The 72,089-nt window shown below is 35.3% G+C and overlaps 1 protein-coding gene across 1 annotated transcript; it reads left to right on the plus strand.

Annotated features, from left to right (window-relative positions):
* The first annotated feature begins 6,127 nt into the window (after positions 1-6,127).
* LOC137388863 (endoplasmic reticulum junction formation protein lunapark-B-like) lies at positions 6,128-55,539 on the plus strand. Its single transcript, XM_068075333.1, has 12 exons — positions 6,128-6,168; positions 16,315-16,382; positions 16,682-16,723; positions 18,036-18,226; positions 24,876-24,934; positions 25,063-25,103; positions 29,418-29,507; positions 30,157-30,229; positions 35,886-36,035; positions 42,759-42,932; positions 46,121-46,258; positions 54,938-55,539. Exons 2-12 carry the CDS (start codon positions 16,353-16,355, stop codon positions 55,060-55,062), a joined length of 1,113 nt encoding a protein of 370 aa, XP_067931434.1. The 5' UTR covers positions 6,128-6,168; positions 16,315-16,352; the 3' UTR covers positions 55,063-55,539.
* The last annotated feature ends 16,550 nt before the right edge of the window (positions 55,540-72,089 follow it).

Genomic DNA, 72,089 nt, shown 5'->3' on the forward strand with positions numbered 1-72,089 from the left:
TATGTAAATTTCGATGCTTACAATTGATTGAATTTATGCATACTTTGAGGGTTGTTTATGCCTAAAAGGTTCGGGGCTACGGGGCGCTGCCCCGTATCTGGCTGTAGAGGTGGGCTAACACCGCCCCTAAACCCTAAGTGTTCATAATTAGTCGCGTAACATTTGAAGCCCCAACTTGCAACTCGGGAATACAGTCCTGGCAAGAAGTGTTTTACATTTATTGCAGCCGCGGATGCAATTTTCTTTTACGAATTCGTTTTTTGAGACAAACATCTTTCTATTTGCTGATTAGTTCTCAAAGAGAAGATCTGACAGTGCTCTAAAACATATAAGACAAATATGTTATACTTTTATTTGTACCACGCTGTTTTATTTTAATTAGGTCTTAGTTAAAATCTATATTAAACTAAATGTACCACATCTAATATAATTATTGCTGTTAGACTGAATCGTCTGAGGTGTTTAAAAATGTTGTTTGAGTTCAATAAAGTTGGTATATACCGGTTGTACTTCCTATTTACTTAACAAGTCTAATGGTACAGAAGACAACCATTAACGAATATAGCCCAAAAGCTAAGTTTAGACTTTTATGTCTTCATTAAACAAAAAATCCCATCACAAAATTTCGATTTAATAAAATATAACAGGAAATTTATAACTCGCATACGTTGAGAGAAAAGAGGAATGGGTTAAGTCCTTTATTAACAGCAGACAAAATCATGAATAAATGCATGAATGTGATGCAAAGAAGTTAATGCAAAATCAATGAGTTCTGATTCTATATTCATATAGATATTTGTACATAAATATAAAGATAAGTATAGACATATAGATTTTCATAGATATATACAAATCTATTTGTGAACATATACACATACATATATACATGTATATGCCTATAGGTATTATACATATATGCATATATATATTTATATATATTATTTTTATATATGTTATTTATTTGTATTATTTAATATCTTAAATGCATTCATTATATATATAAATTGCATAATTTGAATTATGCGTTAATTTACCAAATTCTTTTGCCAATTAAGAGCATTCATGATAGAATTAGTGCATTAACGTTTATCAAAAACTGCATTACTCACTAAATTATCAAATAAGCATTTGATTAAACTTCATTAATATTTGATTAAAAAAGTTATTTGTAGGAAAACCCGCATTAATCATTAAGTTTAAAATTAACCTACTTAATGATGTGGACTGGTACAAACAATAAAATATACAAATCCTCAAGTATTCATTTTTCTGCGCATGATCATTATATAATAGAATATTATATATTTATAATATAATAATAGAATATAATAGAATATTCTATAATAGAATAATAGAATATTATATATCATTGATATCATTGTATAATAGGATTAGCCATTATATCATCATATGCCGAGGTTGAGGCCTGTTTGCTGCCAACTACACATCATTGCAACTTTTTATATAACTAGCCATCCTCATTACTCTCTTGAACTTGCTAAGGCCCGCCCTCTAGGATATACCGTAATTGCATCTGTATGTGTAGATATATTTGTTCTTGCATACAATACAAGACATAGTACAACCTTCTCTGTTTTTTTTAAAACAATCAACTAGCTTGAAATCAACTGCATTGCACCAGCATTCACAGCGCACCAGCAGGACAGTTGTATCTCCATGGCCATATCCACTTATCAGGACCAAGAGGAAGTAAGAATCAACTTTAAAAGCAGCTGCAAGGTTGGAGTTGCAATCCCTGTAAACAGAGGATCAGGGATCGGACAACCCCCCTTAGCCTGCTAACCAAAAGCTACTTCGCTAAGAGTTTTGCATTAAATTAAGCTGCTAATAAATAAACAAATCAGTAATTTAATGCAATTATTAATTGACGACAACCTTGCTTGATATGTTTGTTGACTGATTGGCAGCAGCACCTACGTCTAGTCACCTACATACATCAAAACATAATTTTTTGAGAAACGCAAAGCAGAAACTGCTAGCAGATCAAAAATCTATCAGAATTTGAACTATATGCAAAGTTAGGTAAGACTTGTGGTTTTATTTAAACTCTAAAAGGATTATATCGTCTTAATTAATAAACCAATCATCCTCACCAAAAGAGTAGGCAGTTTTGTCCTGTTTCAAGTGGGTATAATATAGCTGTCAAATATACACTTTTAGAGCTGCCGCAAATGCAAGTTATTGTTGTATGTAAATGTTGCAGTCACTCTATTAGAGATTTCATGAATTGGTCTGTTCTTTGAAAACTATCACACCTATTTCCGGCTTTGATTAAGGACCTCTCTCATACATGGTACTGGGTAGATAAAGAAACGACCATTTTTATCCTCAGTCGAGCGAGTCTTTATTATTTTTATTGAATGTGACAAAAATTGGAAACATAACTCCAAAACTATGAGTGTGCAATTCTCAAATGAATTAACAAATACACCACCCATTGAACTTAAAACCCCTGGAATGGCAATCACGTGACTTTTACGTTGATAATAATACGTAACGTGTGCGCCATATTGGAGAGCTAATCGAATGCTAGTTCCGTTTGTAAACAAACGGTGAAAAATGACAGAAATGTACATGTTGAATAGTTATTTTCCAGCTGGGTGTTAATGAAAGCTACTCCTGCACAACGTTTAGAGTGCTCTGATAGAGGAAAACCTATTTATAACATATGGAGTGGGATATATCAAATGATAAGTAGATGTATAATAGATTTTCGTGGACCATGTTACTCATACAAACTGTTGTATTACAAATGCATAAACTCAGCAAATGATATATTCAGGCAAATAACAACTGTTCCATTATATTAAAATTTATATTACATATGCATAAATGCATATGGAAAAACTTAGCACATGAAGTATTTCGATAAAAACAACACATAGGTATGCTGCCAAAACAGAAATTGTTTTCAAGATTTAAGTGATAATAGCTTATGAATGTATGATATGTATAATACAGTATCTGTAAAAGATGGAATGAACTGCTGCAACAACTAAACGGAAATTAAAAACCGTTGTAATAGAGAATAATCAAAATAATGCAAACAAGGAAATGCAGGAATTAGCGTAATCAGATGATCAAACTTATACATACACATTACAGAAACTGTGTAAAAGGAGATTTGTATAGAAGTGGATATTGAGCCAAGGTGCATCAGTTTCTTAGAACTAAATTAGATTAGGAATAACAGCACAACAACAGCTGCAGATGAATATTACAGTGATTATATTGTTACTGGCCTTTAAAAAGTACTACTTTAGTATTGTATGCCACAAAGATGCACCTTGCAGTTTGAGTGTAGGATTTTAGCATAATGATGCTGTCGGAGATCATAAAACGACTGAATAAGATTTTTCATCAATGACGCAGTGGTTGGATATGCCATCTGCCATATCCGTAAGGTGTTTCCCAAAGCATAACACATCACTAGATCTTACACTACTGATAAAATACACCACACAATGGAGTGGATCTGGCTTTGTATGAATACGAAAGTATTGATCTGCAACTAGCAGGATCCTGATGACATCGTCTGATGGACGCACCAATCCTCCATTGTTTTGTAGCTTGAGTAGAGTATAGAGATGTCGGTAATGGATACTTGACTTAGTGGTAACCAGCAACTGACGGCCAATGTCACGACAGCACTTTAGTTAGCTTTTGCACAATGTAGCCAGCTATATAGACTATACTGTTACCTATAACATAAATTTGACATCTGAAATCACAGTTCCACAAACTGATCAACTTCTGGAGTAGCCTGTATGATGAGAATCTCGTTTTGAGCAGTAACATTACCTGTCTTACTGGCATCTGATTCTGCACCACATTTGCTGATAAGTTTGCGAAGGTAGCCTTAAACTGAGTAACAGTAGGATTATTATTCCAACCCCCTAAACAAAAGCATCAATTATAACAATTACATAAAATCAACAAAAATGAATGTCTTATTCACATAAACATAGTACCCTTAATAAACAACAATACAACTAATAAAATAAACGAAAATAAAACAGCTCAGAATGCTACCATATCGCTATGTAAAATGAAAATGTGGCAATTTTCACTGGAAGTCATTCACACCCATCTTAGGCATAAAGCTTAATGGTTGACTTGCAACAAAATTCACATTACCGTTATTTGATATGAAAAGATTCACCATGTCTTACCCTGTTGTGTTGTAGGCAGGGTTGTTAAAAATTGATGATTTTTTTAAAATAAAAAAAATCGATTTCTATTGTTTTATTTGATTTTTTTTATTTAAATCGATTTTTTTGATTTTTTTTGTTCCAAAAAGATGTTTTGTGTTCTAAATTGCAAGTTATTGCTATCAATTTGAAATTTATGATTTGCAGGAGTATTATGTAGTTTTATTACTACAACTAGGAAATGAAAAAAACATTTACACAGTTAACACACGATAAAAAGGACAGCATAATTTATGCGTTAGACATTAAATCCCAGAAACGAAGATGAAGAATCACAGAGAACAGATCACACAACTGCTAAGCTGCAGACATATTCATAGGCACTTGCTGTGGCAGCTGTCACTGTTTTGGGTGCTGTTTGAGGTTTCTAAATTTTTTTTAGATATAGCTACTTTAAGTTGAGCAACCTTGCAGCACTGTGCTTGACAATTTGGTTTTAAATTCAATCATTGAAAAGTATCATTCAACATAGAAAAATATTACCTTTAAATGACTTCAGTCGAACGTTTTAACCTGCTGTCAAAACATGGATCATTGAAATGTTCGTTGCAGATAAGTGCTCAAGGATCTAGCTTATTCTCTCTTCTGCGGTTGCGACACCATTGTAAATAACGAGAGTTCTCAGTTGCTTTGTTTGGAAATCTAAAAATTAAAATAAAACTGTAGTAGTTAGTTAGCAACAGTATTAATAACAATAGTATTATTACTCTTATCTCCTTACTGCTAGCTAGATCCAGGTACAACAATAAATAATATTATAAGCACGACAAACACTTCCTTCAAATATAAATATTTAGAAATAACCTAATGGGTTGTAGTTCCAAAATATTAATATAAAAAAATTCAAAATTTAAACAATAAAAAACCTTCGTTCTGAAGGAAGAACATTTCACTCACTAGCTTATAAATTTATCTAATCACCGACAAAATACAGTCAAACTCGTACACTCAGTAGTGACACTGATCGGCTCTCACTCACCAGTGACTAGTGTAGTAGAACTAACTAGTGGCAGTACTAACTAGTAGCAGCATAACTATTAGTAGTCGTAGACTTGAGCAATAGTAATAGAACTAGTAGTAGAAGTGACTCACTTGTGAAATGCCATGCCTTTTCCTTTAAAAGTCCATTCTTGCGGTTTTTGCAGTTCATGGAATAGCAATAGCACTCATACCTGCCAACTCTCACGCATTGGGCGTGAGACTCACGCAATCACCCGAAAGAAAAAATGAAAATGCGTGAGATTTTTGCCCCAATTTCCACAATTTTATATAATTATATTATCATTGATGCATCAATTGCCCCAAAACCAAATCTCACGCATTGTCTCACTCTTGGGTTGGCAGGTCTGATAGCACTGTGCACCTACACCCTTATTTCTCGTACATAAATTATTAGTAGCAATCTCAGTAGTCTGTTCCTTTGATTGAGCGGTGTATTCGTGACCTTCCATAGCTGTTAAATCTGAAATTAGATTTCTTTCTCACATTGAACACAATGAAATTAACTGATAATGGCGTAGGCCGAATTTTCGTACTCGCAAATGACCTTTGCCCTTCCAGGGGTTTTTAGTTCAATGACACCAGCCATACTAATTGCGATTGATTATACCGGAAACGATTTTGGCTTAAAATATTAGTTGCTGCATTGTCGTATCTTTTATTGACAAAAATCTGTATAGACTGTGATCCTCAGTGTATTTATTTTTAGTAAATCATCTCCGATTCGCTACTGTGCCAATATCCGACCTATAGTCGCTTATGTTAGAATATGCACGCTGTTTTACGTTGAAACGATATATTGCCCACATCTGTCAAAATCTTTTGCTAACCATTCATATGATTTCGTTATCGCTCGGATAATAATTGTATTTTTTATAACGTAGGAAGCAATAACGCCAGAAAGAGATTTTTAAAATGTAGCATTTATTCTGTTAGCGTACGTGATTTTATGTTGCTGAATTTAACCAAAATCAAGTAAACACAATAATATCAACTGTCCATACATTTTAGGCTTCTGGTTAATACGTATAAGCAGCCAATAACTGGCGGTTAATAGCAATAATTAATAATAGCAAATTATAGAAAAGACAGTTGTGAAAGTAATAATAGAAATCGAAATTTTATTAGTGTTCAAATTGAGCTTCAGTAAGTTATACCACGGAATAAAATATCAAATTCAATGTAATAAAAGTTAACTGTAAAAGTGTGGTTGATTTGGCATGAAAAAATATTCGTTGTTAAGAAGTACTCACGGCAGAGTCGAAACGGTTAGGCCTTATTGAATGTATTTAATAAGTTTGGAACGTTTTTAGATGCTTGATCCAATATCTGATTGTCCAAATATCATTATCTCTACTTACAATAGTTTAGTTTGCGTTTATATTATTGAATGATGTTTAGCTTACACTCAGAGCTGTTTTCGTTTTAAACAATGTTTATGAACAACTGAAATATTAGTAACTGGTAAAGCACCTATACGTCAAGGAGATTCCAAGTTGCATTGTTATTTAATATCCTACCTTGTTTTAACAGCTCATCATTTAGGCTACATACAACTATTATCAGTCTTTTGGTCAGATGAACATGGTATAAGGAATTTACCAGCTGTAAATGCTAGCAAACTGGTCAGATATTGAGAAAAAAGCTAGTGGTTATATGTACAGCTACTAAGTAGATGTGATAATGTCAGTTTTTACAGATTAGTAAGTTTTGCTTTTTTGTCCGCAATATTGCAAAGGTATGGTAGTATATGCTTAACATTAAGCTATACCCTAAATAGCTGAAGTATTGTATCAGCATCCTAAGCACGTCCAGCAAGTTCACTGTCCTAGACAAGAAGGCCTTTCCGATATCTCCGTCAGTTGTCGACTAGCTTCGCCAGTACTTCGTGGCCTTCCGTTAGGGTCAATGCCATTCTCACGATACCCTACACCTCCCCTTTAAGCCTCCTTCCGGGGTGCCCTCACACCCTCTCTACAACATAAATACCAACAACCAGCAGTAACTTTGTTTTGATCTTTTATTTTATATATACATATGTACACCTATTTAGATGAACCTCCTCCTTAATCTTTCCATAGTAATTATGTTCACCCTCCTTATTTCTCTGGCCCAATCTCTAGTTATATCTCTCGTTGGGTGAACACCATCCCTCAACAGTTGTGGTCTGAATCTATATGTGTGGTTCCTTCTAGTGAAAATCCTCCTATGCATATAGGGGGTTGCCATATTTCTAGCCATATTAAAATCAATGATCAGTCTGTTCTCGACGACAACCATCCCTCTCGCCATCCTAGTATACCGTTCATTGTCATTTCTTACACTCCTCTTTCTACTCCTATCCCTTATAGCTAGCTGATTGTTATAAATGACAAAGTCCATGGGATAGATTGTACAAATAACTATAGTGATGTCATTTCTGAACATCCTTATCCTATAAGGTTCATATATCTCATGCAAACTACAATTATTTGGTCTATCTAAACTACACTGTCTTAAACTACCCAAATAATTAATCCTACTAAACCTTACAGGCCCTACATGAACATAGATAATAGAACCGTGAAACCTTCCAAAGTCTGATGTTATATATTGCAACTCCTCGCTCCACGTCAGACCAGGTATTGATATAGTCTCAAACGAGGAGTCCTCCAACTCCCTCACAATAGAGTTTCCCAGAATAAAAATTTTCATGACTGCAACAAATTATAATAGTTATATAACAATGCATTTACAATAACAAGGAAATCAGATAATTATAAATCAAACTTCTTTGAAGGTTTCGATTGCCTTCCTGGTTTTGTGACATATACTGGTTTGGGGTCACTCTGCGGTTTACTAGATGTTCTTCCTCGAGGCGATGACTGTGTCTGTTCTTGTGGTTCCTCCCTTTCTTGTGGAGCTTGATGTCTCAGATGAATTGGACTTTGATGTCTTGATGTGCATCTATTTACCGGACTGTTTTCTGCCGGTAACTCCCTTTCCAGCCTGTTCTCACTAGTATGTGTCTCCTGAGTAATTTCTCTATCATCCCCTTGTCCCCTTTTTGTATGGCCTTCTTGTGATGTCCTTGACTCTTCGGAAAATCCTGATGCTGTTTGCCCCCTTTTTCTGAGCAGTTCTGGAGAAGCCTGCACTTCTTCCAACTCTGTATTTGCTTCACCTCCTTCTACTACATGAGCCTGATTCCTCCTAAAAAGGTGTATCACTAGAACTTCTAGCTACTACTTCCCTATCTCTAGTAGCAACTACTCGAGCTGGAACACTCTGACCTCCTGGATTATTTACAACCACTGGCTGATTTATAGTAAAATCCGATCTTGATTTTGTCACGTGTCGTTTTTTATACCACAAGGTTTTTTTAGCTCGAATTTGTGTCTCTTTATCCTTCAGCTTTTTTAAGTCAATTCTGCCCTCGGGCATAATGCCCATCGAATTCATTGATCTGTTGAACAATAATTGGGTTGGTGAATAGCCATTTGACAGTGGTGCGTCTCTATACATACACAATGCTGCTTGCAAGTTGGTATTCTTGTTCATCAGGCCTTTTACTGTTCTTACTGCCCTTTTGGCTTCCCCATTGCTTCGGGAATATTTTGGCGCACTCGTAATGTGTTCAATGTCCCATTATCCGAAAAAATTTTTCATCTCTTCCGAAACAAACTGTGGGCTAGTGTCACTGACCATAGTGTTCGGAATTCCTATGGTACAAAATAATTCTTCCAGAATCCTTATGATTACAAATGAGCTGGACGAGTCCTTCAACTCGTGCACCGTAATAAATCTGCTAAAGTAATCTATCACCAACAGATATTCTTTTTCATTTTTTTCAAATATATCTATTGCCAATCTCCACCAGGGTCTCTCTGGTATCGGAATAGTTAGCAATGGTTCCCTTGGTTTCAACCGAAACTGTTCGCATTTGTCCCAGTTTTTGACCATTGTTCTAATTTCTGCTGTCATACTCGGCCACCAGACTATCTCCGTTGCTCTTCGGATGCTTTTAGTTTCTCCTTGATGTCCCTTATGTATGTCTTCTAACTCTCTCTGGCTTTCCAGCAATGGAATAAATAGACGATTGTTGTATAGAATGATACCATCAACGTATGTCAGAAAATCTCTAAAGGTAAAACACTGTTTAGCTTCCTCCGGTAATCTCTTCAAGTCTGGCCATCCATCTGTAATGTATTTACATAACAACACCCCAAAGTCATCTTCTAGTAGTGTTGTTTTGATTCTGTTTAATCTGTTCGTGGCAATTGGGATAGCTGCTATTATTTCTAATACCATCTTCGAGTCCTTCAACTCGTCTACGTCATTTCCTATCTCTTCCACTGGGGCCCTTGACAACGCAGCAGCCAGCACCAACTTTTTACCGGGTGTATAAATGATCGAGTACCTATATGCCATCATTCGTAGTCGGAAACGTTGTACTCTAACTGGTAGCTTGGCGAGTTCTTTGTTACCTAGTACAGCTAGCAGTGGCTTGTGATCAGTTTCTATTGTAAAATCTCTTTCCGCCACATAGTAGTTAAACTTGTCGCATGTCCAGGTGATAGCCAGGGTTTCCTTTTCTATCTGTGCATAGTGTTTTTCTGCTGAAGTGAGGGCCCTTGAAGCATAAGCTACAGGTCTCCACTCTTCATTGACCTTTTGTAGTATAGCTACGCCTAATCCATAGGACGACGAGTCCGCACTGATCATCGTGTCGGCGGACAGAGCGTATGGAACCAATACTGGTGTATTTGTTAAAATTTCTTTGACATTTTAGAATTGTTCATCTTGTAGTTCTCCCCATGCCCAATCACAGTCTGCCTAATAGCTGGCGTAAATGATGAGTCCTATCAGCTAATAGCGGAGTAAATTTACCCAAGTAATTGACCATTCCAAAAAACCGTTTCAACTCGGTTCTGTTGGATGGCTTCGGAAAGTTTGTTATTGCTTTGGTTTTCTTCGGATCAGCTCTGATTCCCTTTTCGTCAATTATGTGGCCTATAAATTTAGTTTTGTTCACTTCAAACTCGCATTTATCTGAATTAAGAGTAATACCTGCTTTTTCCAACCTATCGAGAACTTTCTTCAGTCTCGTATCATGTTCTTCTTTAGAGGTGCCGCGAACCAAGATGTCATCCATTTGACAAATAACCCCTTCAAGACCCATTAACACTTTCTGCATTTCTCTTTGTAATATTTCTGGGGCAGAACATAATCCAAATGGCAGTCTTTTACAAAAAATCTGCCAAACGGTGTAATGAATGTTGTCATCTTCTGTGATTCGGGGTGTAATTCTAACTGCCAATAATCACAATCGGCATCTAATTTACTGAACACTGGAGTTTCCTAACTCTGCCAGTGTCTCTTCTGAAGTCGGAAGTGGGTGGTATTCTCTTTTTACTGCTCTGTTCAGGTTAGTGAAATCTATACAGACACGAAGCTTTCCATTTTTCTTGGGTACTGCGATGCAAGAGGCACACCATTCTGTCGGCTCTTCAATTTTCTCAATCACTTTAAGTCATTCCATCCTTTGCAGCTTTTCTTCCAGTGGTTTTCTTCACGCTGCTGCAACCCTTCGGGGGACACTCTGGACGAACGGATCAATCTTTTCATTTATTGATATTTTCACTTTGGTGTCTAATGATCCTAACCCTACAAACATTTTAGAATACTTCTTTTTCCAATCACTTCCTTTCACTTCTACAGTTCCTACAAACTGTATCAACCCTAACTTTGCTATTGCTGGCTTTCCCAACAACGGTGAAACTAGATTGTATACGAAGTACACAGTTTCCTCAACTTGTCTACCTCCTTTAGACAACTTTACAACTGCCTGACCAGTCACTACCAATTCGTGGTTTCCTGCTCCTCTCAATTTTTTATTCGAGCATTTTGTATTTCTCACATTTTCTGAGTTTCGATGGAATGGCTGTTACTGCTGCTCCAGTATCTATTTTGAATTTAATTGTTCGGGTATTTACCTTAATATCTACTAACCAAGCTTTTGAAGTTTCGGTGAGTGATTCAGACACTCCATTTAGTCATTCGGAGTTGCCCAAAAATAGACCTTCTAGTTCATCACACTCAACTTCCTCAGCTCTATTTCTGTAGCCTACTTTACAGACCTTAGCCCTTGCCCAATGTCCACGACCTTTGCACATGTGACAAATAGAGTTTCGGGCCGAACATCTATCTTTTGGATTGGCTGGTTTATTGCAAAAGTCACACTTAGGTCTTTCTTTGCCATTATTTTGTCCTTGTCTTCTCTGACTACTAAATCTATCCTGGCGATAATCATCACCTGACCTCGCTTGATATCCTGTCCTATATTGTCCAACTATATCCAAGCTTTGAGACTGCTTGACTGTATCTAAATTTTCCGTACCCATCTCCTGACTTGTCATCTTTGATACCTGAGCATGGTGACTTACATACTGTTTCACTTTGGTTATGCATTTATTCAGGTCTAGGTCCTCTACGTCTATTAAATATTCCCTAAGTTTATCGTCAGCAACTCCTACAACTATCCTATCCCTCACCATCTCATCACGACTTGTTCCATAGTCACAGTTGTCTGCTTGTGATTGTATTTGTGTAATAAATTGATGGATAGACTGAGTTCCTTGCTTGATACTGTTAAACCGGACTCATTCAAAAATAACATTTTTTACCGGTTCAAAATATCGATCAAACATGGCTATTACGTTGTCTAATATCTTGGTTCTTCCTTCTTCCGTGGCATGAAATGTGAATTGGTTATATATCGGCACACTATCAGATCCCATCAAAAGTAGCAAATTGGCAATCTGTTGATCAGCGTCCATATCTGAATACTTCTTAGCAATTTTCAATATCTCAGATTGAGCTTTAAAGACTTTCCAATTGAGTGCTAAATTTTCTCCCTTAAAATTTAATCTTTGCGCAAAACGATCTTCTCTACTTTCAGACATTTCAATTTCTTGTACAACTCCAATTGATATGTTTTATAATTTCCAGAGTTCCTACAAAGTCTCTCTAATCGAATTCCTACAAATTCGCTATTAAGACCTCAACGGAAACAATGGCAACTCAATACAATGTACTAATGTTAACAACAGAAGTTCCTACAAACTTTCTGATTATGACTTGAATCTTAAATATAGCACGAATTCCTACAAACTCGCTAACTAGGCTTCTAGTAGTTAACTTCTGACACCATGTAGTATATGTGACCCAGGCAGTCAGAATGTACAATCGTGCTAAACCACATTTTTGAGTTATTTAAAGATTTAAAATCAGCAAATTCTGAGGATTTTAATGCATTTTAAATTTTTTAAATTGGGTTATTCATGCCCAGGTTATGCAAGATTTAGTAGAGAAGGTCTTGTGATGAACTAAAACTGTTGTTTTGAGTTTAAGCAGGATAAAGTTGGCGATTCATGAACTGTAAATCATGGTATTTGTTTACGAATCAAAATGCCATAGCAACCAACCACTTAATCTCAACCTATATTGATGAAACCTGGCATTCTCCACAATAAAACCCTGAAAAAGATGATCGTTGCATTTTTATTCCAATTCGATTGACGGTTGACCTCCCAAAGGTCATGGTAAGGTTAACAATATATGTGGCTAAACGCTCAGCGTCCTGGAGATATTCATTAAAAGGGTATGCTTCAAACTGGGCACTTCTCATCAAGCTATATTGCTATGACTGCATATAATGACAGTCCAACAACTTAACAAAGAGTTGGAAGTGTATTCAGAATTGTCCACCTATACAGAAGGTCGTGGTAAGGTCAACGAAAAGTGACAACAGAGGGCATCAGGATGCGGAAATATCAACCCAACTCATCAAGTCACCATTCAATCTAGTGCTCTTTTAATGTAGTTTAACACTCACACAGTGTAGCACGAGTACGCTGCAGAGATTTATTGTAGCGCATTGGAGGGGTTTGTTTGTTATGCTGGTGGCAATTTGTCCCAACACAACCATATCCAATGTTTCCTTCGATAATCCTTGATACACAGTTCTAATGAGGCTTAATTGTTCAGATGACATAAAACTATGACACAATTCCCTACATTTGCACCCACTTATTAGTTTGATGTCAACAGCTAGAATGGGAATGTTATCAGCAGTGATAGGCTGATCGTTATTCTCTGTAATTTGATTTAATTCATTCGCATTATCGTTAGCAGCCACATATTGCGTAAGCAGCTGTATTTCTAAGGTTGCCCTATTATTACAATCCTCATCATCGCTTTCACTATGATTTGAAGCAGCTGATTCAGATTCTAAGTAGAAATACTCATCTAGCATCAACTAGCCATAATTTTTGTGATGGTTTTATTTTGTTCTAGCCTGAAGTATTAAAACAGGAAATAGCCACATACAGCAGTTAGAGCCTATATTTATTATCTTGGGTTATGAAAAATTCCATAGCAACCATCGATAGAGGTATAGTTAATTGGCAATTCTGGCTTTATGATTGGTCAGACACAATAATAAACAAGACCATGTGAAAGAGCAGGGTTGAATGCACTATAAACCACTGTTTACTAAAATAGTGACGGTGAGTCATGTAATAGCGTAAAGCACGCTTAGCGCGCTATCGTGAACAATGCAATTACCGCACGATTATACATTCTGACGGCCGGGGTCACATATGCATAACATTAAGCTATACCTTAAATAGTTGAAGTATTGTATCAGCTTCCCAAGCACATCCAGCCAGTTTACCGCCCTTGCTGAGTGTCTAGTTTTATTTATATTAAAGGTTTACTTGCAACAAAGTTCATACTACAGTTATTTGGTACCAAAAGGTTCACCATGTCTTACTCTTCTTTGTTGTAGGTGCAAAATATGTGGAAATGTGATAACAAGCTCTTAAAAGCTAAAAAACGAACAGTTAATCGCAGCCATCACGAAAATGACGTAATGTGGAATCTCTTTATTTTGATGACGCTCTCAAACATTTTGGTTATCGTTCTGACACGTGATGTTATCATGTGAATTGAAAGGCCAATAAAAGGTTCAATATGAAACGTCTCGTAGCACTAGGTTATGACAAACACTTCTGGTTTTACCGAAAAGCCGGTATCAAATATAGACGCTCACTACTTTACATTTTCGTTTCGGCCTGATCTAATCATCTAGTCGTAATCTGATCATGTGTCCCATACTTCCTGCCAAATGGCGGGAACAATTTCTGCAACATTATTCGAAAATCATGGGTGACCGACAGGCTTGTCATGTTTATCAGAGGATGATATGCAATCCTTCAAGCTAAGGTTAAAAACTTGAACGAGTTTTAAGGCTAGGTTTTGAGGTATCAGTGCTCAAAGTGACAGCATTACAATGATGATGAAACAGATTCGTAAAGACAGTAGACATGGTTTTATTGAATGTGTGAAGTATATTCGTGAAAATATTTCGACGAATGAGGTTGCATGAAAGTGTAAACAGAAGCCGTCGTGTTCAATTAAGTCCCATTTAAGCTGTTTTGGAAAGGGATTCCGATCTACGGTGTTTTTGTGATGGCTGCGATTAACTGTTTTTTTTTTAGCTTTTAAGAGCTTGTAATCACATTTCCACACATTTTGCACCTACAACACAGTAGAGTTAGATGTGGTGAGTCTGTTGGTACCAAATAACTGTAATGTGAATTTTGTTGCAAATCAACATTTAGGATTAAACAAATCCTTCATATCTGTCTTTGGCTTTTGACTACTTTTTACTTAGCATTTATCTCAAGCTAACATAGAAATATTTTCTTTGCATGAAATTAGAACAGGACAAGGCTGTATCAGGACATTTTGGAACAAAGTATTAGGTAAAGTAGGATCACAAAATGTTTATGAATAACCATTCTGATGTATGCATGTACAATCATAAAATAGTTTTAACACAAACGGCCTTACCATTTGTTAGGCCATGACAAATGTTAATGCATGAACATTTTTGATGGTTTTATAATGGAGCTTTTTGTAAGATCGGTTAAACATGGAGTGCTAGGATGAACCATGTTCAGTTGTTTTAAATCACATGCTTTTATCGAATATCGCCAATTCTATTTAAAGTTTGTCTCATATTTTTTGTTAGGGCTATATGTAGGTAAGAAAGTAAATTCTACAAGGCAGGGGTTGCCTTTCTGACCACCTAGAACGCAGGTTATTTCGACCGCCTAGAATGCAGCAAAATGAAGCCATTGTAATTATGAAAGTTAGGAGAAATTATCAGTTTTTCTTTTATTATGCTAATACTAAAATAGCTACCTGAGCTATATTTAACAGTTATGGGAGATTCCATTCTAGGCTTGATGTTTTGTGACATGGACTCCGATTCCCAGTATGATGGACCTTGTCTTAGTCGTTACAATGCCATCTATGTTTTGCACATTGTTTACTTTAATTATTATGTATAATTATGACTAAAGGAGTGCTCCCAACAAGTTGTTCGCATTAGTACATCGATGCTGTCTGTATTCTGCTTTAGAGTTTACTATTTTGTAAAATATATTTCACACACAATATTTTCAGATTTCCTTTAGCCTGCATATGATAAGCTACAGGCGAGATCCTTTTCTCCATTACAGATATTCACACTCAACTTTTTTATCTAATCATTATAATCTAAAGGCAAAATCAGTTTTTGGTAGTCAATCTAACCTGCCCTTGGCTGTTGTTTCGTTTTTCATTTAAATTCATGAGGATAAAGTATTTGCACCCTAAAGACTGTCACAAAGCACTCAAAAATAGTACAAATACAAACATGAACTTCATTTTTCTCTGTAGCTGAGTCTAATTCATGAACTGGTTTACAAATTGTGAAGCTTTGTTATTTCAGATCATATCATGATTTAGCTGGTACTCTGTGGTATGCAATATGTTATGAAATGAAGATTTATGCCTCAGTTTTGAAATGGAATGTGCAAAGTTATATCATTCTCTTTCAACATAAAGCAAATGACCCTGTGCATGCCATTATCTTATCTGCAATATGACGTGGTTGTTGTTGTATTTATCAAGGACTATGAGCAAGAATGATGACTAACACTTGATTGTTTGATTCTAGAGAAGCTCTTCTGTATAGTTGCATCTTTTTCAGGTTGCCCACCATTGAAGCCGTCAATATATGGCCACAACATGGGTGGGCTATTCTCTAGATTCAGAAAGGTAACATATATATAAATATCATACTTGGTGAGCCAGTTCATTTCATTCCCTAATAAGATGAGTATGCTTGCCTAAAATTGGTATTGAGTTGTTACTCTCTTAGTTCACATATGGAAAGTGCAACAATTTGCCTTGATGTTGCTGGTTTGGTAATTGTTCCTTGGTTTTAATTCCTCTAATTGCTTCAATGACGCAGTCAAAGTCTTAAAACTTGTTTGTTTACTGTTGTACTGTGCCCGATTTTCAACAGCCAAATGGGCCAGTCATTTTGGTGCAGTAATTTGACTACTGTTTTTCAGGTAGAGAACTCACCCGGTACAAAGCTTGAAAATATTAATAAGGTGAGTAGCTGGTGTGGTGTTAGTTGTATTTTAGCAAACTCCCTGTTTTCTTTTATTTGAATTTGCTCAGATCATAATTTTTGCAACAAAATTCTAATTTTAAAATGGTAGAAAATTTTGTTAACCATGAAGCAGTTTTTATGACATTTTAAAATTCTGAAGGTAAATACCCTGAAGCTAAATACAGTCGTACCTCGACATTCGAGTGCAATTTTGTGCAACCTTCTGCCTTGAGATACGAGAAACCTTTTGAGATACAAGCTGGTTCTCGATGGCCAAGCGTGCCAGAGGCCGTTTTTGTGAACAGAATTACTCCGTCGTTTTCGTCGAACCAGTTGGAAAAACATTTTCTAAAGTTGGCTACAAGTTGTAGTAAAAGTGACTTAAAAAGCGCCAAGCTGAAAGCAAATAATGAAAAATTAAGACAAAGACAAAATTCAATTTATGTTTTATTGAAATGTTAAAACTTAGCTTTTAAGTGTGTATGTTTAGTAAGTTAAATTCATTTAAGTTAAATTCCAAGTTCATATTATGTTACGTAGCATCACAAGTCTATTGTGCCGAGCGTGTTGCTGTCAAGTCTATCTCACACTGCCATTAGCCGCTATGTCTGTCTCCGAGATAAGAACTTACAGCGCAGTACACAGTAGTGCCACCTTTCACTGCATATCATAATCACTAAATATGTATTTGTTACTTTGTTAACGTAGGTACTGAATTACAACAATTGCAGCACTTTTTTATTGTAACATACTGTTCAAATTTAACTTTCAAAGGCATTTTCAGTAAATTTTAATTGTTATTTAAAATTAGTTATCAAGGTTAACTCAGGTTCTTCATATTGTTATCTCTGTGGTATTTTTAAATAGGAGGATGTATAATTTAAAAAGGCGCATATCTTTAATAGACATATTCAGCTTTATCTAGAGATGGTTTGTCCTTCAAATTTTCCCTCCGATAGGTTAGTAATTAGATTTATCACCAAGCTTACGGACCATGACTATTAACTAATAATTTAATAATTGGCTTATTTGATCTGATCAGAGTCTCTTATCAGGCCTGTTTAGTTTGGAGCAACTCTAAAATTGCTATTGTGCCGGATGTAGTATCATTCACATGTAATAAACAACTTGACATTTGACAATCAGAGCCCAGTGCTTACAGTTGTCAGCCTGAGCCTCAAAAATGATTTGAAGATGCGCGTAGGCTTGTTTTGGACTTAATCTATTTGCGAATCTTTAGGCATGCGCTTCCTTAAACATTTGAATGCTTGTATGTGTTGTAATCTTTAACAAATTCTGTTATCTTATAGGAAATAGCTGAAATTGAGGCATACAGACGCCAGAATCTAGCACTGCAGAAGAAGGCTGTAGCATCGCTGGTTATCTATTCCATACTGATATATCTAGTCTGTTCTATACTCTACTTCGTCTACTATTTCCCTGTGCTCAGTACGCTCAACAAGTTTATCCACTCTCTGCCTCTCCTCATCTTCCCTATACTGTAAGTTAAATTAGTAAACAGAAAGTGTCATCTTGCACACTGCATGCCTATGCCACTATCTGGCGGCTGATGCAGGTGTTTTTGTATGTTTTGTATATCATCTGTTGAGGTAGATATTATGGTGTTTTCATACATGGAGTTTTAGGATGCTAATGTTGTTGGTTGACCTTTCGAAATCCATGGATCCGCTATCAATTTATGGTATAACAAGCAAATATTTGACTCATGTATCTAATTCCTACAGATCAATTCACATGAAAGTATTTTAAGTTTTAAAAGTGGAATTTTGTCAGGGATTTATTAATGTATAAAATTCTTAATATGCTATAATTCTTTCAGTTGATGAATCATATATCTTTATATTTTCATAAAATCATCTTTGATCCGCGATACGGAATAATATCATTTCAGAAATATTAAACAATTTATACTGTTGATGTCGGTTTAAACAACGCTTAATATGCTGTCTACACTGTATCTTTTGCGCCAACTAAAATCGTTCAACATTACATACATTCGCCACAATTTTTGTGTTTTATTACGTTATATTGGCAGCCCAAACAACATTTGACCGTAACATCACGACATGGAAGCCTAGCGAGTGTAAGCAGTTGTGAGGACTCAGCTCTCTAAGTATAGTTGGCTGCGCTTGTGATCCCTGATGACTGATATATGACAATTACATTGTACTTCTGCTTGTATGGGTACTATTCGTATATTCACATTACTTTCATGCATTTCCACACTCTGGAGAACTATACTACATACATCTATTAAACTACATACATACATGCACAGGAATGTTTACATCTATGGAAATCTAAAAATATTATAAAAACAAAAACCAGGAATCATTCGGTGAATTGAACGAAAGGGCTTTAAAAGATGGTTATCTGATATTATTGCGGGGAGGTCTCCTAGGGGTTTCACTCTCTTTTATTCTTCCCCAAGGGCTAATCTGAGATGTTATAAAATGCACCCTTTCCACTGACTTACACATTAATAAAAAATACCCCTCATCACTTCATTACCACAGACTAATTGCTCCCTTTTTTGGCTCAATCACTGAGCCTACTTACAGCAGGGATTTTACCCCCTAACACTATTTAGATGCCATTTTACCACTGCCTGCAGTGGATAGCAATATACATGTCAAAGTGTTTGCCCCTATCTACTGCACCAAGCTAAAAAACATACCCTTTTTTATGAAAACACTCTAGAGTGCCTGGCCACCAAAAAACACCCTTAAAATGTGTTTTTTTTTCGTCGAACCCTCGGAGATGAAAGTTGAGAGTGAAACCCCATGGAGAGGTATGTCGCTGGCTTAGTTCTCAAACCAGTCATGTGGGACACAAAGCTAAATTCACAAAATGGATTACAAGTTTTGGTCTTCTGTAATTCCATTTTAATATTAGTTAGAATTTTTAAAATTCAGTTAACAATATCCTAACAACGATGACAATGAATAAATAAAATATTTTTATCCTATTAGTATTCATTGTGGCTAAAACCTTTTACCTAAAGCCTTCATTTTCATAATTCCAGTTGACTGGTTTGTTCACAAACTAGTTTAGAAGTTAGAGCACAAAGCAGCCAACTGGTATATCATTGAAGCATAACAATCTGTCTGAGGATGCACAAGTGCATAAAATTACATTGGTTTATAGTCTACAAATGTGGTATTTGCTTTCTCTAGATGAACAACCAGATAGTTTTACGACATTAAAGTATATAAGCACAAGTTTATGATAGTAAACTGAGTCATTTTAAGGGTGATTCCATGTATGATTTGTCCGTTTCTGCCATAAAAGAAAGCATTGACTCGAGATCTTTCACTTTTGCTTCAGCTAACGTTATCACCCTTTTGTTTTCTGGAGCATTGGCTAATCTGATCTCAGATGAGGGTCCTGTTGACAGGGTTCTACTTATAACAAAACTCAATTTTAGAGTAGGCTTATTCCAGTTCTTACGATGAGAAACATTTTGAGGTTTAGCTGCACGGTAAACAAGCTTATTCACCTTTGTGTAGCGTACCAGATTGTAATGCCCTGTTTTTATCATTTCACTATTCTTTTTGATGTGCTTTTCTTCCAAAGATGGCCTTTCATAGTTTTTTATTGTTTGGTTTTACGTTGAGTAGGTGGCAAATGAGGGAAAGCGGACTGTGTATATCATGTGGTAGTAAAGCTCTTTCGAACACACTCTGACCGAAATCGATTTTCTGTATTGAGCTGTGTCCAGACTCGCAATATTTCTGCATTATCTACACAAGTGTGTCATGATTTTGCACAAACTGTTGCAAAGCATACATGACACTGTTTCTGTTCTGTGGGATGCAGCTATCAGACCATAAGATGATATTTTGAGTGCTGGGATGGTCAGACATTGCTTTCTCTAAAATAACAATCAGCGCATTTGCTATATCATTCCCACTTTGACCTGACAGACTCTCATTCAAAATGCTACAGTATGTTTTCTTAATACTCTGAATAATCACTATAAAATTATATGTTATGAGCTTTCTCTTGTAAAAACAAAAAGAAACCTGGCATTTTGGCAATGTAAATTTGTTCTCTAAGTCAAAGGATATCACCAATGTGTTTGTCTCAGCTAGTTTTCGATCTTTTCCTTTCTTCTCGCTGGTTGCTATAACCAACTTCCTGTGAGATTGTCACTTTTTTTCCTCTTCTTTGTTTACAGAGCCCTGGGCTCTCTTTTGCTCATATACATGTAGTTCGCCCCTGTCGCGTTGATCCTTCTCGAGTTTATGAAAGTCTATATTTAACCTCTTATTAAAAACTTTTCTATTTTTTCACTCCAGACCCGGATCTTTTCGACTGTCTATTTGCTTTTTATAATACAACTTGTACATTTCAGCTATTGATAGATCTGGGTCCAAATAATCTTTCTTGGAATCTGCTCGACAGTAATCCGGTTCTACCTTTGGAAAACTTTTGATGTGATTTTCTATGTCTTAAAGAGTATTTACAGAATCTTTCGTACCATAAAATGGACGTTTGTATTCACTAGCATCAGGTAAATTTGTGACTGGATCTCTTTTTCCGCCATGAAAGCCAAATCCTTTTGATTTATCAATATGTAATGTTTTTACATAAAAGTTTTTGCAGACCTGAATGTCATGTCCATGAACAGGCAAGTAATATTTGATGAAGCATGTTTGGGTACTTTTGTAGTCTTTTCGCTTTCTAGAGTTCGTTTGTTCTATTTATAGTGGTGGTTGGAAAAAAAGTTCTGTAAGCCATTCTATTCTTGTTTCCAAAATGAATCATAAATTTTGTCTCAATCTTGTTGAGTTCATTTTTGTTTGCACTTGAACTTGCGTCTGAAACGATCTACTGCTTTCACTGTTTGCCTAAGAATAGCTTTACCCCTTTTCCGCCTAAGAATAGCATTTGTCTGAAACCAAGACTACAAGGGAAAAAGGAATTTTCTCGACAAAAAAACTTTACTAATAACTGATAAAAATAAAACAAATCATCTTAACCGGTATGGTAATGAATTTTTTAAGTTATGTCAGGATTTTACGGACACCCTGTATATAGTCTGCATTGAACAAACCAGTTGAGGGGTTTGAGCTCTAGCAATATTGTGGATTAAAACCACTTAGCTGATTTGTATGACTGATATCTAAGAGAAAAAACAAAAACTTGGCAAAGAAAATTTGCCCATATGTTTGTAACCCAGTAAACACCCAAAAAATTTAATTATCTCAATTTTTTTCGTTTTCGCAGTTAGCTGGTTTGAGAACTGAGACAATGATGTAACAAATAATTCCACCTGAGATGTTTGCCGGTATACTAAGTCAGGCTGTATTGCTTTGCTCCGAGTTGTGAAGGCTCTTACAAGGCTGTCTAGTATTAGCTCGGGCCCATTTGCATAGGAGAACTCCATTCTAATTAATTAGTACATTTATTCAATTTGCAAAGCAGTGGTAGCGAAATGAAGTGCTTTGTTGTTGCTATGAATTCAATTGGTTTTTTTGGGCCGAATAATTAAAAACAGATCAAACACATCTTCAAGATCACATTGCGTAGAACAACAGATTGGGAGATGCTGCTATAGAATGAATTTAAGTGAAATGAAGCGGTCTTTTGTTTCAACACACACTCTATATTAAAAAGCCCACTTTGCATGCTGTCAATTCGTTTGCATAAACACTGCATTTCATGACAGGTTTCATACTAACTTCACACACATACGATCCATGCTTTCCACCAGTTCGCGGAAATATTTTGTTTCAAAAGTCCGTCTAGTTGATGATTAACCTCTCAAATACCCACCCACATGTTATCCAATTAAAATTGAAAGAAGTTCTGGGCACCCCTGATCTTACTGCTGATTGTTATGAAATACACATAAAATTATGGAAAGTCATTGGCTGTCATCACTAAAGTGAGAAAGGTGAATGTTTTTATTTTAGATTTGACCGGGTCATGGCTCATTTCAAAATGAAACTTTTTCGTTGCTTTTGTTACGAATATAATAGTAACAGTTTAGTATATGGGCATGTTCATAAATAATAATTTGACATTTAGAGTTATTTGATGTCAACTACACATACACATTTGCTCCCATTATAAAATTCTTTAAATTGATTGATGCAGTACATTCTTGGCTTTCAGATAATATGAAATAAAATTTATTGCTTTCAAAATAGTAGTTCCGGAGCTATGAAGTGCAACACACGTAAATTATGGTACATTTTGTGATGTCCCATCATTCACGCATGTTGCACTTCATAGCAACCGACCTTTTTTTTAAACTACTATTTCAAGTGTTGTCTTCTTTGACTGATGTCTAGTTAATGTATTGACTGCACAGGCTGAGTAGGTGTACCTGTGCTTTTTTGTGGTGTTTAATAGTTTGCGTAACATTGTAATTTTATACAGTCAAGGCTATGGGCTATTATTATTGCAGAAAGATTGGTAGCTATGGCAAGCTTATCGATTCTCTTAATCTTTCCAAATGCGAAAAGTGTGCTCGTTATTAATGTAGTTAACCAATAAAAAGCGGCTCATGCAGCTGTCTTAAAATAGAGGCACATATTTAAGAAATTATTTCAACTGCATTAATTGAGGAGTAGTCAATGTCTCTGGGTAATCTGGTAAAAGGTATTATGTGGAAACATTAGTGACAACATAGGATCGGGGAAAATACCAATGTTTTCACTATTCTTTTGTATGCGCTATCACACTGTATTGCTAATTTAATGCGAAGCAAATTTTCGAGCTTTCAGAAATAGCTTTAACAATGGCTGGCTAAGAATTTTTGTTAAAAAATCTAAGTACGAACTGTGCCTCATCGCTAACAAAGCTGTCCAATGAAATGTGAGTGTTGCAAAAGCCCTCTGAAAAATTGGAAGCCAATGCTGGGGGACAGGCTATCTGTGTGCAACAAAATAGATATCTATAAAAAAGCTGTATATATACGTGTATACATCCCGGAAAACCTGTACATTTGAATGCCATCTCTAATAGAATGCCACTATAGGAGGAAGGTTAAAAATACTAAATATTTGAGGGCCACTCTGACATTCTTTGATCTTTACGAGCCCATAATAGAAAGTGATCATTAAAAAAGTGTGCCCAAAATGGTACTAATAATGACTCGGTTACATAAATAGCAAGTGATTCTTGGGTTGTTGCTGTAGTAGTAGCCATGGTTTTAGTGACGGTTTACCTGAGAAGATTGATCGTAGCAATCATCAGAAATACACTCTGATCGTAACAATCATCAGAACTACACTCATATCATAACAATCGTCACAACTACTCTCTGATCCGAAATAACTAGGAGCTAAAACCGAACATTGTCTTCAGATTCATCCATAATCTGGTTTACAATCTGACCTGGATACTTACTGTAAAGCGTTTTGATGAATGAGGAGACAACTCTTCAGGAGCACCGTACGAAGCAGTAGCAGCCTTTGTTATGGCGCATGGAAGTTTGTTTTTTAGCTCTAAAGCTTTACGGTTTTTTCTTTAAAACTGACAGAGGCACTATCAAAATAATTAATACCTGTATCCGTCTAATATGCTTTACTCAGTTGTTCCTTGTATAACTCGGTCTGATACATCAACGCGTATGAAAATTTTGTTAGCCAAAATGGTGATACTAACGGCATTAATGTCACTCCACCTGAAGGGTCTAGAAAAGTATAGGGGTCATTAGCATCGCTTCACCCGTAAAAGGGTTCAATTTATCTTCCCAAAATTTGGAGGAGCTAGGTGGAAAATACAGCGCCTCCCTTTATTAGAACGATTGAATAATACAGCGCCATGGTGTTCAAACAACGGTTTTACGATTTTTTAATTAAAATTTTGAAATTGATATGCATTTCTAATTTCAATGTGCATTTTGACATTTCTGCCTCAGTGAGACATTTGATCAAATATAATAAAAGTAATTGAGTTGTGCTTATCATATCATCTGTTCCACCTCTGTGTAGGCTTGAGGGACTCTCTTTAGCATGTGATAAACTTCAACAGCTTTTGATCTCTACTACAGCAGACAGCATCATACTTTTTTAATGAAAGCTCTCTCATACTTGATTTGCCGCATTCATATTGTTCTGCCTTGTATTTTCTTGTGTAAGAGGCCCGATTTCCATTTATAATTTTTATTACAGAGTATATCTGATTAAGAAATTCTTGCACTGGTATTTTGTAAAGAGGATTACTGAGAATGGTGAGTTGTCTTCTCGCTATAATACTGTATTTGATATTTGTTTTGCAGCACTACCTATTTACATTTCTACTTTTACTGATAAGCACTATGTTGCAGTGTTACATAGTGTAATTGTTTATTTTTTCTAGATTTAAAGGTTGCAGATCTCAAAGAAAAGAAAAATAAAATTGTGAGTTATTATTTTTCATTTATTTTGTATCCTCAGATTGATGATTTTTTGTATGAACTGCTAGAAGCACAATGTAGCCATGCTAATTTTTCATTGCTAGCTAATGCTCCTTGGATTTAATAAGTATGATTTTGGAGTTGTCTACTTTTACGGTGTGAGAATCGATACTATCTTTCTACTGCAAGTACCGTATATTGGCATTCGATGAACAGAAAATTTGTTTAACTTGGCAATGATAAGCAGCTGGCTAGTATTACTAGAATTATAAGCTAATTCTTTTTGTCTTCAGATGGATTATGAAATAGAAGTAAGACACTTTTTCTCAGCCCATGCCAAGATTGACAGCTTTCGTTTGAGTAGCATCATGATATCGTCTGGAGTAGCCAGGTTTTACAAAACCTAATGGATTGTTTTATCTCAAAGTAGAGAATACTTCTTGACATAGTAAATTCGTTTTTTCAGTCTATTGTATTAGTGACCCGTTAATGCTCACTTCAGATTCACCTTGGAACACCGATATGTTTACCTTTAACTATACATATGTTTTCCTTTAACTATCTATAGGTCTACCTTTAGCTATTTATAGGTTTACATTTAACTATCTATAGGTTTATCTTTAACTATCTATAGGTTTACCTTTAACTATCTATAGGTTTACCTTTAACTATCTATAGGTTTACATTTAACTATCTATAGGTTTACCTTTAACTATCTATAGGTTTACCTTTAACTATCTATAGGTTTACCTTTAACTATCTATGGGTTTATCTTTAACTATCTATAGGTTTACCTTTAACTATCTATAGGTTTACATTTAACTATCTATAGGTTTACCTTTAACTATCTATAGGTTTACCTTTAACTATCTATAGGTTTACCTTTAACTATCTATAGGTTTACCTTTAACTATTTATAGGTTTACCTTTAACTATTTATAGGTTTACCTTTAACTATTTATAGGTTTACCTTTAACTATTTATAGGTTTACCTTTAACTATCTATAGGTTTATCTTTAACTATCTATAGGTTTACCTTTAACTATCTATAGGTTTATCTTTAACTAACTATAGGTTTATCTTTAACTATCTATAGGTTTACCTTTAACTATTTATAGGTTTACCTTTAACTATTTATAGGTTTACCTTTAACTATCTATAGGTTTATCTTTAACTATCTATAGGTTTATCTTTAACTATCTATAGGTTTACCTTTAACTATCTATAGGTTTACCTTTAACTATCTATAGGTTTACCTTTAACTATTTATAGGTTTATCTTTAACTATCTATAGGTTTATCTTTAACTATCTATAGGTTTTCCTTTAACTATTTATAGGTTTACCTTTAACTATCTATAGGTTTATCTTTAACTATCTATAGGTTTACCTTTAACTATCTATAGGTTTATCTTTAACTATCTATAGGTTTATCTTTAACTATCTATAGGTTTACCTTTAACTATTTATAGGTTTACCTTTAACTATTTATAGGTTTACCTTTAACTATCTATAGGTTTATCTTTAACTATCTATAGGTTTATCTTTAACTATCTATAGGTTTACCTTTAACTATCTATAGGTTTACCTTTAACTATCTATAGGTTTACCTTTAACTATTTATAGGTTTATCTTTAACTATCTATAGGTTTATCTTTAACTATCTATAGGTTTACCTTTAACTATTTATAGGTTTACCTTTAACTATTTATAGGTTTACCTTTAACTATCTATAGGTTTATCTTTAACTATCTATAGGTTTACCTTTAACTATCTATAGGTTTATCTTTAACTATCTATAGGTTTACCTTTAACTATTTATAGGTTTACCTTTAACTATTTATAGGTTTACCTTTAACTATTTATAGGTTTACCTTTAACTATCTATAGGTTTAACTCTAACTACCTATAGGTTTACCTTTAACTATTTCTAGGTTTACCTTTAACTATGTATAGGTTCACCTTTAACTATCTATAGGTTTACCTTTAACTAATTGTAGGTTTGCCTTTAACTATTTATAGGTTTACCTTTAACTATCTATAGGTTTACCTTTAACTATTTATAGGTTTACCTTTAACTATATATAGGTTTACCTTTAACTATCTATAGGTTTACCTGGTCTGAACAAATAGATTTATCTTTGTAGGAATATGTACAAGATTACTTTCGTCTGATTAAATGTGTGCTTGCAAAAGTCTGAATAAGTACCCGTATACCTTTCTCTGAACAGCCACTTGCTATTAATTGGTGTTTTGAATGATCAAAATTTGCCATTGAAAGATGAACTTTCGCCAAATTTTAATTGATTTTATCAGAAAGTATCAGTGTGTTTTCATTATTTGCGATTGTTTTTTTATGTTTGAGGTGATCTGACTGCCGGGATGTTTCAAGATTAAATTTGATAAAACTTAATCACGGTTAAAATGCTATAGTTGCAAAGAGACTGACAGAATATAGATGTGTGACGCTGCAACTTGAATGCACTAGCCATTATTAACTATCATAACAATAACAGTAGAGTAGTTGATAGAATCAATAGAGTAGTCGATAGAATCAATAGAGTAGTCGATAGAATCAATAGAGTAGTTGATAGAATCAATAGAGTAGTCAATAGAATCGATAGAGTAGTCGATAGAATCAATAGAGTAGTTGATAGAATCAATAGAGTAGTTGATAGAATCAATAAAGTAGTCGATAGAATCAATAGAGTAGTTGATAGAATCGATAGAGTAGTCGATAGAATCGATAGAGTAGTCGATAGAATCGATAGAGTAGTCGATAGAATCGATAGAGTATTCGATAGAATTGATAGAGTAGTTGATAGAATCAATAAAGTAGTCGATAGAATCAATAGAGTAGTTGATAGAATCGATAGAGTAGTCGATAAAATCGATAGAGTAGTTGATAGAATCGATAGAGTAGTTGATAGAATCAATAAAGTAGTCGATAGAATCAATAGAGTAGTTGATAGAATCAATAGAGCAGTCGATAGAATCGATAGAGTAGTCGATAGAATCAATAGACTACTTGATAGAATCAATAGAGTAGTTGATAGAATCAATAGAGTAGTCGATAGAATCAATAGAGTAGTTGATAGAATCGACAGAGTAGTCGATAGAATCAATAGAGTAGTCGATAGAATCGATAGAGTAGTTGATAGAATCAATAGAGCAGTTGATAGAATCAATAGAGTCTTGCAAAATTTCAAATAGAGATAATCTTACTAGTTAAAATTCATACTAATAAGCCGACTTGGTAATTGATATTATAAAGCATCCTGTTGAAACCATTTTGATGTATGATGTGGCAGAGCAGACGCGGCTCGTGACAGTGAATCAAGTTTCTTAGGTTTATTCTACTCCAATATGCAGTAGCTGTGGCTCCTGGCACATATACTGCTTTCATCGTAGCCTGACAAACTCAAACCGTAGATAACTTATATTTTTGGACAAAACTGGCTAGTCAAGTCAGGTTGTCTGGGGTTGTATTTAGTGCTGCCCCTGCTGAATGTGGTTAATGCTGTAATAATATGCACCTCTGAGACTCCCTGATTCATTGAGTTACTCTCTCAATTCACTGAGACGTAAGTTAGCATCAATAAAATAATGCTCTTAGCTGCTGACAGCTACTAGTTATTGGCAGTCAGTCAAAATTTATACATTTCCTTCTCGCAATAGTGTAAGTCGCTATCAAAGGCTAACCGACAACACACATTTTTATTGCAGTAGCAACTAAAATCACATATTTGGTTTTCAATAATATTTTTATTTATTTTGACCAAATACTAGGTTTTTCAACTTTTTCATATTGTAAACTTGGAAAGAGAGATTCGCATCTTTGCAAATATTGACCGGAAGCAGCCCTGTTGCAATGTATTTATATTAAAACTTCTCGTTATTTAAACTGGATGATCTAAAAATTATCTGTTCAAACTTCATATTCATAAGAGTAGAACTTCTGTTTATAGGTTTTTTACAGATGGCTTCTAAGAGTAGCTAACTTTTACCCGTAATGTTAAAAATTGTTTGTTTCACGTTTATGCATTAAAGCGTGATCATAGGCATTGACATCGTGTATTGTATGTCAATTTTATAATGTTTATAATTGTCATTGTATATCAAGAGCCACAGCTTAGAGCATCAAGAGTGTTTTTGACTCCAAAGCTGATTGTTTTGTTTATTTAACATCAAAATCATTGCTGAAAAATGAAATATGGATATATTAGTGCTTAGATTTTGACAAGCTGTCAGTTAACTTTGAAGTCGCTTCAGTTATTTTTTAGCAGCCCTTGGTATCAGTACTGAGATGGCCTTTTTCAGATTGAGGATGTCATGGAGAATGAAACCTACAAGAAGGCAACAGAAATATTGGAGAAATATGCACCAAATCGGCTGCACAAGCTGACAGAGGTTGGCAGCGTTACTTGTTTATGTACGACCCGATATGCTAACATTGCACAAAACTATGCCCGCTATAGTCTATTGCTTTATGCTTTATAGGCTCTGCTGCTGTATCAGAGTGTCGTGAGTTATTTACTTTGCCAAAGATGTCTTCTGTATAGAAGTAAATCGAAGAATTTAGCAACACTTTTGACATTTTAATGCAGGCTGCATGCTTATACACTGCTTCAAATGTAGCCTCTCCAAGTCTACATGTAGCTTAGAGGCTGCTAAATGTTGGTAAAACTGCGTGTCTGAGCTCATCAGCATTATTTAACCATCCACTTATGTATTCTTGAAAAAAAAACACCAAGTTTGGCTAAAGTTTAAATTAGAAGTGATGATGTAGCATCGCGCTTACTTAGCTTACACCTATTCAGAGGAATTGTTACTGCCATGACATATTCTTTGTATTCTCTGCATAATTAGCCAGAGCTTTGCTATCAAATTTGCTCAGCGCTGCTTTGCTTTTCTCATCAAGTAATACTTATTCAGCCATTTCTTTCAGTTGCTAGTTATCAGGAAGAAAACCTAAGAATTTGCTTCAATGGATTCATGTTCTCTTTTCAAATTGGGTCTTGCTGTAGTGTCATCTCTCATCCCATTATACATGTTGCAGAGCAGAGACAATTCCGTAGTATCATCACCCAATGCTAACTCATCGAGGGTACAGCCATCATCCCCCGGCACAGGTACGAACTCTAGTTCTGCTTTTCTTTATGATGCACCAAACCTTCACTCAACACTCATAGAAGCTAGATGAATATAGAATTCCATAGAGTTTGAACAAGTTAGCTTGAGATGTAACATATGACGATAATCTCGGACTAATGGGTGTTCCATTTGCTTTGCATTTCACGTTCATCTGACTTGTAAGGCTTTTTGTTGTGGCCATTCGGAGAATGAAGTGCAAAGACTAGACACTTCTTATCTCTAACTAGTATACTGACAGTCTAATGTACGGTGACCATCAAGCGTTTCAATAGAGCAGAGAGAATAAGTATGTTCACGACTATTAGCAACTAGTATGCTTGCCAGTTCCCTGCGCTGTGAGAGATCGTCATGAGTAATCGGTATCTTCTTGATTATCCCATGAAGTGGTACCGTACTAGCTACTGAATCTGATGCCCTGGGTTTGACTCTCATGCGAGGCAATCTGTTTTTTAACACTTTTGGCATTTGAATTTGGACAGACTGATGGACAGACACAACTTTATTATAGTAAAGACTAAATGAACCCCCCCTGGGTAATAAAAGAGTCTTGAAAATTTTGTTTGTCTGAAATAATGGCTACAAGTTTTAAGATAGCATGTGTACGTCTGCGACGATTGGGTATACTTGGTGAACTCATCAACACTTTTATTGATGAGAAAACCAGGGTTTTTCAAAGGGCATTTGCAAGTGATCTTGTATTGAGTGTTACCACAATTTGGAAAGTCACCAACATTTAAGTACAGTTAAAGTCTTTAAATACAGTTCATGCTATACCCCCTCCGTCACTAAGGTGTTATGACTGTACATTTAATTACTCTCTTGAGTAATTGCCTCACATGTTGGTTTTACCAGCACTTTGGCTGTACTGAGTCAGTACAGCCAAAGTGCTACTGACTAGACTGCAACAGAGTCAGTACTACTGACTCTGTTGTTGTTCCATCCTGTTATTTAGTGACACTTGCCACAATGCTAGCAATATTACTGCTCTTTGTTGTGTGCCACAGTTAATAGTAATGATGTTTTCTGTACCAGACTGTATCTACCTACTGCTGTTTAATAGTACATGCACCGAATGCACATTAGTTAATAGCAAGTCATGTGTTAACCATTTAGGTGCCATGTTCACATTTCTGCACAAACACTTACTTGACCCAAGTGTCAGTTTAACATTTCTGCGAATCAGAATCCGATGTGTTTTCGAGTCCATGAAACCCAACGACTGGTGAATGAGCATTATATTTACAAACTTGATATATTCACAGTAGATATATTTAGATTGTTTATGAAGCAGTTTTAAATTGGGGTTTGGGATCCAAAAATTTATTTGGACACCAGTTATTATGAGTATTCAATTAATATTGGTAAAATAAATGGATAACAGCAAAATAATATGCATTTCATTACGATGTTTTAAACGGTTTCTAAATATTTATTAGGCCATTTGAAACTTTGTAATAACTCCCTTAACCCAAGTTCCATTACACTGAACCTCTATCTATATGTATATTTCTCAAACTATGTCGTCCATGTGTCGTATGTCTGTCTGCATTCCGGCATTAGCTATTATTAGAGTAACTGCAGCTGGACAACAATGCTGACGCAATGTCATGGAGTACCGTCATTAGAAGCCTAGCAGCTTACTGCAATTTTCCATTGACAATGTGCCAGGCTAATAGCTTGAAGTTACAGTTGTTTGACAAAGTTATAAAACCTTCACAGTTGTTTTCATTTTTCTCTTAATTTATTTCAACTACACAAAACTCTTCTCTCATGATATCTAGTTTGAAAGTTAGAATGGTAAATGTTGTTTTAAAATTTATGTTGAAAACAAGTCAATTTTTGGTCCAGACTTTTTTATTACCCGGCAACGCCGGGTGGTACAGCTAGTACATCTATAAAATATTAAAAGGAATTCTCGTAATTGCTGATCTAACCTACAGAAAAAAACGATTATTTGCGAAGATCAAAAAACAGTAGCCTATCGTTTTTATAAGCAAGACTTACATTTGTGTATGGTGTTTTCTTTCCAATGTTGTTATAATATCCATTAGTTTAAATTTAAAGCCTTTGTTGGAGCATTCATTGTCATTCATTTTGAAGGTTCCTACTATCGATAATTATGCTATATAATTATTTTTTGGATGATGCAAATTTATTTATTTATTCAGTTTTACGTGTTTCAAGTCTCCACTTCCAGTTTCTTGCAAATTCATATTGCGTTATGTAATTTATTCTAACTTTTCTAAATTGCTTTCAAGTTATCTTTATGCTTCCAGCAGCAAAATAAAATAGGTAGTATTTATGAAATGTGAACTAGAGCCCAGATAGTTGCATTCGGCATCATCTGGTTTGCTTCAAGGCCGCCCAAGTCAGTCACATTTGGTCATATTTGTTGTTGAAAGGATTCTAATAAAATATTGTTATTTTGGGCTAGCTAGAACAAGGAATAACAGAGCAAGAGCCAAAACAAAGTACTGGATTTTTAGTGAAAAATATATGTCGCTGAGGCACTCGGCTCAACGAGTATTGTGGCAGTCAAAGGGTTAAAGGGAGCTCTAAACAAAACCTTTCTGTTTGCGATATACTCTAATCGGATTGTACAAACAATGTTGAAAAGTTATTTTGCTGCGGTAAATAGGCCTACTACTGGAAACAATATGGTTTTCACTGTCCGCCCTAAATACCCCAAAATAAATGGGACTTGATATAAAAAATTTAAATACAGCAATAAATTCATATTCTTATGTTTCTTGTTGTCTCTCTCTGGTCTAATTAAACTTTTCCAGTCAAGCTAAGAGCACTGAAAGCATTTTAGCAAGTTATTGGATGGTCTTCCACAGTTCCACTAGTCAAAAAATGTTCAAGTCGAGTTAAGCTTTAATATATGACACCAGAGCAAGAGTGAGGCAAGATGCAATTATTAGTAAATATTGACACGGACTTCGTCCTATTCCCAAAACTTTTATAGCCAAGTTGTATATGTTCGCAGGTAAATGATGGAATAATCAATTACGGGCATTACACGTTGAAGTTGTTTTCTTTTGAAAGCAATGAGTGCTATTAAAGGTTGACTTGCAACAAAATTCACATTGCAGTTATTTGGTATCAAACGATTCACCATGTCTTACTCTGCTGTGTTGTAGGTGCAAAATATGTGGAAATATGATTACAAGCTCTTAAAAGCTCAAAAATGAACAGTTAATCGCCGCCATCACGAAATTGCCGTAGATTAGAATATCTTTCCAAAACGGCTCAAATGGGACGTAGCTGAACAAGATGGCTTCTTTTTACACTTTCATGCAACTTCATTCGTCGAAATATTTTCACAAATATACTTCACGCATTCAATAAAGCCATGTCTATTGTTCTTACACGTCTATTTCATCATCATTGTAATGCTATCATTTTGAGCACGGATATCTCAAAACCTACCGTAAAAGTTTGTTTAATTTTTTAACCTTAGCTCGAAGAAGTGCATATCATCATCTGATGAACATGACGAGCCTGTTGGTCACCTGTGATAGTGGAAAATGCTGCAGAAATTATTCGCATTGTTTGGCAGGAAGTATGGGTCACATAATCAGATTATGACTAGATGATTAGACCAAGCCGAAACAAAACTGTAAACTAGCTAGCATCTATATTTGGTAAGGGCTCGTCAGTAAAACCCGAAGTGTTTGTCATAAACTAGTGCTATGAGACGTTTTATCTTGTTTTTTATTGGCCTTTCAATCATATGAAAACATCACTTGTCAAAACAATAACCAAATAGATTTTCTACGTCATAGAAATAAACTGATTCCGATCTACGGCGGTTTCGTGATGGCAGCGATTAACTGTTCGTTTTTGACCTTTTAAGAGCTTTTAATCACATTTTCACATATTTTGCACCTACAACACAACAGAGTAAGACATGGTGAATCTTTTGATACCAAATAACTGTAATAAGAATTTTGTTGCAAGTCATCTTTTAAGGGATTATCCCTTTATTACAGATCATGGCTAGACATCATGTGAGCATTAAATTGTAGAAGCTTTTATTCGAGTGAAACTCTTTTCGATCAATATTTGACTTCAGTGAAATACTGTAGCAAAATACAGGTTAATTGGGACAATAAATCCAATCCTTTTTATCTGGGTTGATAGGAAGAGCTAAACTTCTAATTGCAGAATGAGTGTACAGGTATTTTGGTTGTTGTAAGTTGTGAAACATGTATTACTTGGAGGGAGACAATGCGGTTTATTGATTACAGTTTACTTTTATGAAAGGTTGATAAACAACCCAAGCCCATATTGTTCCTGTAAAACTTAAGTTTGTCACGATTTTCGCATAAAAATACAATTTACCACTTTTTCCTATGTTTCCCTTGGTATGTACCGGTAAATACCAATTTTTCCCAACTGTCCGAAATAAATTCAATAATTCTTGGGAAAAACTCAACCCTGTGTACAAATGGCAAGCCTGTTGGTTTTTGATAACTTTAAAAAAGTAAGCAGTAGTATTGTTGCTACCAGCCTTAGCCAGTAAGATGTGAGCAGTAGTATTGTTGCTACCAGCCTTAGCCAGTAAGATGTGAGCAGTAGCATTGTTGCTACCAGCTTTAGCCAGTAAAATGTGAGCAGTAGTATAGTTGCTACCAGCCTTAGCCAGTAAGATGCGAGCAGTAGCATTGTTGCTACCAGCCTTAGCCAGTAAGATGGGAGCAGTAGCATTGTTGCTACCAGCCTTAGCCAGTAAGATGGGAGCCGTAGTATTGTTGCTATTAGCTTTAGCCAGTAAGATGTGAGCAGTAGTATTGTTGCCACCAGCCTTAGCCAGTAAGATGTGAGCAGTAGCATTGTTGCTACCAGCTTTAGCCAGTAAAATGTGAGCAGTAGTATAGTTGCTACCAGCCTTAGCCAGTAAGATGCGAGCAGTAGCATTGTTGCTACCAGCCTTAGCCAGTAAGATGGGAGCAGTAGCATTGTTGCTACCAGCCTTAGCCAGTAAGATGGGAGCAGTAGTATTGTTGCTATTAGCTTTAGCCAGTAAGATGTGAGCAGTAGTATTGTTGCTACCAGCCTTAGCCAGTAAAATGTGAGCAGTAGTATTGTTGCTACCAGCCTTAGCCAGTAAGATGTGAGCAGTAGCATTGTTGCTACCAGCTTTAGCCAGTAAGATGTGAGCAGTAGCATTGTTGCTACGAGCTTTAGCCAGTAAGATGGGAGTAGTAGTATTGTTGCTACTAGCTTTAGCCAGTAAGATGTGAGCAGTAGTATTGTTGCTACTAGCTTTAGCCAGTAAGATGTGATATAATAAAACCTTCAAACAGACACTGACATGTTGGATGTAGTGCTCAGCCCATCAGAAGCACATGTTTGAGTTGGTGCAAAGGAAACGGATGTCTAGTGCCCTTTTCATTTACTTCTGGCCTCCTTGGTTGTATGTTTTACTGAACTTTCAGGGCTTTCTTTTAAAGGTTTTCTGGTTGCATATGACTTGTCAGGTTTTTGCTACTACTTCTAGCATGTGCAAAGGTACCAACTACTTTATATAGAATTTAGGGTTCTGAAATAGTATTTTGGTATGTACAGGTTTCCATACTCTCCTTCTTCATTTGGCTTGTTATTGCTAGAGTTGTTTGTTATTTTTAGAGTTACGACTGAGGGGCAATGCTGCTAATGTTTCCACAATAGGATCAGGTGCTGCAACTCCACTTGGACAGCTGAACAGAACATTGCCTGGCCAAACTCCTGTGGCTACACCAGGATTCAAACCAACCATGCAGCAAAGATCTTTTTATGGTATGTAGAGCTGTTGCGATTTAGTATCTAAGTAAATCATGGGACATTAATGGCAGCTGCAATAGGGATGCTACCAGTAGGTGCTATGGGGATGCTAGTAGCAAATGTTATAGGGACACAAGCAGGCACCGAAGATCCACTAGTAGGCACCATGGGTCCACCAGCAGGCACCATAGATCCACTAGCAGGCACCATGAGTCCACTAGCAGGCACCATGGGTTCACTAGCAGGTACCATAGGTCTACTATCAGGCACCATATGTTCACTAGCAGGTACCATAGGTCTACTAGCAGGCACCATGACTCCACTAGCAGACACCATGGGTTCGATAGCAGACACCATAGGTTCACTAGCAGGCACCATAGGTTCACTAGCAGGCACCACAGGCCCACTAGCAGGTACCACAGGTCCACTAGCAGGCACGAAGAAGACATAATAGCCAACAGAATCAAGAGGCACATTAAAAACAGGTACTGAGAGGACACTATTAGCAGATGCTGTAGGAACAGCACTAGCAAAAGCTTAATTGCGAAAGGCTTAGGTATTATAGGAGCACGCCGTATTAGCGGGTGCTATAGGGGCGCAGGTAGGCTACTATAGAAAACAGTAGGAGCAATAAAAACAATAAAATCTGAAACTCTTACTGTTATTAACAAGTTTTTTTACGTGACTTGTCGGTTGGATCGTGTCATGACTGAATGTCACCTGATATGAGAAAAAAGAGCATCTTCTACTTTGTAATTTGTGAGGCATCTTTTGCTATGAAATATCTGATCAATATCTCCCTTTATTCATCTACAGATCCAACATTTCTCTGGTATAATTTTGTCATTAAGCTACTCATTTAATTTATTATGGTGCACCCCTTGGTTACGATGTCCCTGTTTTTGTCCCTGTCCCTTGCAATGTGGAACACGATGTTTTTATATCTCCTCATTAGGACATTTTTTCGCCATACGATATCAGCAAAAGCGTCTCTCAAGATTTAAATTTGGCGATCGGCGTGCTGAATACGTTGGAATAACAAAGATGTTGATATTTTATTCGCTGAAACCCGTCCCACAGCACCTAAAAGAGATACGATGCTCACTCTCTCTTAATTCAGCATTCTTCCTCGTGTTTCGTAAATGCTTGATATTACCTGAGTGAAATGAAAATTAGTGAATAGTAAGCCAAAGGGAAAATGTAATGAGCATTTTACTTGTTTTATATAATATTCACGATAAACTTTAATTTATTATACAAATATAACTTTATAACTACATATATAACTTTATAATTACATGTATAACTTTATAACTACATATATAACTTTATAACTACATATATAACTTTATAACTACATATATAACTTTATAACTACATATATAACTTTATAACTACATATATAACTTTATAACTACATATATAACTTTATAACTACATATATAATTTTATAACTACATATATAACTTTATAACTACATATATAACTTTATAACTACATGTATAACTGTAAATCGCTAGATATCGGTCCTAAAATTAATAGCGACGTTAAAGGAAGAAGTAGGAATCATAATCATAGGCAGATCATAATCACTAAATAGACTGAATACACTAAAGTTTCTGTAGGGAACTACAGTGTATAGTTAATAAGGTCAATATATTATTTTGTTACTAATTTTTAATATTTACAGCATTTAGATACAATTTGGAAGTTTTCCACTAGGCGGTGTTTGCATTAGATAATTACCATGTGTTTCTATATTCCTCTATACAACATCTTCGCCTTAGGATGCCAACACCGGAATGAATTAATGTCGTAGGGCAGTGTCCGCTGTAGATGTGTTCCTTTTTTGGATACCAATGAGGTACTCAGGATAAATATTACTATTAGACTGTCATAAAAAGGTTAAGCATTTTAATCAGTTGAAAGGCTGAGCAATACGGAGCGATACTTAAAGGTTGACTTGCAACAAAATTCACATTACAGTTATTTCATATCATAAGATTCACCATGTCTTACTCTGTTGTGTTGTAGGTGCCAAATATATGGGAATGCGATTACAAGCTCTTAAAATTTCAAAAACGAACAGTTAATCGCAGCCACACGAGACCGCCGTAGTTTGGATTCTCTTTCCAAAAAGGCTCAAATGTGACGTAGTTGTAGGAGATGGCTTCTGTTCACAGTTTCAAGCAACCTCATTCGTTGAAATATTTTTACAAATATATTTCACGCATTCAATAAAACCATGTCTATTGTTCTTACGCGTCTATTTTATCGTCATTGCAATGCTGTCACTTTTAACACTGATATCTCATAACTTACTGTAAAAATTCATTTATTTTTTTAACTTTAGCTCGAAGGAGTACATATCATTGTCTAATAACCATGACGAGCCTGTTGGTTTCCTGTGATAATCGAAAAGCGCTGCAAAAATTATTTGCGAAGTATTAGGTCACGTGATCAAATTACGACTTGACGATTGAATAATGCCGAAACAAAACTGTAAAGTAGCGATCATCTATATTTAATACGGGGACTTCGGTAAAACTCGAAGTGTTTGTCATAAACTAGTGCTACGATATGTTTTATAGTGAGCTTTTTATTGGCCTTTCAATACACGTGAGAGCATCACGTGACAGGACGATAATCAAACTGTAATGAATACGCCAGATAAATAAATAGATTCCAATCTACGGCGGCTTTTCGTTTTTTACCTTTTAAGAGCTTGCAATCACATTTCCACGTATTTGGCACCTATAACACAACAGAGTACGACATGGTGAAGCTTTTGATACCAAATAACTGTTATGTGAATTTTGTTGCAAGTCACCTTTAAATGCATGCTGATCCACAAGACTCGACATTTATGCAAGTTATACTATTAATTGTATGTACAACTCTTGTCAATTATGTTGGTTGTCCCCGTGCAATATTATCCTAGCTTTGTTGGTCGGAAAAGCTCCTGATTTTCAGGGGCAGCCGGGCTTTCATGTACTAACGATATATGTATCCTTATATACTATTGTTAATTTAATAATTATTTTTATTTCATTTTATAATATCTTATTATTAGTTATATGTTATAATATGTAGCTATAATTATATTCATGTATAATTATATATATATATAATAAGAATTATATACATATAATATGTTGTATATAATTTGTATATGTTTATATACTTGTATAATGATAATATACAGTATGCGCTCCAACAACGTAAATATTCCTTTCCAGGAATGTTTACATTATAGGGATTTTACGTTATACAAACAGTAAAATACATGTAAATTGCCTAATACATTCCAAGATCTTTCCAACTCACCTTTTCAGGCATACAAAAAGGAAAAACTTCACTTGAATATTTGTATTTTTTCAACTTTTCTCTTTTACGATCAATCTCACTGGTTTTTATAGACCGTTATTGTGGTAATTTGACAGTAAGTCGATTGGGAGCGCACATCTTTGATGTTCATTTACAATGATTTTCTTATTTATCTAAACAGCAATGTGTACTCTTCAAAGTAAAACTATTAAAAATATGTTATAAGTCTACAAGAAAACAAAACAACAAACTAGTTTACAAAAAAGCGGTACTATTTGTCCGTTGTTTATCTATATCCGGGGATCAAGGTTAGGATAAAAGAGAACTTCCGACGATAATCCAACTCATGACATTCAGATTGGTGGACCAACTCTGTAACACCTGCACCAATCGATCGCCTTTGTATTTATGAACAATGCGCAGCTACCCTATTCTATGTTTTGTCGACACATATGACGATCTATCACGACCAACTAGATTGTTGCGAAAGTTGTATACGAATATAATATGAATGGTATAACGCTATATGCAAGTCGTTTTTTACTTTCACAGGTGGGGCCAGATAGATTAACCTTCAAATCAAATTTGAGAACTCGCCCGACTTGGCACTTTATGTTATATGGAATTTTACGTAGTAGGAAGCAAAAACTTCACATAAATTTTTTACCTTTTCTGGAATTTACATTATAGAAGGTATACGTTATAGGAACATCTACTGTATATAATAATGTATATATAATTTTATCATTATATATATTATATATATATTATTATTTATATTTTAATATATGTATATACAGTATATATTGTAAGCAGGTGCGATGGTAATCCGATAGAAGCTACATGTTGACAAGAGAATGAGATGTTTTAGAGCAACTGCGGGAACCGGCATTGTAGCTAGGTTTCCATATTATCACGCTAGATATTAAGCTGTGTTTCAGCAAATCATCAGGAACCCTCTCACTCTACTATAGTCACTACTCTCAATAAACTCACCATTTGTTACTCTACATAAAAATAAAAACCGAGAATCACTAGCATCTTTAGAATTGATGCTGATGTTCTTGATCATGTCATGCTTTTGGTAGTCAGGAATTATTTTTAATACTTCATGTAAGTGATCTGTTTTGTAATACTTGGTAAATAAAAAAATTCTCTTTGTTGTTGATCAATAGAAAAAGCACTAAGTTTTACATCGAAAAACTCACAATATTATCACATTTACTTCTAAGATTAGGATGGGTAAACTAGAAGGGTTGAATAGTAAAAAGATTATTTGAATGGGTAATCAAAATAGTGATGGTCATCTAAATTGATAGTCAAATCAGATTATTTGCCAAAGGCTGGTTCACACTATATCGCCAAATGTCGTTGTTACCCTGTCGGCATTCATTGTTGACTGCGCGCCGGTAACTGATAGCATCGCGGATGTCAGAAAAGTTTGCAGCTGTCAAATTTTACCGACAACAGCCTGCTCAATGTGAACCATTTCGGTGATAGTAATTCGTGGTTGGAGATAGCGTGATTGATTTATTTCTGTTTATGATAGTTGCTGCCGGTCTAGCATGTAATTCAAGCACATGGAAACAGAGATTTTTTGTGAAAGATCAAAAAGAAATATGAGCATCAAAATATTTGCTGATGCATATTCGGATGGGTTTGTGGTAGTGTGAACAATGTTATCGTTCACGATCACTGAAGTATTTTGGGATCAATGCCAAGATATGCTGATGTAGTAGTGTGAACCAGTCTTAAAGGTTGACTTGCAACAAATTTCACATTACAGCTATTTGGTACCAAAAGATTCACCATGTCTTACTCTGCTGTGTAGTAGGCACAAAATATGTGCAAATGTGATTGCAAGCTTTTAAAAGCTCAAAATCGAACAGTTAATCACAGCCATCACGAAAACGCCATAGGATGGAATCCCTCTCAAAATGGCTCAAATGTGACGTAGTTGAACACGATGTGCTTCTGTTTAAAATTTCATGCAACCTCATTCGGCGAAATAGTTTCACGAATAAACTTCATGCATTCAATAAAACCATGTCTATTGTCATTATGCGTCTATTTCATCGTTGTAACGCTATCACTTTGAGCACTGATATCTCAAAAGCTAGCCTAAAAACTAGCTTAATTGTTTAACCTTTGCTCAATTGGGTGCATATCATCCTCTGATAAACATGGAGAGGCTGTTGGTCACCTGTAATAGTCAAAAAATGCTGCAGAAGTTGTTTGCACCATTTGGCGAAAAATATGGGTCGCATGATCCATGTATGATTAAACAACTAGATGATTAAACCAGGCTGAAACGAAACTGTAATGTAGCGAGCATCTATGTTTGATACGCGCTTTTTGGTAGAACCCAAAGTGTTTGTCATGAACTAATGCTACGAGAAGTGTTATATTGAGCCTTTTATTGACCTTTCATTTCACGTGATAACATCACATGTCGAAATAATATCCAATAGAGTTGAGTACGACATCAAAATAAAAGGATTCCAACCTACGGCCATTTTTTACTGATCGTTTTTGAGCTTTTAAGAGCTTGTAATCACATCTTCACATATTTTGCACCTAAAACACAGCAGTAGTAAAACATAGTCAGCCTTTTGATACCAAATAACTGTAATGTGAATTTTGTTGCAAGTCAACCTTTAATGAAACTGTTTCATGAAGTGCTAATCAAGTGGGTCATATTATGCTCAGGCTTTGTGTCAAAAGTTCAGTCCTGTTTTAAACTTACAGTTAAGCCTCTACTTGTGATGACCTTGCAGAATTTCCAACATCCAGTGCACATGAGCAAACATTTTCCACAATATAACTTCTTTTCTGAAAACAATGGTAGGAAAATGAACAGGCTTGTGAAACTTTAAATACAAAAGACAAAAAATCATAAAAAGTGCGCAATTATTGTTTCTTTCAACATCACCTATTCTAAGTTGATGTAAATAATGCCGTGTATCTTTGTCACAGACTCTACTTCCTAACCTGCAAATTACTGAGCCTACCTTTCTGTTTGCATGTCTCTAAGGTAAAGTAACAATATCATTTTCTTCTATCGCTTCTTAAATTTAGTTTATGACACATAATTTTTTTTACTTGGGTTTATAATGCATTTGTTTAACACGAAGTGAAATCACCAGGTGTATTTAACAATAAGTAGTCGCATCTTTTTTTGCACTGGCATGCATTAAACGAATAATAGGACTAAAATGAATCTAGAAATTTAGATATTGATTAACTCTATATGTAGAGGTTTGTCTGTATTCCTTCTTTATGATGGCAATTCTTCACTCACCATCATTGATTTGAGCTATTGCCATGCTCTAAACTGAAAGGTGACTTTTCTTTTCCAGGTTGTCTTATTCAGAAGTTGTTTGTTTTCTTTACATTTAGAGGTCGTTGCAGGTGCAGCTCCAGGTCCCCCGTTGCCAAGGCAAGTACTGCCGCGTGATAGGACATATATGGACAAAATTTTTGAGTCCCTCGTAGGCGATGGACCCCAGAATAGATTTGCTCTCATCTGCAGACATTGCAAGTCCCATAATGGGATGGCCTTGCCTGAGGAGTTTGAATTTTTGAGTGAGTTTGTACTGCTAACATACAAATGCTGTCTGTAATGTTAAGTACTGTAAAATATCTTTGGTATTACTCTACCTGTATAGTCATACTTCAACTTACGAGCTTAATGCGTTCCGAGAATGAGCTCGTATGTCAATTTACTCGCATGTTGGTGCAATTTATTTATATATAGAACAATTAAATATATATTTATTGGTTTCCAAACTCTGAAAAATGCAAATAAAACACTCAAAACAAGATATTGTAACAGAAAGAACATGTTGGTTATTGTCCTAACTTACCACTTGCTTTCAAAAAGCAGCAAATAAAAAGAATGCAAGGAAATGTGTTAAATTAAAATGTAAAATTAAATACATACAATAGCAGCTAACGCTAGCATTTGCCAGAGAGAGATATATAAGTTATCCTTCATTACAACAGTTGACTTTGATAAATTTGGATTATATCAAAGTCTTAAAGGACAAACTTGGAAGCAAATCTAAAATCAAACTTTCATTTTTAACTTGACGTACTTAAAATTTCTTCGGCGTTCATAGTTGAAGTTTCTCGCTAGTTAGCTAATTTTTTCTTTGTTTCGCTTTCACGACTAGCCGGCCGTTTTAAGATGAACTTATCTAAGGACGTTTGCCTTTGTCGCCCTTTCCACATGTTGTGATTCGGGCGAACCTTTGTGTCGTCACAAAGGTTTAATGCACGACCACTAGCCAACTTGTCCGAATATTTTTATAGTTTTGATAGATAGCAACGGCCAATTGTTTATCTTTTATCCAATGCCTGAGCGGTCTCTCCATCAGCGGTGGTGAAGATCGCTGCGCCGTTTAGAATCTACGGTTAGTCCTTTTGCGAGCTAAATGACCTGAATATAATCCTTCTGTTTGATAATTGTGGATGTATTTCTGTCATATTGCTGAGCTAGCTCAATCATGCATACACATTTCGCATATTTCTCAATAGTTTTCCGTTTAATATCAATTGTTATAATTTGCTTTTTTTGCATTATTTTTCATTTTACTGGCAAACTTTCGGTCTACGCACAGTACTTTTAATTCACATAATTCTGCACTAAAAAGCGCGCACAAAAACACGGTACAAAAGTATAACCTGTGCAGTTGAAAAATACAGATTGATGCTGTTGTCATAAAACACCTCCGGCATACTTGGCAACTGACTCACGTGCTCGTATCTCAAACATGGCTCGTATGTTAGTGCTAAAACTTGCTCAAAAGCTGGCTCGTATCTCAAGTTTCTCGTACGTTGGAACACTCGTAAGTTGAAGTATTACTGTAGTTTCTTAGTTACACTGTGTTCTTTTTTATTGCTGTGATATTGCTCCGTTGGTCTGTCACCCTAGTATCGCTCTCTCATTCTGATATGACTCTCTTGCTCTGATATTGCTCTGTCGCTCTGATATCTCTATTTCTCGCTCTTATATCACTCTTTCTCACTCCTATATCACTCTTTCTCACTCTTATATCTCTATTTTTCACTCCTATATCACTCTCTCGCTCTGATATCTCTCTTTCTCACTCCTATATCACTCTGGCACTCTGATATCACTCTTTCTCACTCCTATATCACTCTGTCACTCTGATATATCTCTTTCTCACTCCTATATCACTCTCTCGCTCTGATATCTCTCTTTCTCACTCCTATATCACTCTTTCTCACTCCTATATTACTCTTTCTCACTTTTATATCAATCTTTGTCACTCCTATGTCACTCTTTCTCACTCCTATATCACTCTTTCTCACTCCTATATCTTTCTTTCTCACTCCTATATCTCTCTTTCTCACTACTATATCACTCTTTCTCACTCCTATATCACTCTGTCGCTCTAATATCACTCTTTGTCACTCTTATATCACTTTTTCTCGCTCCTGTATCACTCTCTCACTCCTATATCTCTATTTTTCACTCCTATATCACTCTGATATCTCTTTTTCTCACTCCTATATTACTCTCTCACTCTTATATCACTCTTTCTCACTCCTATATCACTCTGTCACTCTGATATCTCTCTTTCTCACTCCTATATCACCCTTTCTCGCTCCTATATCACGCTTCCTCACTCCTATATCACCCTTTCTCACTCGTATATCTTTCTTTCTCACTCATATATCTCTCTCTCTCACTCCTACATCTTTTTTTTCTTGCTCCAATATCTCTCTTCCTCGCTCCTATATCACTCTCTCACTCCTATATCACTCTCTCACTCCTATATCTCTTTTTCTTGCTCCAATATCTCTCTTTCTCACTCCTATATCACTCTCTCACTCTGTTATCACTCTTCCTCACTCCTTTATCACTCTCTCACTCTGATATCTCTCTTCTTCACTCCTATATCTCTCTTTCTCGCTCCTATATCTCTCTTTCTCACTCCTATATCACTCTGTCGATCTGATATCACTCTTTCTCACTCCTATATCAATCACTCTGTCGCTCTGTTATCACTCTTTTGCTCCAATATCACTCTGTCGTTCTGATATCAGTCGCTCTTCCTCTTCTTTTCTCGCTCTCCCCTACCTCCCACTCTCGCACTGATACCGTTTTTTTCGTTCTATGCTCTCGTTCTGATATCATTCCTCCGCCATTATATTGGTTTTTATTTTGATGTTTCTTGCTCTCTTTTTCTATATCTTCCTCGCTCTCTTCACTTTCTCTTACTCTCACCCCTTTTCCTGCTCCTTCTTTTGTTGTTCTATGGCCATCATTAATGTATGATCATTGTTGGTATATGACAATTGTTATTGTATGACTACTGTTGATGGATGACCATTGTTGGTATATTACCACTGTTTGTATATATGACCTTTTTATTACATGAACATCATGGCATATAATTTTGTGCATAATCTTATTATGCTTATATAGCATGTCGTTGTGTCTGACCAAAATTGCTACCTAAATAAAACAGTAGCAGTCAACCTTGCGAATCACTCTGACCCATCAATTACTTATTGCCATAAGTGATGCTCAATATTCCCAGGAAGTTAACAGTTGACTCATTCATTGCATAATGTTACTGTAATATCTGTTTGTTTAGATGTTTCGGTTACCTTGGGCAGTGAAACCTAGTAACCTCAATAAGTTGTTCAGTTTGCATCACCGATTCATGGGTTAGCTTATGCATGCCATTTTTATGTAATATTGTCAGTGCTTGAATTATTGTTTGAACGCTTATTCTCAGGTTTCCGATGCTGTTATTGCTTCAATATAAACGAGGCTCGCAAACAGCGACCAAACGCTCCTCGACTCAACCTAGACACAACTGTCGGCTCGAGTACTGATGAGGAAGGTAGTGAACTGGAGTCTGATGAAGAGACGGGTATGTCAGCTTTTGGATGTTTTATACATTAATTGTTCTCATTAGCTTCATGAGTCAGCTTTTTATCATTTTTTAGTCATTCTTATGTGACAAGTTATAGTAGGTTCACTAGTATCTGCGATATGGAATGGTTTAAAATACAGGTTATCGTACACGCCCAATTCCTTTATCTTCGCTGCTTGCAGTGCGTAATACCGCACTTGAAATCTGTGTGAAGACACTTTGCATGGATCAATGTTTGCTCGTCAATGCCTTCGTTAGCTTTTCCGGTATTTTAGGGTTTTTGTTTTAACAATTAAAACCAAGCTTACTATATAGCAAGAACACTGTGTTTCATAATACTTTTTGAAAACTAGTCTTTCAACCAAGCTTGTATATTCATTATTTAAAGGCTGCCAAAGAACATTCAACTACCAAAAAACCTATCAACATTTTTTGCTTAAAAATTTTCTAGATACATGCACAAAGTTTTCAAAACATGTTGTTTAAAAGTCAATTTCAATGAGCACATTTAATTCCTTTAACTTGGTATGTCAGAGACCTGCTTGGAGTAACGTATCATCAATGTAACTCCATGCATGAAACAACCAATTCCTAGCTTCTCTGAGTATTTATTATTCATCCAGAGCCACAAATTGGTGATGAAACTTGCCTTAGTTTCATCAAGTTATAAACTTGATTTTTATTATTGTGAAAATTAGAAAATTAAACATGTTAGTTATAATGCATATAGCACATAGTTATATGTATTGCCGCTGTTGTATGGCTACTAGAAGATTTCTGGTTAAACATTCTAGAAACTCCACATGACATAGGCCTACTCCATATTTCATTCGTTTGTTCAATTATCGTTTGTTGACATAAGATTCAATATACCGTAAAACCTCTATTGGAATGCTGTGGCACACTATTTTTCAATCCTTATAGTCGCAATTTATTAGAGGTGACGTTCAAATAGGGGGTAGCATTGTATTTTTCAAATGGCTCGCCAGAATTTTGGGAAGATAAATTTAACCATCTTATGGGCGAAGCCGATGTCGGCTAAATTTTCCACTCTCCTGCGAGCGACATTAACCTTTTGGGATGCAATAAGTCTACTATAAATTAACTCTAACTTGTCATAGATCTCTAAACAAATATGCATTAAGAAGCTGAGTAATATCTCTACTAGTTGATGTTTATTGCTTACAATTAACTAATGATGATCTTATTGATTGTGATGCAATTTGTTGGAGCTGTCAATTTTTCCTATTTTATTGTAAATTTGAAGGCATTTTTATTTTATCTTTATAATTAATAATGTCGCATAAAAGTTTCTTTGCGATCATTGATTTTTGCTACATTGTTCATCAAAAACTGGCTTTTTATGTGCAATAGAAGGAAAGTTACGAGCGTTGATCCATTGTAAGTTGAGTGTAGATAACCACTGCGATGCTAAACAATAATATGCTATAATTCTACAAATTTGTAAGTTATATAATAATAGTCTATCAAATGCTGCAACTGTATATTTAGGAACAAGTGATGCTAACAATATTTATAATACATCCCAAAACAAAAGTTAACAGTATCAAAACAAAAAATATCTGCATTGTTTGCTCAGCCAGTTGCGTTATGGCGTTTTTTTTGTTAATCCTAACAAATAGCTCTTGAGCTATTTCATGTTCTGGTTGCTCAATACCTTCCACGGTGTCTGCTGGCCTCAACTCTTTTTCTGCACTGCTGAACTGGTCAATATCCAAACAATTATTTTAGCAGAATAAAACTTTTATGTGTTGCTATTTAAAATACTTTTGATGGAAGTAAATGTAAAGATAAACTTTTAGCCGCATGTACGATTGGCAATCTTAAGCCTCAAAATTCCATGTTAAACCGTTTTTCATATACAGTGCACCTCAGGATACGATTTTGACCCGTTCCATGATTGGCATCGTATGTAGGGGTATGGAAACCATGGTAATTATACGATGCAAACATCCCCTGATAAAAATAGTCAAAATAAGTGCTGTAAATTTTAAAAGCTAGTAACAAAATACATGTAGCATGTTAACCTTTGTAACCATAGTTACAGTAACTTTAATCTATTTAGTGGGTATGGTCGGCAATAAAATGTAACATTACAATGTACAACACGTACACACAGTCAAAGCAGTAAGAACCGTAGGCAGTTCTTACCTTCAACACAAACGTACGTATAGCATAAACTTTGAATTCATCTCAAATAAGTTTAGCTTACTAAACATGCACACACGCACACATGCTCACACACATGCTCACACACATGCTCACACACATGCTCACACACATGCTCACACACATGCTCACACACGCTCACACTTGAAGTTAAGTTTTAGTGTGTTTTCAATTATTTTAAGTAGTTTCAACCTTTTGTCACTAAAATGTTATCACTTATCAGTTTCTGTCTTTGCTTTCGCTATGGCTTTAAACAAATCTGTTTAAAACCTTTTTTAACCTAATTCAGCCGGAAAGCTTGAGCAATGTTGTTTTCATAATTGTTACATATTAGCTGTGCAGTCAGCTTTCTTTTAGCTGTGCTATAATTGCATAATTGTCTAATAACCCATAGCTATGGGCTTGCTAACTAAGTCAGTTCCTTTATGTGCTTCTTACCTGTTAGCTGTGTTTTCTGTGATACAAGACTTATCGTGATAATACAATACAACAACTACAATACAACAACTGGTGTCAGGAACGAACATTGTGGACTCACAGCCAGCATTTTTCTATTGTCTTGCTATGGATCCTAACATAAAAGCTTTGATCGATGCTATGCAGAAACAGCAACAACAGTTCCAGCAGCAAAGCGCTGATCTACAGAAGCAGTTTATCTCCTTGTTTGAAGCTACCAAGAGTGATAGTGCTGCATCAATACCAGTAGCTGTCGCCATACCCAAGTTTGAAGCATACGACAGGGGTAAAGAAAAATGGAACCAGTACCTTCAACATTTCAATCAGCACTTTAATGTGTATCGGGTGATAGATGACAGTCGAGAGTACGCTTGAAACCAGGAAGCACACCAAGCTTTTCTAAACCTCGTGTAGTGCCATTCTCTAGACGCCAAGCTGTAAAAGAAGAGCTAGAGCGATTAGTTGAAGCTGGTGTTTTGGAACATGTAGACTTTAGTGATTATGCTGCTCCAATAGTAGCAGTTTCCAAACCAAATGGAAGAGTGCGTATATGTGGTGATTTCAAGATGTTGAACCAACAAATATCAATTGATCAACACCCATTACCAAGCCTTGAAGAGTTGCTAGAGAAGTTGAGAGGCGGGGTACACTTTTCCTTTCCAAGATAGACTTGGCAGATGCCTACTTGCAACTAGAGTTAGATGATAACGCAAAGAAGTTGTGTGTCATCAACACTTAATGTGGTTTGTTTCGCTACAACAGGATGTGTTTCGGATTGGCATCAAGCCCTGCACAGTTTCAGCGATGCATGGACTCAATTATTGCTGACTTACCTGGAGTTGCAGCATACTTGGATGTTCTGATTGTCAATGGTAGCAGTAAGAGTGAGCACTGGTCTAATCTCGACAAACTCTTAGCTAGACTACAGGAGTATGGGCTCCGCATACAGAGAGAAATGCGAGTTCTTTAAGAATGCTGTTGAATACCTAGGTCACATAATAGACAAGAACGGCAAGACTCCCTTGAATTCTGCAATAGAGGCTATTGAACAGCTTCCACGACCACAGAACTTACAACAGCTACAGGCGTTTTTGGGCAAGATCAACTACTATGGCTCATACATTGCTGACCTGTCTAGCAAAGCAGCCCCCCTCTACAAGTTTCTTCGTGAAAATGTCGAGTTTGACTGAACTGACGAGTGTGACAAGGCCTTCCATGTTCTTAAAGAAAGTGTCATCAAGGCTACCAAACTTACCCATTTTGACCAGAGTAAACCGCTGGTTCTAGCAACAGACGCCTCTAACTATGGAATTGGGGCAGTACTCCTACAAGAGGAAAATGGAGCTGAAAGACCACTAGCACATGCATCAAAGACATTGAGCGTGCACCAAAAAAATTACTCACAGATAGAGAAATAAGCGCTTTCTATCATCTATGGAGTGACTAAGTTTAGACAGTATCTATATGGGAGACGGTTTACACTCATTACTGATCATAAACCCCTGGTTGCCATGTTTTCACCAGAAAAGAATATCCCCGTTTTAACAGCTCAGCGACTGCAGAGATGGGCCCTCACACTGATGGCTTATCAGTATGACATCAGGTACAAACCTACAGCACGGCAATGCAGATGGCTTGTCCAGGTTACCTATAGGGGCAGACCCGAAGTTTGACCATGATGAAGAGAAGGAGAGCATTGAGGTCTCACACACTATACAAGAGGAGCTCGATCATGGTCCCCTTGACGATGAGGCTGTTAAACAAGAAACCATGAAAGACACATCACTACAGATAGTGAAAGAGTGGATACTGAATGGCCTTTTGGCCCAATAAGCTTACAGCTAGCTATGAACATTTGCGGCCATATTGGAATATGAGAGAGTCTCTTTTTGTTCATGGGGAGGCTGTGCTTTTGCAACGTGATGACACTACTAGAGTTGTCATTCCACAGGCTCTGAAGAGTAAAGTGTTAGACTTGCTGCATACATCACACTGGGGTGTAGAAAGAGTAAAACAGCTTGCTCGTCGATACGCATGGTGGCCTAGCATCAATGCAGACATAGAACAGCTAATCAAAGCTTGTGAACCTTGCCGAATCTGTGCTAATGACCCAGCCAAGACTTACCAAAGTTGGCCGTCCACCCAACTACCATGGGAACGAATTCATTTGGATTATGCAGGACCTTTTAAAGGTCAGATGTGGTTGGTTTGTGTAGATGCACATTCCCGATATCCGTACGTTGCTATGCTAGATGTAGGAAAAACTACTTCTAAGGACACAATTGGCGTGCTACGACAGATCTTTGTACATGAAGGTCTTCCTCGGACTATTGTTAAGGATAACGGCCCACAATTCGTGTCAAATGAATTTGACCAGTTCTGCACCATGCATGGCATTAAACATATAACATCTCCCGCATTCCATCCAGCATCGAATGGAGAAGCGGAGAGATTTGTCCAGACTCTTAAGCAATCTGTAGAGAAGAATTGTACAGGAGGGGAGAAAATCAAGACTGCCCTACAACTGTTTTTAACCACTTACAGATGTTTGCCTCATCCCTCTTTGAACTGGAAATCACCTGCTGAAGTTCTACATGGACGACAGCCGAGAAATACTCTGACCTTGCTGAAACCAATTCAGAACAAGAAAACTCTTTCACCAGGTCAAGCATCTTTTACATCATCACGGTATGAAGTAGACTCTTTGGTTTATGCAAGGAACTATAGCTCTGGACCTAAGTGGATACCTGGAACGATAATTAACAAGCTGGGTAACATACTGTATGCTGTGCGAACAGACCGTGGTGTATGGAGACGACATGCCAATCAGCTACAAGCTAGACTTCAAGTTAATGATACATCGACCAATGACAATATCAGCACAGCTTCAAATGATCTTAACATCCCACCTGCCCAATCTGTACCTGATGAGAGGCCAGTACAAAGTCCCAGATATCCTACTCGTAATAGAAGACGACCTGATTACTATGACAGTTCTAAGTTCTAACAAGGTCATGACTAACCATAAACTCAGAATAGTGAGGGAGATGTGTTACATATTAGCTGTGCAGTCAGCTTTCTTTTAGCTGTGCTATAATCGCATAATTGTCTAATAACCCATAGCTATGGGCTTGCTAACTAAGTCAGTTCCTTTATGTGCTTCTTACCTGTTAGCTGTGTTTTCTGTGATACAAGACTTATCGTGATAATACAATACAACAACTACAATACAACAATAATGAAGCTGATTTTTGCGAGCAGGTTAAGGGAAGTTGGCTGGCCTTCTGTTTGAAAAATTGCAACTTCAACTTTCCTACTGGTTTAAAAAGGAAACTGAATTTTACCGTTTTACACGCGAAAGTTGCTGAATTAAGAAAAATCGGTGGTCGTGCCTCATTCAGGCATTGTGAAAATATTTTCGGCGAATAGCATTTCGGTGTCTTTGTTATTTTGATTAACATAATAAGCACACCGACTACCAAATTTTACCCCGGGTAAAAATTTTGTTGAGTTTGCATGGTGAAATAAGATTTGTATGGTGAGGTGAAAAATCGTCATGTTCCAATTTGTAAGGTGAAAAAAATCATGCATCAGGGTAATCGTATCCTGAGGGTGCACTGGACGTTGAAATATTAACACTTTTGCAGGCAAAGCAACATTGTCGTTTACCGATATTGACAATAATGGACAATATTGACTATTATGTCGCCACATGAACGTTTTTTATAAATTTATTTCTGGTTGGCTTATTGCCTTTTTTGTTTAATTCTTTTACCAATCCTTCGTTTTTTCGTGATGTCATTCTATCGTTGTCGGCCGTCTTTGTAGACAATTTTTATCGTTAAAATCACGAAGCTTTTGCAATGAATTTTTGAAAATGATGCTTTTGGTTGCAATTTTTTATAATAGTATCAAAACAGCACCAAAAAGTACTAGCAAATAAGAGAATGATGATCGTTTTCTACAAATATGGCGGCTTGTTCGTGAACAAGCGCATGTGCAAACGACTTGATGACGGAAAAAACGATGGATAGTAAACTGCAATAAATTGGTCTCTGTTAGCAACCAAAGGATAAACTGTTTTGAGAAGAAAAAAGAATGATTATTTTTGCAATACTAAACAAACAAAAAATTTGAAATAAAAACTTTGTATAAAATTAGGAATTTTTTTGCAGCTTGTTTATGCTTTTGCCTCTGCTTTCTGAATGCCAGAGTGCAAGAACTTTGTTTTACTGTCCTGGCGTCCTCCAAAGGCTATAGACAAAGGCAAGGCTATCGAGGAACAAGAATAAGTACATGCTGTCAAGACTGCGGTGTTTGCATAAGCAAAAGGGCAAATGCTTCCAAAAGTACCATAGCTGGAGAAACAGTTACATGAAGAATTGACTTGAAACATGTTTATTTGTATTTACCTTGCATCATAAAAATATAATACACGTACACAGTATTATAGATAAGAGTGTATAAATGACTTAACCCTTTGACCAGGTATAAGCCCCCCCAAAAACAACCGAGACTCGTGTAATTTATTTTCGAAAATTCAATAAAATCGATATTTTATGAACATGCATAGCTCAAATCTTAAATTTAGTTCAATGAACAAAATTTTTTGTACATATACATTCATTCACATATCTACTACTCAAAAAAATTACAACCATGTGCAATTGTCCCTGTATGAAATGCTTGGAAGCATCTTTTTCGGTAGAGTCAAACGCTATAACATAGCCGTGCGAGCCACCATAACGATCGTTTTCTCTGCATATTCCAAGTATATTAAAAGTCCAAAAAAGTTTACATCACTTCTATCATTTGAATTAATTTTATTCTGATCAGACAAAAAATCACTAACGATCGCAGGGTAAAATAATCTTTTATTTTACCGTTTTGAAAGTCGAGCCGATGTTGACTGGTTTTTCCAACTTTTAATCTTTTCCAAGGAATCGCGATTTGTTTAGCTTTTAGCACAAAGCAACGCCTCTCAGATAATCGTTTCATATTATAAATCATCGACTGATATCTTGTTGATGATATTTAAAACTTACTAGTGTTCATATCCTTTGTTTAACGTTACTAGACGACAGCTTTATAAACGTCTACCGAAATAGACATAAATGTCGTTTCCCCACGCAACCGGTAAACGACATTCTGGTCGTTTCCCCTGTCAAAGGGTTAAAATCGATTTGTAAAAAATTAATCTGAGGAGGGGGTCTTAAATAGCCCAAAAAACTCGCCTGCGCAAGGGTTAAGACTGTTAATCTGTGTTAAACCGCATTGAACTGATATCAGCCTGATACAGCTATGAATCATTTCTGTGGTTATGCTTTTAAAGTTTAAACAAAAAACTGCAAAGCTTTTAGAATTAGAAAATAGACCTCTATACAAACAGCAAGAATAGAAGAATTAATTTTTATCTGATACACCATCACTAAAACCATTGCAACCACTACAGCAACAATCAAATAATTAATTGTTATTTATGTAACAGAGTCATTATTAGTACTATTTTACAAACACTTTTAATGATCATTTTATTATGGGCTCGTAAAGATCAAAGAATGTCAAAGTAGCCCTCAAAAAGAGGTGGTATTCCATTATAGGATGGTGTTCTATTTTTCAGCCTTTCTATAGTGGCTTTCAAATAAAGGTGGCATTCAAATAGAGGTTTTACGGTAGTTGTATTTAAACATAAGCCTACACAAAATTTTCGTACATTCTATCAGAAAGTACTGGTATTCTATCATTTCTACCGTTTTTGATGTTTGAGGTGACCTGACTGCCAGCAAGGTTCAAGATAAAAATTGACAAAACTTAATCGCGATTAAACCACTCAGGAAACAAATATGTGCGAAAAGACACGACTAGTCGATATTATTGCTACAGTTGATGTCAGCTATTGCATTCAAGCTAGAGTTCAAAGCTTCAAGTTTTGTCTGTTTTAATATGGAAACATTTAATAGTGTAGGTATAGTTAGAGAATGTCGAGGAGCAAGTAAGAAACACTGCTATTCTTGTTTGTGTCTCTTGTAGAAGAGACCGAAGGAGAGACAGTTGAGCAGGCGCGAGCTGAAAGAGGAAGCACTACAGAGGAGCCCATCGGCTCCACTGGTCATATTAATCAACACGTTAAAAGTTGTGCGAGTGAAGACAGTTAGCCCTTGCTCTGTTCAGATTCTTTTAGCCGTGAAAAACCTTCAGTATTTCTTTTTGTTTACATGTGACATACTTTTGTGATTGTTAAGGCATGTCATTACGTGGAAATTAATTGAGATTGTGATTCTAAAACATTGATGTGTTATCTCATGAGATCAGCAGCACCAATCAAAGGAATGCTTGATATTTATATGTACCTTATATTATGGGAGTTGTGATAACTATCAGTTTTATGTACTTGTAGATATAGCTCTTAATTGGGTTATCTTATGTGGTGGGACATCCAAGTAGAAACCTTGTACTCTGTTCTATGTCCTTTCAACAGCTTGTTTTTAGAAAAAGTCTTGGTGCACCTGTTATACCTAACTTGTTATGCTAGTCTGTACGCAAGATCTGTTCTATGTGTTTTTTATTCTCTATATGCTTGCCTACTCAATCCTCCTTTAGGTTTTACCTAATAAAACATTTAGTTGAACATACTAGGTGTTTATGATTGGTTGACATGTTCCGATTGTGTCTTTGGTTTGGTTACAAATTTCTGGAGTGTTCGTCAGTGAAGGTCCCATCAGAAAAATCATTACTATTAAGTATGCATAAAAGTGGGCTCTATTTGACACTTGTCAAAAATATTGCCACTTCAAAATCTTCTAAGAATACAAATGGAAAAATGAATCACCTTTTTAGTTGGGTTTTTGTATTTTTGAAATGGGCACACTACAGCAGAGGTGCCAAGTGAGGTATTGTACAATACAAAGTATAACAATCACGCACAACAAATAACAAGAGATTTTTGGCTGAAGCAAAGAAAAAACACTGAAATACACATTAATGTTTGAGGGTATAAGGTTACTGCAGTCTTCGGAGCAGCATGGCTAAGTAAGGGAGGGCACCCACAAACATTTTGAGTCCTTGATACTACCAGATGTCATATGCTCATGAAAATAGGTATTCTCAATATACTAGGAGTGGAGTCTAATAAAGGTGAACATTGTAGAGGTGTGCCAAGGGTACTAACAGAAACAAATTATAGAAAAATGCTAACAGCTTATATATAGAATTGATAAGGATAGAAGTTGTTAAAAAAGAACAGTTTGGCTTTGAGATAGATGATGGTAGATCAAAAATACAGAGGAAGCAAAGCCGATAGGTTAATGTACATTATTTGGCATATGTAGACAACAATATGGTTCAGGCATTAGTGATAGGGGCAGAGAGTGAATTTAAAAATTTGCACAATTAAAATGTACCAAAGCAATGAATGATTGACACAAAGGTAGGGTTACAGAAAAATTTGTGAGTTGGTTTTAGGCAGGCAAAGTTCATCTATAAAAGTCATTATAGTGTCGTTTGATTAATATATATTAGCTGTTACACAGAGTTATCAATAACAGCATAGACATTTCCATAGAGTTTGGGACACTGATAAATAGATAAGGTGTTAGATAAGCTGTTGCTCACTGATTTACAGACTAGTTAAACACTTGAGACATCTATTATAATCCATAAACGCACTCATTGGTCTACATGTAAAAGCCTTTACAGGCTGGTTTGCAGACAGATCCATAAACATTTTAATCAGTCGATTTCCTTATTAGTATGTAATATTTTTTTAGAAACTTCTCCAAAGTTCTGGTTAAACTCCAAGACTCTATAGTAGTCTAGCATTCCTGAGTACAATGATAAATGTTACCTTAAATTTGAATGTGCTTAATATATAGCAGTTCTAATTGTATTCTGAAAGTCAACGATTTGTCAGTTGAATATCAAATGAAATGCCGTGGTTTGAAAAAAATCGTGTCAGACTACTAGAGACAGGAAGAACATCAATCTGCGCATACAAAGAATCTCAATTTGTTAAATATAACGGTGTGAAGAATGTAGTTTATCAAGTTTTAGCCTAGGTTTACGACAAGTGCCATGGGAAGCGAATATCTGGTCAAGTACAGCTTAACCAGTAGCACAATCAAAAGTTATGATCACCACATTTCATTTGTATTCAGCCTCATCTCCATCGTTTGGTAAAAAATATGATGCTGTTTTTTATCAAGGATGCTGTGATATTTTTGGATTTTAGGTGAACATGCAATAAATGCCTTACAAATCATTTTCAAATATTTTTCTCAGAAACAATTTATAAACCATTGCTATAATATGGCCCGTGTCTGTCTACCCATCAGAAGCCAGAGTTGGAGATTAGGACAAAGGGTTGCACCATTCAGCAATCGAACACATGGCATACAGTTTTGTAGACCAACACTCTAAAAACTATGCCAAGCAACTGGTTTTGGCCTTTGCAGAAAAAAAATAAACCCATAGGTATTGCACCTGACAATGAAACCAACGGGCCAGACTGCTTGGGTGTTAGTCCGTAAGATTTTTCATGTGTACATAGATGTATGAGGTAGGATAATAAAAAGTTAGATTTTAAGTTTTTTGTTTTGCTTCTAAGATGTTAATCTCCTGTAGCTGAGAAGGCATATGTTAGCATAACCAAGTAAGAATTTTTCAACTCAAGCTGCTAATCCAGATGAAATTGCAAATCTCTACTCCGCATTCCAATCAGCATCTAATCTTCTATTAGTAAGGAAACCATTGAAAAGCATACCGCCATAGCTCTTCTTTTCGCACAAACAACACACCTTCCTTCGTTCACTTGCAATATGTGGGTAGTTTGTGATCTGCATGAAAAAGCAACATCAGCGATTAGATTAAAAGCATTTACCAATTATGTTAATGAGCAGTGTTTGTTGGCAGAGTTTTATCTTTTTTGTTATTCAACTGCTTGGCTATACATGTATATCAAGATTTCCTAATTTGAAATAAATCAAAGACAGAAATCTCTGTACCAACTTGGTCTTCTATTGAAACAGTTTTTCTGAAGATCTTAAGATACTCAGCAACTTCATTGAAAACTTAAATAGTGTCAGATTAGAATCTGATTTTTAAATTTTGAGTGCACATTCCAAAAGAGTTCTGATTGAAGGTTTAATGTGCATCTCATAATATTTTCTGCATTCAAATTAAATAAACCACTATTGTAGTACGTATGTTTTTGAGCTTTCTCTAGTAATTGTAGATATGTTAATAAGCTCTTCTGACATACAACATGCTACCATATATGATGTGCAGGAGTGAGCACTTTATCAGCTTTGATCTTTAATGAATTTTTTAATTAATAAATCTAAAGAGTATATACCAATAAATCAATAACCAATAAATCAATAACCAATAAATCGCTACTTGTTTTTAAAGGCTGCTAAATATTGAATAGTATGAAACCTAGCAACTATACCACAAAAATTTTGTTAAAATTATTTGTAAACTGGTCTGTGAACCGAAATAAGCGTAATATACATTGGTTAATTTATATTATTATTGTCATCGGTTATTATAGCTAAAATCAATTTTAACATATCAGAACATTTGGAAGTTTAAAATTGAGCAATTCTATTCAACTTTCCACTTGCTTTAGCTCTAGTGCTCTAACTTTTTGAGCGTAACCAAGTTGAAAGCACATTTATTTTGCTAATCGGATTTCTGATAATACTAGGGCGCACTTTATAAAAATTGAGTTGTAAACGGTAACAGACAGAAGACATCACAACATACTAAAACAGAAAGTACTAAAAGTACAAGCACTTGAGTGGCTAACAGCAACAACTTTGCCCTGTAACATGCCTTTGCTAAGCACTCTTAGAGCGGCTAACCATTAGCTGAACCTACATGTACTTACCAAGTTCTCTTTTACTAGAGCTGAAGTACGAGTAATTCAATTGATTTTTTATCTTCTAGCATTTCTACTACTACATTATCTACTACAGTTTTCCTTGTCAGCGTGAGTTTTTATAAAAGGTTTGACAGTTTATTTGGTATTTTAAAAGTGGTCAAGACCTTTTTTAGAAGACTGAGCCATGGTAATGCGAAGCTCTCACCTTTCTTTGAAACTATTGCACTGAATTTCTTATGAAACTTCACATCCTAACTAGCTGCTACAATAAAAAAGGTTGTGTGTAATGGAAGAGGGAAATTGACACTGACTGCATTGAAGAAAAAAAATTACTGTACGTTTAATCTTCATGTTATAGATTTTTATTGATTTTTTTTAATACTTTTAGCTCAAGTCTGAGTAAATAAAGACACGTGCGAAGCAATAACAGTGCCAAAAATGTATTGGTTGATTGGTTGATTGAAAAACAATTTGTAAGTATGCAGACTAGCATAAAGGGCATTGTCAAAAACTTTGGAATCATACGAGCTTCATTATTTGTGGCCTTTTTTCTTGTAGTCAGTAATGTTAACAATGATCGTCTTATGGTTTTTGGCTGTATTGCCATCTGTCATATGTCTGCTCTCAGCCATTTTTTGCCTTATCTTTGTATCCATTTTTGTGTGTTTCATGTTACTCATTTTTAAACTTTTGTATTATAGTATTACAGTCAGGGTCTACCTTGGTTCCTCTTTCCATTCATATAGTCACACGCAAATCTGGATTTTCTTAAACCAGACTCACTCCCTCAATCAAAATAATTATACATATGAGTAAGATCAGGATGAAGTCTAACAACTAAATACTTGTAAATTTTGACAGAATAATAAATTTAGAAAAAATTGATAGCAATAACCCCAACAAATCTTTCTGATAGATTGTCACAAAAACATACTAAAATCTGACAAGAGACCATCATGCAACCTTTTAAAAAACATTAAATTATACATACATTGAATTTTAGTATTTAATAGAAAAAATAGCAAAGAAACAGGCATTTATAACCCTATAGAATAAACAGAGCAACCTTGGAAACTACCCATTATGTAGACTCTTTAATCCCATCAGATCTAGGAAATAGTCGCAAGAACAAACAAGCAAGACACTAAACAAAATAATTTGAATGTATGACACAGCCCTGGCAAAGTGATAGATTAATTTATAGACATGCAAGGCCAAAAAGACACATTCATTTACATCATTTCACATGTGAATTTAACGCTCAAATCACTTAAAGACTCTCAGAAAGTGCACTACTCTGCTAACAGACTAGCTTATACAACAAAAGATGAAAAGCACATTATTATGCATACCAAGAAATTTTACTATTTCTTTAAAAAAACTAACTATTGGCAAAGAATACGGACTCCTCATTAGGTGCAAAAATGGATAGTAATGACAGGGCTGAGACTTGTGAGTTCCTAAGTGTAAAAAAAACTTTGGCCCATTGCCTGTCTTGAAGACACAGATTTATGGGGTTTGAAAGTTTTTGCCTACAACATCAATGGTTTGCACTCAAGTGTGGTACCATAACTGATTGGCCGCAGGCTAGCTTGTCACCAGGACACTTACTCTTTGTAGACACATTGATGCCTATCACTCCTAGTCTAAAAATAATTGGGTGTCTCAGTAAAAGTGATGTTGTATATTTGATTTTGAACTGCATATATACAAATAGAAACTGTAAATACAATAACGTGAAAGATCAATTGTCTATCTGAATCTCCTCAAGCTGGAAAACAGCTAATCTCTTAATACACATCAGGCCTTTGGCTTCTCCCAGTATCTCCCTATCTAGGCAGCAGCGCTGACCATCTCTAGTCATGCTGAACCAGCTAGTTTGAGTGTTGGCTCACACCCTGATTCATCAAGACTCCATCACACCCATTACAGACACAAAGCATCTAATTTTTGGATACTAGCACCAGGGGTGCCTATAAGTGAAGCTGCTAGGTCCCCTTCTCTAGTCAAGCTATATCTTTATTCTGGACTCCAGTTTGTATCACATGCTACTTTTTGGCTGGCCTCACAGCGTCCAGTCAAGTGTTTCCTCTATCCCTTATCAGTTGTCTAGCTCAGCCTCATTGACTCTTCTATAACACTTCCTTGACTGACCTACTTCTCAGGGTCCTTTTCAAGAGTTATTTGTGCTCAAAGGCTGGGTTAGCATCTGTTTTGATGCCATTCATCAGCCAAGACAACCTTCTTGTTCTGCCAACTAACAAAAAAGGTAGAAAACTTTCAGGCCTGAGAGGGAATCTGGCAAAAGCAGTCCTTAACACAAATATGGTTGAACTTTGTAGATTGTCTTTTGGTTTACGTTTTGCCTCAATTTTTTTATAAGGTTCTGAGGGTCCCTTTTTGTTTTGTAGGGATGCAGTATCTATCTCTAAAAAATAGACACCGCATTCTTGAGGCGGTGTTAATGTTTTCATAGTAGTGCTGTCTTGATACAGGCTTTCAGCTGGCCTAACAGTAATACCTAGGGCGGACAATTATCCAATCACAGTCTGGGAAAATCTTTGTCACAATGCAACAGTGATATACATGTTTATTACGTCTCCACCCTTTGATGAATATGTAATTTAACAAAACAAGCATAAAGCTTTATAGTGGGGCAGGAGAATTTATTGGTATTAATGTAAATGATTCAGTATTAATACAATTTTGTGGACACTTTTCTACTGATAGCTTGGTAATATGGGTTCATAAAGATCAAATATAGTTAAAGCGGCGGTCAAATGAAAGTGACACTCAAACGGAGAGTAGTTCTCTAGTTTTCAACCTCTACAACCTTTTGACCTTTTTTGACTTTTACAACTCTCGTAGTGAGGGTCAAATAGAGTCAGCGTTCAAATAGAGGTGGCGTTCAATTAAAGGTTTGATGGTAAATATGATTATATATATAATAAATATATGTGTGTATATATATATTTTTTTTATTTATATAAAAGGGTTCCCTCAACCCTGTTAACTAAATAGGGTAGCAATGTCAACTCAAAGTCGAATCTCTAACCAAAGATAGACATGGGAGTCCGAACACTCACCTTAAAATCTTAGCTGGTCCAATAGATTACTTGGCTGCAACTGATTTGGATTGTTTGTTCTCGAAATTTGGGCTAGCCACATTTGATGTGTATTTGTTACTGAACACAATGTTCAAATGACTGCAGGAATTACATATGTTCTTATGTGTCGACAATTTTCGATTTTTTCATAAAGTGATAGATATTTTTCCAATTTGTCTCTACACTTTCTGGTTATGTTGCAGACATTGAGCGCTGCTATATTGATTGAAATAGCTGTCTCGCTTTCCTTGTTCATCACTACGTTAGCAAGCTGGTTGGTCAAAATTTATTTTTCTATATATAAATAGACATATACATATGCTGTATTAAATTAAGTATGTTAACATGTTTCTCAAGGTTCTAAAAGTTTACTAAGGAGGGTTTGACATCCTAGGAAAATAACACTAGGAAATTTTTATTCAACTAAATTTTGTGTGGCAGCTACAACTTTTTAATACGCTTAGTATTAAACAACATTGTAGCTGCTACGAATTTACATGTATATATAAAAGTTTGTACATGCTTAAACATATACATATATAGATGTGTGTGTATGAGTGTATGAGTGTATGAGTGTATGAGTGTATGAGTGTATGAGTGTATGAGTGTATGAGTGTATGAGTGTATGAGTGTATGAGTGTATGAGTGTATGAGTGTATGAGTGTATGAGTGTATGAGTGTATGAGTGTATGAGTGTATGAGTGTATGAGTGTGTGTGCAAGTGTGTGTGTGCATGTGTGTTTGTGCATGCGCTCGCGTGATTGTGTGTGTGTATGTCTGTGTGTGCATGTGAGTTTGTGTGTCTGCATGTGTGTGCGTGTGTGTTTGTGTGTGGGTGTGGGTGTGGGTGTAGTTGCAGGTGTGTGTGTGTGTGTGCGTGCGTGCGTGCGTGTGTGTGTGTGTGCGTGTGTGCGCATGCGTGTGTGCGTGTGTGCGCATGTGTGTGTATGTGTGTGTGCGCTGTGTGTGCAAATATGCGAGTGTGAGAAAGTAACCATTTTTTACACCCGATAGTAAAACTAATCTCAACAGTTTACACTTGCTTGCAGAATTGCTCAAACTATAAAAATAATATAAATATTTGGCTTTCAATTGTTTATACACTCATTAATAATCATTAATAATCAGCAGTTTTATTAAATAAACACAGATGTTGGCATCTTGAAAAGTTCTTGAAATTTGGTTCCTGAGTTCAGGCACCTGCTGAAGCCTTTTATTTAGAAGAATAGTCATATATGTTACATATATTTCTACCAACATTGTAAATTTGTACCGGCATCATAATATTCCACCGTAACAGTTAGTTTTATCAGACTAGATGTATGTGTATGTATGTCATTTTATTGTTATTAAAATGAAATATTCATTGATTATGGAGACTTCAGGGAAGGCATAAAATTAAATACTTGTGTTTATAGTTGGTTTTCTCTGCAATCAATGTAAGAGTTAGTCATCTGTTTTTATCTTAGCATGTACAATTTAGATATATTTTGTTATAGATTTTTTTGAAACATTGTTTGATGTCTAAAAAAATGTTAATAGCAATTTTATGTTTTCTGCAGACATAAAGGCCTAAACCTAAACTTTTATTTATAAACTCAAGTTTTTGGTTTTGTACCATCGGACTTGCTAAGACAATGGCAACTGCAATCTTTATGGTATATACCAATAGTTTTATTGAACTGCAACAACATAAGTACACACATGTCAGATAATGCAGTTTTATAACAATGAATAGTTATATATTAGATGTGGTACATTTGCTATAATGTAGTGTTTAGCTAAGACCTACTTAACACAAAACATTGTGGTACAGACACAACTATAGTACATCTTGTTCATCTGTGTTGTTCTACTGTTGGAAAGGTTTTTGCTTCGTGAAAGCATATCAGCAAATAAAATGTTGTTTGACTCAAAAAACCATTCATAAAGGCAAATTGTGGCCTACGGATACGAAAAAAATATAACATACATGGTAAAATATAAAATATATTTACAAATATAAGAGAACATTTTAAATGACAAATAATAATAATAATAATAACACCAGTGACTAAATTTAAATTAAGCATATAAATTAACGGAAAAAAACTCTCAACACAAAAATTTTGCCTATGACTTTTTTAGGCAGACTTTTTATGATGATTCTAATTATGACATGGAAAGGTTGTTATTAAACTGCTTACAGTTCCAGTTACTGAACTTTCATTTTGACGGCGTTATTACAGAAATTAATGAACAATGCTTCAAATTTTCATAATTGATAAAATAAATTTTACCTGCACAACATGAAACTACCAATTTATTTACTGTAAATTATTTAAAATAAAACACTTTACATACATAAATTTAATAATCACACACTTGAACCATCGGTATAGGCTTATTATTTCTTATAAATTCAGACTTGTGACTAATTCTAAACCGCTTAGTCATGATGGTTTACTTTCTGCCCACAAACCATCTTAAATGTAGATTTAACTTTCTGCACATATTCAGGGTTTATAATTCCATACAATATAATGTTTCCGATACCATACAATGCATTTAAGCTTGAACCAAATTGCATGACCGCATACAGTACGACTTCTTGGGTCTTATTAGAAACAAATAAGTACAAGGGCAGAGCAGCAAGCAAAGGACAAGCTGAAACATAAAACATGACAATAGTTCCAATTATGTAATGAGAGTTTTTAATTAATATATCATCTTCCTTTTGCAAACTTCTTTTTTTCATTTTTTTAATTTCTCGGTAAACTGCTGCCAACCAAAATGTTGTCAGTGTTAGCGTCATCGCAATAATTACAATTGAAACAACTACAAATACAACACCAGTAACACTAGGAGTATCATGAAGAATAATGCCATGCACTAAACATGAGAAATCTGGTAAGTTTATATTGAAAACGATTGCAATTGCTACAGTGAAGAACCATCCAATCACTAAAATTTTTCCAGTGTTTTTAAAAATGGTCCTCTCGCTATACTCAAAGGGTTTGCAGACTGCGTAGTACCTGTCAAAGCTAGCCAGTGGCAGCAGGATATACCGACCCAATAGCACAGTTGCCACTTTCACTTGAGTGATAGCTTCTTTGATGTATTGTTGGAGCTGAGAAAAGCTGGTTGCTCGTGGACTATAGTTGCTTATGAAGGCGCTGCTGGAAAGAATGTCAACAAGGGTCAGGTTAATTACAAGTAGAAAGTATGTTCGCTTGTTTTCGTTGCGAAGTGATCTGGTGGTAGATAGTATGTAAAGGTGCAGAATATTTATGAGTAAAACAACTCCACTTAGCAGTATGATAATGATAGCGTAAGCAACAGGATGTTCACTCTCACAGAACTCTTTCCTGGTTTCATTGCTTGCTGACTGGTTGTCTGAAGAATTCATCGTGTACGTTTAATTCTTTGCTTTGGTCACTAGGAGACGTAGATGCCACCTTTTCTGTGTGCCTAATTAACAAAGCAGGTGGGTAATAGCAGGCAATCTTTTAAAGTTTAATTAGAAAACTTTAGGTTTAGTTTTAGTCTTTCTAACTGTAGAAGATAATACAATAACCAAGTTCAATGTCATTTTCCATAGTAGCGCTTATGAACAAACTTAAAACGACTGTACTTGAGCATTTAGACAAAGCCGCTACATTTAAATTTTTTGTCAAAGTTCCGCAATTTTATTCTGATAAAATTCCTACCATTATGAACAAAGTTAGCAAGCAATAAATCAAAAATGAATGCAATAAGTTTCATTAAGACAACAAATTGAAAAATCTTTCATTTTATGTATGAACTTAATTTTGAACTTTAATAATTTTGTATTGCAACTCACTATTTGTAAGCTTTACATATATAAATAGCAAAACAGTTATCTAAAGATATCCCCTTGCTTCTATAAAAGTCTACAAACAGCCACTAAATGCCAACAACTCTTTATTCAACAATCCTTTTACCCTAAACTTAAGTTTACCTTAAATTTTACCCTCCCAATCTGACTCTAATCCGAATATTTTAATCAAAGTCAATAAATGACTAGCGAGTCAAGTAGTCCTCTTTGTCATTTTATTTGGTAAAATTTTAAACCCTTTTTAATACAGTAAATGCAAGTACAAGTTGAAAGTAGATGTGAAGGTTCTTATACTGTAAGTTGCCAGTTCTTAAAAGTTTACTTGCAACAAAATTCAAATTAAAGTTATTTGGTATCAAAAAATTTACCAAGTCTTACTCTGTTGTGTTGTAGGTGCAAAATATGTGGAATTGTGATTTCAAGCTCTTAAAAGTTTAATAACTAACAGTTAATTGCAGCCAGTAGGAAAACTCCGTAGGTTGAAATCTTTATTTCGACGACGTACTCAAACATTGTGGTTATTGTTTTTGATCATGTGAAAATAAAGGCCAATAAAATTAGATAGACGTAATATCATAACTAACTCGAATGGCACCTGCGAGTGCTGAAAACTGCTTTTGATTAATGAGCCAATTCAAGTAATAATAAGATTAATAATTATACCATTGAAAAGGCCAAAGTATTGACAAACTCTTATATACACACTCAGAAAATTCTACAACTAAAAACGTTTGAAATTTATTTGCGTTTAAAAAGGTAATAACTCAAAGTTTGATTTATATCCATCTATAAATTTGATTTATTTATCCATCCAGATTTATTTATCTTATCTATTTGTCTTTGCGGTGAGTTTCCTATAGAAAAGAAGATCATGAAAAAGTTTGTAATCTTTCATGCATAATTAAAGACCTTAGAAAATGCAAAATGGGTTGTACAGGGTTTGTGTGACAACCCACCGAACCTTTTTTTGGCCTCAACCTAGCCCAGGTCCCGGCACAGCAAAGTTCAGCCTGACCTCAGCTTGGTCAGGCTGGATTATTAATGATTATTAATGATTATTAATTATTATCTCAGTATGGCTTTGCTAACCCATACACATATACCATATACATGTAGACCAGGCAGATTACTTTTCAATCGCTATTGATGAATCTACTGATATAATGGATGTAGCTCAATTAGCAGTCTTCGTAAAGTATATAGGCTACTGTGTGTACACTAACAACTGGTAATGCCATTTTTACCATGCAGTTGCAAGCTAAAGTCATACAAGTGCATTTGAAAAGACAGTAAAGAGAGAACATAACTCCAAGTAAAAATATGCCCCTATTTTATGATATTTGTTTCAAAATTACTAACCCACATATTTATACAACATGATTCTTTATAAAGCATCAGCATGTTTCTTTATAAAGCATAGTATTATGCTTTAGTCCTATACCCTGTGTTGCATATTCTTTGATGGTGAAGAAATGAAAGATGAGCTTCGTATTTTGCCTGGATTAGAAGGAGAAACTAATGGCCAGGCTATATTGGTTCCCTAGGTAAATGACTTGATAATATGAAGATACCTCTTCACAAATGCATATCTGTAACAACAGATGACGCTCCAACCATGGTTGGAAGAGAGCAAAGTGTCATAGCTAGATTGAAGAAAGATATGCCATCAAGGCTAGCATTCCATTGCAACATCCACCAAACTGTTTTATGCGGAAAACTAAATGATCACTTTCAACAGCAAATGCGTAAGGCTATGAAGGTGATCAATTTCCTCAGAAGTCAATCAGCTCTCAGACACAGAAACTTAAGAAAGTTTCTCAAAGAAAGCGATGCCACTAGTGAAGATTTGCTAACATAAAATAGCATTAGATGGCTAAGTAAGGGAAATGTTCTGTCAAGGTTGTGGGGTATTCGTCAGGAGCTAACCTCATTTTAAATACATGCACAAGCCTGATTGCAAGACAGTTTCAAGAGATGATGAGCTTTGCTGAAGATATGAGTGACCTTCCTTGTTGATATCTGTGGCCATTTGAATGATCTGAACCTCAAGCTTCAAGGGAAAAACAAGACTATCATTGATACACTACCAGCTGTAAGCCTTCTCCCATAAGTTGGAGTTGTTTTTATTAGATGTGCAAGGTGATATGCTTGAATTTTATAGTTTAAAAGCATTTTTAGATGAGGATGAAAAAATAGCTTCTAGTACAGCTGATTACACTCACTTTATAGTCAAGCTTCAACAAAAGCTGAACGATCGATTTAATCAGTTTCAATCTTTGAAACACATCACGCAACTAATAAAAGGCCTCAGAAGGCAAAGCCTAATAGAGAGTGGGTTATTCAGTTGTCATTGAAGAGTGTTGATGCCTCATCTCTGCAACTGAAGTTGTGTAATTTTAAAGGTACAGATATAGATGAAATTGAAGAGGGCTTCTACTTGAAAGCTTCAACAAAGGCTGAATATCTACAGCTTGCTCAACTAGGAAGAGTGATGCGCATTGTGTTTGCTGCCACATATATATGTGAATCAGCATTTTCATACATGATTAGTATCAAGAGCAAGTTGAGATCCACTTTGACTCGAGATCACTTGTGTCAGCTCCTAAGAATAGCAATTCTGTGGCAGAGAGCCAGATTACAGAGAGATAATGAGCAGCCATAAACAATTTCATGTACATGTATCTCACTAAACTTTAAGTTATACATAGCTATTTAGGTTTAATTTAGCATTATTCAATGCTATATATAATTGTAAAAGTATTATAATGAATAAGTTTAATTACAATACAACTACCAAGCTTGTATTATCAGTATGAAATGTTATACTGTAATACACATATTATACGGCTTCCAAAAATTTTGCATTTTTGAAATTTGGCTTTGAAAAAAACTTTGCTCACCTCTGGTATAGAAAAAGGAAAATGAACTCGCACTACAATTTAGCAATAAGAGCTGCCTGAGTACTTTACAAAAATTTTAATAGTGTCTCAAGAAGCAGTTATTAATATTCGGTATTCTTAAAGATATTGCAGCAGTCGTTATGACAAGTTGGAGTTAACAGTATTTATTGATTGACAGGTGCTTGAGACTTGATAGCTGAGTTGGAGTAGCTGCTGAGAGTTTATCATTAAGAAAAACTAGCAACTTGCTGTTTACCATACAAAATTCTTATACAAAATGATGACACTAGACCAAAAACAGGTATGTTCCTTTACTATAAATTGCAAACTTTATATTTAAGTTTTCTTACAACTCAAACAAAAGCTTAAAGATGTTTTGTCCAAAAAATATAATCAAATGAATGCTTGTGCTATTTTATGGTTTCGCAAGGTTTCTTCCCATAGAACATACATTGAAAACAAGAAGCTTGTCTAGAAATAATAAGTTACGCTTATTAATTTAAAGATAATATAAAAGAAAATTATTAGTCTTTACTATTTAGCTTTAATTATTTCCATTATTAAAACTACAAAATTATCATTAAATATTATTTATAAAATTAATATTTTGTAAAAAATAATTATAAAAACAATATTAATAATAACAATTACAGAATTTAAAGTAAGCATATAAATTAACTGAAAAAAAACTCAACACAAAAACCTTGGTTATAAATTTTTGCAAGCAGACTTTTTATTATGGTTCAAAATATGATATGGGAATGTGGTTTATAAACTGCTTACTGTTCCAGTTGCTGAACTTAGATTTTTGCAGTGTTATCGCAGAAACTAAAAAGACTGCTTCAAATTTTTATAATTTATAAAATTTATTCCACCTGCAAAACATGAAACTACCATTTTATTTACTGTAATTTATTGAAATTAAAACACTTCACACACATAAATGTAATAATCACACACTTGAACCATCGGTAAAGGCTTTTTCTTTTTCAGAAAATCAGAGTTGTGACTAATTGTAAACCGCTTACTCATGATGGTTCACTTTCTGCCTACAAACTTTCTTAAGTGTAGATTCAACTTTCTGCACTTATTCAGGGTTTATAATTCCATACAACATAATGTTTCCAATAACATACAACGCATTCAAGCTTGACCCAAATTGCATGAGCACATACAGTATGACTTATTGTGACACTTACAAGTGAATACACTATACAACGCAACTATACAATACTTACAAGTGAAACAACCACGAATACAACACCAGTAACTTTAGGAGTATCATGGAGAACAATTCCATGCATCAGGCATGAGAAATCTGGCAAAGTTATGGTGATAACGGTTGCAATTACTGCAATAAAAAACCAGCTAAGCACCAATTTTTTTCCAACGTTTTCAAAAATGGCAGTCTCACTATACTCAAAGCGTTTGCAGTCTCCACCAGCCACTTCCTCTTCGGGAATTTGGAAGGCTGGGTCGTCCGATCCCCGATTTATACCAGCTGCACTGAAAACTTGTTGAACAAGCATTTGACAAGCTATCTCAGGGCGCGAGGAACTTATTAAAGGGGAGTGACAGCCACAGTCTCATGGCTCAGGGGACTCGGCTGCCAACCTACGGAGTCATGCAACTACCCAAATGGCTTTAGGATGTATAGACCAGAAAGGAGTTTGTGGTAAATCACATCAGATAGGATTCCATCCTAGCAATGCTATTTTGGTAGCAGACAGGTGCTCTATAGAATTTCAACAGCCCTAGGTTTCCGTAAGCGATCACCCTCTGACCTGCATGGACAAACATGGCCGATTGCTGCTCAGTATAGTTTATGTGACGACAGATATGGTGGTTCTGGCCAAGACTGAGATGACGGTCTTTGTTTCGGGTGACCAACATGAACTACTTCTCATTAGGAGTGATAGAGGGCTGTCAGAGTGGGCAGTCATTGGCTACAAACTTGAACGGGTTGGGTTAAAGGAAAGCGTGGTCACGCAGAGACCCAACCTCGCGAACCAACCCCACATCTCTGAGTAGGCATCACAGTCAAAACTAACACAAGAGTGGAGCACCACTAAATAGATGACGAACCACACCTTTCTGGCTCAAGTGTCCAGCAAAGAGCTGACGTACTGGTATGGTAATGAGTGGAGCCTAATGATCAGGCGTGTAGATAAACGGAGAATGAAATAACAAGAAGGAGAGATAGCGGCAGTCTCTGCATGTTGCTCATTTTAATGCACACACATTTATCACGTGTAGTCATATATATTTGTGAAATATATATTCATATTGTTACTCAGTGTATTTATTACTGTGAAACAGTAAAGCAAACCGGCAAAAAAATTAACATTAATACATTCCGTATTGTAATTCACTACCTTAGGCTTATAGCATATATGTACAGTATATGTAAGTAATGTATATAATGTACATATGTAATTTATATATATAATTTATATTTATATAATTATATATATAATATACATATATATAAATTATTTATATATATAATTTATAGAATTTATACATATATATACATATATATACATATATATATGTATATATATATATATATATATATATATATATATATATATATATATATATATATATATATATATATATATATATATATATATATATATAGATATATATATATATACATATATATATATACATATATATATTAAAACAGTCATGTAAAGAATTACTTTTAGCTTTATGATAGAATTTTCACCAATACACCTCAGCTGCAACTCACCTACCGAAATGAGCAAAGTCTACTATTGGTAAATGTAATCACCAGTAATATTGATTATTAAGATATAGTTTCACATTAATTATATTGTTTCAATCATAATCAATAAAATGCTGAAATATATGACATCTATTACCTCAGACAGCATCCGTTTTAGGGACACATCATTATCTGTCATCGACCCTTCAGTTTGACATTACATAATGTGAGGTTGATATTTTTGTCTTAGCCACAACTCAAAGTATAAAGATAAATTTAGATGTAAAAATCACCTGCCTAATAACAATCTGTCTGACTCTAATTTGCGGTTCATTTGAATTACTCATGATTTTCCTGAATAATTTTTACTATGCCTAGAACAACAAATCTTACTTTAAGAGAATGATAAATATAATTTCAAAAATTGAGTTTTTATCATTGATCATTTTTTAAAGTTACCTTAAAGAAAAAAGAACAAAGGTCATAATCTCTACGAACTAGTTTGCTGTATTCTTTTTGATGCATGCTATTAAATATCACTTAGCATAAGTTTGTTGAAACATACACTAAATATTTGTCTGTATAGCATTCAAATTCTAAAAACAGCCGCCAAGTGCGGACAACTTATGCTTCAACATTCTAATCTCAGTCTAATACGAATTTTTAGTCACAGTCTAAATGACTAACGAGTCAAGAACCCCTCTATAAAACCTTAGCTGTAAA

This window comes from Watersipora subatra, chromosome 2 (genome assembly GCF_963576615.1).
Source record: "Watersipora subatra chromosome 2, tzWatSuba1.1, whole genome shotgun sequence".
In the NCBI taxonomy this organism is placed as follows: domain Eukaryota; kingdom Metazoa; phylum Bryozoa; class Gymnolaemata; order Cheilostomatida; family Watersiporidae; genus Watersipora; species Watersipora subatra.

Coding starts and splice junctions, on each gene's coding strand:
- LOC137388863 (XM_068075333.1), top strand. CDS start 16,353: ATGGGTGGGCTATTCTCTAGATTCAGAAAG. Junction 25,104..29,417: donor AAGAAAAGAAAAATAAAATT/GTGAGTTATTAT, acceptor GGCCTTTTTCAG/ATTGAGGATGTCATGGAGAA. Junction 30,230..35,885: donor GCCATCATCCCCCGGCACAG/GTACGAACTCTA, acceptor TGTTATTTTTAG/AGTTACGACTGAGGGGCAAT.